General features: G+C 44.8%; 2 protein-coding genes and 1 pseudogene across 2 annotated transcripts; 1 reads left to right on the top strand and 2 right to left on the bottom strand.

Annotated features, from left to right (window-relative positions):
- Positions 1–6,153: 6,153 nt before the first annotated feature.
- LOC135522499 (calcium homeostasis modulator protein 5-like) lies at positions 6,154–11,281 on the bottom strand. Its single transcript, XM_064948797.1, has 2 exons — positions 10,272–11,281; positions 6,154–9,998 (listed from the first exon to the last, which is right to left on the bottom strand). Exons 1-2 carry the CDS (start codon positions 10,812–10,814, stop codon positions 9,609–9,611), a joined length of 933 nt encoding a protein of 310 aa, XP_064804869.1. The 5' UTR covers positions 10,815–11,281; the 3' UTR covers positions 6,154–9,608.
- Positions 11,282–11,374: 93 nt separating this feature from the next.
- Positions 11,375–15,827, bottom strand: LOC135522498 (calcium homeostasis modulator protein 6-like). Its single transcript, XM_064948796.1, has 2 exons — positions 15,179–15,827; positions 11,375–14,166 (listed from the first exon to the last, which is right to left on the bottom strand). The coding sequence occupies exons 1-2, from the start codon at positions 15,722–15,724 to the stop codon at positions 13,729–13,731; spliced, it is 984 nt and encodes a 327-aa protein (XP_064804868.1). The 5' UTR covers positions 15,725–15,827; the 3' UTR covers positions 11,375–13,728.
- An 11,647-nt stretch (positions 15,828–27,474) lies between these two features.
- Positions 27,475–70,590, top strand: LOC135522495 (kelch-like protein 32; annotated as a pseudogene).
- Positions 70,591–72,089: the final 1,499 nt, after the last annotated feature.

Below are 72,089 nucleotides of genomic sequence, written 5' to 3'. Positions count from 1 at the left end.
CTAGAGCCTGTAGGACTTGCTTTGTGGAGTCTGGCATCAAAAAAGCAGAGCATCTCTTTATCACGGACAGACCTCTCCCCATCTTTAAAACCATTGAATCAGTATGTTTTGACCATGACAGTTTACAGTCTATGGTAACACTAATTAATTTAGTCTGCTCAACTTGCTCAACAGCCACACCGTTCATTACCAGATTCAGCTGAGGTCTAGAACTTAGGGAATGATTTGTACAGAATACAATGCTCTTAGTTTAAGAGATGTTCAGGACCAGTTTATTACTGGCCACCCATTCTAAAACTGTCTACAACTCTTTGTTTAGGGTTGCAGTTATTTCACTATTTGTGGTTGACGCCTATTGGGTTGAATCATCAGCATACATCTACGCTCAGGCTTTGTTTTTAATGCCAGTGGCAGGACATTGGTACAAATAAAAAAGAGTAGCTGCCCTGCGATAGACCACATTTTGCATGTTTAACATTAGAGAAGCTTCCATGAAATAATACCCTCTCTGTTCTATTAGATAAAACAGAATCCACGATATGGCAGAGGTTGAAAAGCCATAACACATACGTTTTTTCAACAACAGGTTATGTATGGTCAATCATATCAAAGGCTGCACTGAAATCTAACAGTACAGCTCCCACAATCTTCTTAATATCAATTTCTTTCAATCGATCATGAGTCACTTGTGTCAGTGCAGTAAATGTTGAGTCCCCTTCTCTATATGCATGCTGAAAGTCTATTGTTAATTTGTGTACATAGAAATTTGCTAAGAGCTGGCAGCAAGCTGACACAAAAGGCCACTTTACCGTTCTTGGGTAAGCAGCATGACTTTGGCTTCCCTCCAGGCCTGAGGACAAACATTTTCCTCTCGGCGCAGATAAAAAAATATGACATATAGGTGTGGCTATAGAGTCAGCTACTATTCTCATTGCTTTTCCATCTAAGTGGTCAATGCCAGGAGGTTTATAATTATTGATAGATAACAATACTTTTTCAACCTCTCCCTCACTAACTTTACAAAATTCAATCTTACAATGCTTTTCTTTCATTATTCATTTTTTATGCATGAATATGATGGCTCACTGTTTGTTGTTGGCATTTTCTGCCTAAATTAGTCCATTTTGCCAATGAAGTAATCTGTCACACCTGCTCCTGCTCCAGCAAAATTAAGGCAGTTTATATCATTTTATAAACATTACAATACATTGTGTGCCCTCAGACCCCTACTCCACCACTACCACAAATCTACAGTACTAAATCCATGTGTATGTTTATTTATTTTACCTTTATTTAACTAGGGAGGCCAGTTAAGAACAAAATCTTATTTTCAATGATGGCCTAGGAACAGTGGGGTAATGCGTGAAAGTTAAATATTTCTAAAGAATATCTTTGAATTCCCCACACCACCTTTTCAGCTGAATGGGGGGGTTGGGGGGGGCCATAACAGATTTTCACTGCCTTGTTCAGGGACAGATTTTGTACCTTGTCAGCTTGGGGATTTGATCTTGCGACCTTTTGGTTACTAGTCTAATGCTCTAACCACTAGGCTATGCTGCCACCCCCGTGTGTGTGTATAGTGCGTATGATATTGTGTGTGTGTGTGTGTCAAATCAAATCAAATTTTATTTGTCACATACACATGGTTAGCAGATGTTAATGCGAGTGTAGCGAAATGCTTGTGCTTCTAGTTCCGACAATGCAGTAATAACCAACAAGTAATCTAACTAACAATTCCAAAACTAATTTTTTATACACAGTGTAAGGGGATAAAGAATATGTACATAAAGATATGAATGAGTGATGGGTGTGTGTGTGCCTATGTTTGTGTTGCTTCACAGTCCCCACTGTTCCAGAAGGTGTTTTTTAAATCTGTTTTTTAAAATCTAATTTTTCTGCTTGCATCAGTTACCTGATGTCTCATGTAGTACTGTGTGCCTCCCATAGTCTGTTCTCTTGTGGGGTATGTATGGGTGTCCGAGCTGTGTGCCAGTAGTTTAGACAGACAGCTCTGTGCAGTCACCTCTCATAAATACAAGTAGTGATGAAGTCAGTCTCTCCTACACTTTGAGCCAGGAGAGATTGACATGCATATGATTAATATTAGTTCTCTGTGTACATCCAAGGGCCAGCCGTGCTGCCCTGTTCTGAGCCAATTACAATTTTTACAAAAGTCCTTTTTTTGTGGAATCTGACCACACGACTGAACCGTAGTCAAGGTGCGACAAAACTAGGACCTGTAGGACCTGTCTTGTTGATAGTGTTGTTAAGAAGGAAGAGCAGCGCCTTATTATGGACCTACTTCTCCACGTCTTAACTACTGTTGTATCAATATGTTTTGACCATGACAGTTTACAATCTAGGTGTCATGCCCTGACCTTAGAGAGCCGTTTTATTTCTCTGTTTGGTTAGGTCAGGGTGTGATGTGGGGTGGGCATTCTATGTTTTGTATTTCTTTGGTATTGGCCGGGTGTGGTTCCCAATCAGAGGCAGCTGTCTATCATTGTCTCTGATTGGGAACCATACTTAGGTAGCCTGTTTCCCACAGGGTTTTTGTGGGTAGTTAATTTCTGTTTAGTGTTTTCACCTTACAGGACTGTTTTGGTTATTCTCTTGTTTATTTTTGTTATAGTGTTCAGTTTTAATAAAACAAGCATGAACTCTGTTGTGGGATCTTATTTTTTGTTAGCTCTGTGAAGCCGGCAGAACGTGACGTTCATTATTTCGTTTGTTGTTTTTGTTTGGTGTTCTGAGTATTAAAGATCATGAACACTTACCACGCTGCACCTTGGTCTACTTCTTCAGACGATCGTCACACTAGGGTTACTCCAAGCAGTTTAGTCATCTCAACTTGCTCAATTTCTACATTATTTATTACAAGATTTAGTTGAATCAAATCAAATGTTATTTGTCACATGCGTCGATTACAACCTTACAGTGAAATGCTTACTTACAAGCCCTTAACCAACAATGCTTTAAGAAGTTTTAAGTAAAAAAAGTGTTAAGTAAAAAATAGATAAGTAGAAAATAAAAGTAACAAATAATTCAATAACAACAGTAAAATAACAAGCCAGGCTATATACAGGGGGTACCGTCCGAAGGAGGAGATACAGGCAGCAAAAGCGGAACGGCGACGTTACGAGGAGTTAAACCAACAAAGCAAGCACGAGAGGCACACGGGGAGATTGGCGAAGTCAGGGTTCAGACCTGACTCCGGTCAAGCACGGTGTTATCCGGTTCTGCGCACCATGCTTTCAATGCGCATCCACAGCCCGGTGCGCTCTGTGCAAGCTCCCGCAGTTGCCGTGCTAGAGTGGGCATTCAGCCAGGACGGATTGTGCAGGCTCAGCGCTCCTGGCTTCCGGTGCGTCACTTCGGTCCAGGATATCCTGCGCCAGCTCTACGCACGGTATCCCCAGTTCGCCAGCACAACCCAGTGTGGCCTGTTCCAGCTCCCCGCACTTGCCGTGCTACAGGGGAGATTCAGCCAGGACTCGTTGTGCCAGCTCTATGCTCCAGACCTCCAGTGCGCCTCCACGGTCCAGCATATCCTGCGCCGGCTCTACGCACTATGCCTCCAGTGCGCCTTCGGAGCCCAGTGCATCCCGTGCCAGCTCTCCACACTCACCGAGCTAAAGTGGGTATCCAGCCAGGACGTGTTGTGGCAGCTCCCCGCACCAGGCTTCCAGTACGTCTCCTCAGTCCGGTGAGACCTGTTCCGGCTCCACATACGAAGCCTCCAGTGATGATCCATGGTCCGAAGCCTCCAGTGATGATCAATGGCACAAAGCCTCCAGTGATAATCCATGGCCTGGAGCCTTCAGTGATAATCCATGGCACAAAGCCTCCAGTGATGATCCAGGGCCCGGAGCCTCCAATGATGATCCGTGGCCCGGAGCCTGTAGTGGTAATCCATGGCACGAAGCCTCCAGTGATGATCCATGGAAAGGAGCCTGCTGTGAGGGTCCCCAGTCCAGAGCCTGTAGCGAGGGTCCGGAGCTTCCGGCGACGGTCCGCAGTCCAGAGTCTTCGGCGACGAGCTGCAGTCCGGAGCCTCCAGCGGGGGTTCCCAGTCCAGAGCCTCCGGTGGTGGCTCCCAGTTCAGAGCCTCCGGCGATGATCCACGGTCCGGTTCCTCCGGCGATGATCCATGGTCCAGTTCCTCCGGCAACGATTCACGGTCCGGTTCCACAGAAGCGGAGGGATCAGCGTAGGGAGCGGAGGCTACGTCCCGAACCGGAGCCGCCACCGAGAGTAGAAGCCCACCCGGACCCTCACCTATAGGTTCAGGTTTGCAGCCGGAGCAACACAACGACAACAGCCATCATCGAAGCAGCGTTACCCATGCAGAGCAAGGGGAACAACTACTAGAAGGCTCAGAGCGAGTGACGTTTGAAACGCTATTAGCGCGCGCTAACTTGCTGGCCATTTCACTTCGGTTACACCAGCCTCATCTCGGGAGTTGATAGGCTTGAAGTCATAAACAGTGCAATGCTTGACGCACAACGAAGAGCTGCTGGCCAGACGCACAAAAGTGCTGTTTGCATGAATTTTCACACGCCTGCTTCTGCCTACCACCGCTCAGTCAGATACTTAGATACTTGTATGCTTGTATGCTCAGTCAGATTATATGCAACGTAGGACACGTTAGATAATATCTTGTAATATCATCAACCATGTGTAGTTAACTAGTGATTATGATTGATTATTTCTTATAAGATAAGTTTAATGCTAGCTAGCAACTCACCTTGGCTTACTACATTCGCGTAACAGGCAGTCTCCTTGTGGAGTGCAATGAGAGAGAGGCAGGTCGTTATTGTGTTGGTCTAGTTATCTGTACGGTTGCAAGAATGGATCCCCCGAGCTGACAAGGTGAAAATCTGTCGTTCTGCCCCTGAACAAGGCAGTTAACCCACCGTTCCTAGGACGTGATTGAAAATAAGAATGTGTTCTTAACTGACTTGTCTAGTTAAATAAAGGTCTAAAAAAATTAATGTAAATAAATAAATCGGCGCCCATAAATACCAATTTCCGATTGTTATGAAAACTTGAAATCGGCCCTAATTAATCGGCCATTCCGTTTGTATCTGTCATGTGTGAATGTTGCTGTTTATATGTTTACTACAGTGTATATCTTTATCTTATCTGACTTGCCACAACTGAAGTTCCTTCTGTAAAAATTAAGTAATTAAATTCAATACCTGTGTTTACACAGCGCATTCAAGATAGGAAGCTATATTGAATCCAGATATGCCTCTCTTGGCTGGGGTCCATATCCAGATCTTGATCTGCTGAAAATGTCACGTGCTTCTGCAACGCCCTCTACTGCTCATCCTGTGTCTCCATGACCTGCCACCACTCGGCCAGTACTCTCTCCCTCTCCCTCTCTCTCTGTGTGTGTGTGTGTGTGATTGTGTGGGTGGAGACAGGTGTGCTGGAGTCAGAGCAGATCCCCACCAGCTGCAACCTGTTCCATAATCAAGACCTCTACAAATACTCAGCCCTGCCACTTCCACGCAACCGGATCATAATCCCTGCTCAGTCAATCCATGTTCTAGCCATTTGTTACTGTTCAGATTCTGCTATCCTGTTTTCCTTGCCTGATGCTGTTTTCCTCTCCGCTACAGTTCTGCCCGCTCTGACTCTGGTCCCTGTCTCCTGTCCCAAGTCTCGCCATCGTGCTCCTCTGTCCTGGATTCCCCACTCTACTACCCCCTTGAATTCCCCTCTGGACCTTCTTACCCTGTCTCAACCCCTCTTGCTCCAGCCTCAGCCTCCACACCTGGTTTCCAGCAGCCCACTCAAGATTCCCCTGACTTCATTCCATCTCCCCCCCGGGGTTCAGTAAATACCTTGGTTACTTCATCCCAGTCTCCTCATCTGAGTCAGCTCCTGGGTTCCCCTGTTCCACCCCACGTAACAGAAAATAAGGACGATTTCTGATGCATTTCTGAGTTTTCAGCACATGCTCAATAATTTGACAATTTTGAAATCAAATTTATCTTTCATTCACAAACAATTTTGGATTCCCTCCGGTATCATACATAAAATCATTTGGTGGCTGGACATTTCAAATTCAGATTTAGCACATTTTCAATCTGACTGTTAATTAAGGCTGTGTAAGGAGGCGAAGTCAGGTGCAGGAGAGCAGAGTAGAGTAAACAGGCACAACTTTTATTCCGTTCAACAATAGGCACAAAAATGACATAAGTGCCCAAAACACGGAACATAAACTATAAAAGTATCGCACGTAAACATACACCGTTAACAATGAACAATTACACACAAAGACATGATAGGGAACAGAGGACTAAATACATGTAGATTGATTGGGGATTGAAAACCAGGTGTGTATGGAACAAGACAAAACAAATGGACATATGAAAAATGGAGCGGCGATGGCTAGAAAGCTGGTGACGTGGATCGCCGAACGCCGCCCAAACAAGGAGAGGAGCCGACTTCGGCGGAAGTCATGACACAGACCTACAAGATTGAATTTTAAAATATACAGTACCAGTCAAAAATGTGAATACACCTACTCATTCAAGGGTTTTTCTTTACTTTGACTATTTTCTACATTGTAGAATAATAGTGAAGACATCAAAACTATGAAATAACACACATGGAGTCATGTAGTAACCAAAAAAGTGTTATAAAATAATAATATAATAATATATTTTATTTCTGAGGTTCTTCAAAGTAGCCACTCTTTGCCTTGATGACAGCTTTGCACCTAAGCGGGTATCAGGTGCGTGTCTTGAATGTATCTCACCCCAAATATCTCCCTGGTAGCAGGATGATTTTGTAGGTCCGGATTGGATGCATGTAGAAACTGTCCCATTACGGAGAATCTGAATTTTAGTTGGAAGCATTAGTACTTAAGGATTTATTTTTATTTGGAGCCCTGCCTATAAGTGACATGAAACCAAATATGGAGATGATTTGGCCATTAAAGACATACATGATACAATCCCTTTATCACTTCCATTGACTGCCAGCTTGTGGTGGCTAAAGTTAGCCTAAGTTTGTCGTGGCTGTTTAATTAAAGAAAACCGAACCATAGAGCTACACTGAGTGTACAAAACTTTAAGGACACCTGCTCTTTCCATGACCTAGATGACCAGGTGAATCCAGCTGAAAGCTATGATCTCTTATCACTTGTTAAAACCACTTCAATCAGTGTAGATGAAGGGGAGGAGACAGGTTAAAGAATGATTTTTAAGCCTTGAGACAATTGAGACGTGGATTGTGTAAGTGTGTCATTCAGAGAGTTATTGGGCAAGTCACAAGATTGAAGTGCCTTTGAGCGGGGTATGGTAATAGGTGCCAGGCACACCGGTTTGTGTCAAGAAATGCAATGCTGCTGGGATTTTCATGCTCAACAGTTTCCTGTGTATATCAAGAATGGTCCACCACCCAAAGAACATCCAGCCAACTTGATACAACTGTGGGAAAGCATTAGAGTCAACACGGGCCGTTATCCTTGTGAATGAATTGAGGCTGTTCTGAGGGCAAAAGGGGCAGGTACAACTCAATATTAGGAAGGTGTCCGTAATGTTTTGCACACACAGTATATAGCTACTTTTCAGATTTTTTAAAATAAAATAGCTTCCTGACCTTCCAAGAGTGAGGAAACAAAGCAGTCAAAGGTTATGGAAGTTATACATGACGTAATAGAGAGCTGAGATGAGAGGCACCTGGTGCCTGAGGCCCTCGGTTGTCTGAGAAGGCAGGTCTAAACACGTACACCTACAGTGTCTCAGAAAGTATTCACACCTTTGCTTTTTCCACATTTTGTTGGGTTACAACCTGAATTTAAAATGGCGCCGGAAGAAATGGCAGCAGTTTTATGGGCGCCCAATGAGATCTTCAAGGTCCTTGGTGTCCACATCAACAACAAACTAGAATGGTCCAAACACACCAAGACAGTCGTGAAGAGGGCACGACAAAGCCTATTCCCCCTCAGGAAACTAAAAAGATTTGAGATCCTCAAAAGGTTCTACAGCTGCAACATTGTGAGCATCACCTGACTGGTTGCATCACTGCCGGGTACGGCAATTGCTCGGCCTCTGACCACAAGGTACTACAGAGGGTAGTGCGTATGGCCCAGTACATCTGAGGATAAACTGCCTGCCATCCAGGACCTCTACACCAGGCAGTGTCAGAGGAAGGCCCTAAAAATTGTCAAGGACCCCAGCCACCCCAGTCATAGACTGTTCTCTCTACTACCGCATGGCAAGCTGTACCGGAGCACCAAGTCTAGGACCAAAAGGCTTCTCAACAGTTTTTACCCCCAAGCCATAAGACCCCTGAACAGGTAATCAAATGGCTACCTGGATTATGTGTTCCCCTGAAGCCCTTGTTTTTATTACATTTCATAGTTTTGATGTCTTCACTTTTATCATACAATGTAGAAAATAGTAAAAAATAAAGAAAAACCCTTGAATGAGTAGGTGTCCAAACTTGAGACTGGTACTGTATGCAAATGAGATATTTCTGTATTACATTTTCAGTACATTTGCAAACATTTCTAAAAACATGTTGTCATTATGGGGTATTGTGTGGAGACGGGTGATAATTTCAGACTGTAACACAACAAAATGTGACACAAGTCATGGTGTATGAATATTTTCTGAAGGTACTATAACGACACCGATATGCATTCTCCCCCTCTTAGTCAAACATGGTGGAATATGGACCATTTTTACACACAAACTCACCACCCTAAAATGTTTTTTATCAGGCATGATGCAACATGTCCAAATAATGTTCTATGTACATGTTAATTTAGTGCTTACACATGACATGGTAGGGATTTTACAGATGTTAGAAAGGAGAAGAAAAAAAATAAACAGATTCAACAAATGTTTTTGTAGAATCCAGTGAGAATATCCCGTATGTCATACATGATTTATTACCTCTTAATGTGTGAGTTATTGACTAGTATTGACGTCAATAATTGAACAGGACGGTAGTAATGGCAGAGTTATTCCCAAATTAACATAAAATATAAAGTGAGCTGCTTCGCTTGTAGTGCCATAGAAAGACACTTTATGGTGCTCAAGTTGTCAAAATAATGTAAACATTGAGTTGTGTAAACATTCCAAGCAAATTGCATGGTACAACTCTGTCATTTGTGTAGCATTCATATTGTGGTGCAATATTACACACAAAATACCCAATTAAAGCTATACAATTACAATAGCAGTCCTACCATTATGTACCAGTAAAGTGAATGAAATGCTTCAAAGGCATGTCAAAGAGAGGTAGAGGAGACTTTGTCAAATCAAAGTGTTTTTTATGACAGGGACATTGCATCAGCTAGTGTTCATGACCATTCACGAACTGTGGGTTCCAGCAGACAAGAAGCCCTACTGTTTCACCACTTCTGTAATGGCTGCATTCTTTGGTAAATCACTGCTGTGTCACTGGTAATAACTTTCTGAATGGTGCTCTGTGTATATGTCAGTGCTTTGGGGTAAATGCAGGCAACAACGCTTCTTCTCAGTCTGTGAGTTAAATCTACTTGCATTTACTACATGTCATTTATAAAGGTAAAACAAATAGGATATACTATAATTCATACTCTGCCATTGTCTGCCCCTCTCTCAGCCCATCTCTATGCCATGCTCCAGCTCCATGACTGGTCTTTTCTCAGGGCTGTAGTCTCGGTCATCACGCTCCACATACCTCTGCAGGGTGCTGTAGCACTGCTCACTCTTGGAGAAGGTGTAGAGGGCTGAGATCTCCTCCCAGGCCTTGTGGTTGGGGAATGGGAATATCTCCGGGTCACGGTTCTCAAAGAAGCTCTTTAGGTTCCTCTCGGCCAGCTTGGATGCGTACTCCATAGCGAATGTGTCAAACTGCTCCTTCTCCTTTTCTACGTAGCGCTTCCAGAAGGTGAGCTGCAGGTAGCTGACCTTTGAGCGGCAGTTTGTGTAGCAGGTCCCAAGGAGCCCTAGAACGGCTGAAATGATGATAATACACCAGCCCAGTATCTGGGGATGTACAGACATGAACCAAAACTTACGCTCACATAAAATGAATAAACAATGCCAACAATGATAATTGTTAACAACAAACATATTCAATACTGTTCCTTTACTGTCAATTGAATTACAAACAGTAAAATAAATCAACGAATTACACCTTCATTTTGGTCTGACTCGTACCAGCATTTGCAGCTGTATCAATAACCCATTGACAGTGAAGAAATTGTCATTCCACCATACAAAAGTCACAAACAGGGTCTGACTGCTGCTTGCACTAACCTGTGACTGAGCGCGGAACATGAGCAACAGTTCCATGTTCTCGTCGCTGGGCAGCTTGGACTTGCTGCAGGGCACGCGGGCCAACTCCTCCCGGCACATCAAGGTCTTGTTTTTACAGAACAAATCCACCACCAGGTTATCATCCAGCCCGCTGACGGCACACTCGTAGAAGGTCCCGTTCAACAGTGCCACACACAGCCACATGATAGGGGCCACACAGGCACCGGAGAAGATTTTGACAAACACTTTGAGGCAGCCGAAACAGTTGCCCCTGGGGCATAGCTTAATGGGGTTTAGGCAACAGCCAGTATAGAGGCGCCACAGCCTGCTGCTGAAGAAAAGACCCAGCACCAGAAGCACCAGGCCTGGACCCAACAGGAAGGTCAGGCCGTATGCAAAGTTCTGGTCGTGGTTGCAGGGGCACTGGAATGAGACCATGGAGAAGATTCGCTCTCCCCCGATGGTCAGGATGGCCATGAAGCTGTAGCCAATGGTGGCCTTCTGGTTCATGAAAAAGCGCAGGACGGTCTGGAAGTTATCCATGGTGTCGACGAGGGGTTTGTCACGCACGCTCCGCAAAAGCAAAAATAATGCAAAGAGAATGGAGAATTAGAAGAGGAAAAATACAGCGGTGAAATAGTTTAGACGCAAACGGTTGCGTCTCCCAACACTCACTCCAGTCCCTGTGCTGTTTGAGCCGAAGACAAACACACTGAAGTTCTTCTGAGCCTATTTCTGCCCCTCCCTTTCCCTCCTTCCTGTTCTTTCTCTTTCACTCTTCCTCCTCACCAACTCCTCCCTCTTCTCCTCACTGTATCTCTGTTCCCCACCCTTGTCCACACACTTAATCCAGTGAGGTTGTCCGCATTCTCCAACTCTCAAACCCCACCCTGATATGTATTTCTTCCTTCTAAATGTCCTTCTCTGTCACTCCCCCTCCTTTCCTATGCGTAGGTAATAAAATAGCAGTGACTGAACTGGCTGAGATCCTGTAGATCTGTTTTTGTACTTCAGACCATGCAGCTGCCGTTGTCCTCTCAGAGTGACGCCATATGACAAGTAGCCACTGGGTCATGCAGTCTGTCAAAAAAACAAACATTAACTTCACTTTAACCAGATTTATTTCCATAGTTATTTGAGCAGCACAGTGATTTCAGCAACACTATTTATTATCTGTATTAAATTCACATACAGCTTGAGCCAGATACAACATTATACAGTATATGAAATCACCCTTTGCTCTCTCTCTCTCGCCCTCTCTTTCATTTTCCCTTTCTCTTACATGCACAAACACGCACACGCATAAACACACACACACACAAAGCAATGTGGTATTTCGGCACTAACGCTGCACTGCATTCATTAACAGTTCCAAAATGAAATGGAAATCAACAGTAATGTTAATACTGAGCTATGGAACCTCACGCAGATGCATATCATGCATACCCAAAAATATAACACAGAGCAGTTTTATAGACAATCATATAGCTAGCTAGACATTACATTAGACTTGCATAAGACCTACCATTTTTTTTCAGAAAAAGGAGAAATGGGCAGATCAAACACGTGTTCTGAGTCAGTGGTTGGGAAACAGAAGAGTTTCCTCTCCCATTTTCAATAGAAGGCTGTGATGAGTTTCTATGCTCTATAATTCCCACAGGATGAAGCTATAATATCCTCACCCTAAAAGGCTCTGAGTGCATTGATTTCTCGCACAGAGAAGCTTTTAACAGGGCTGGACTAGCCACATCAGGTACCTAATGTACTAAATCAAAATGTATCTTGTCACAAAATTTAAAAAATACCCAAATGACCAATTTATCAATGTATATGTTAGTCTTCAGAGCTTTGTGGACCCGCTATCTCAAATTCATTTGCATTGGTGTCAGAAATGAGATAGACAATCATATAGCTAGCTACACATTACATTAGACATGCATAAGACCTACCATTTTTTTCAGAAAAAGGAGAAATGGGCAGATCAAACACGTGTTCTGATTCAGTGGTTGGGAAACAGAAGTGTTTCCTGGGGTGGCAGGGTAGCCTAGTGGTTAGACCTTTGGGACTAGTAACCGAAAGTTTGCAAGTTCAAATCCCTGAGCTGACAAGGTACAAATCTGTTGTTCTGCCCCTGAACAGGCAGTTAACCCACTGTTCCTAGGCTGTCATTGAAAATAAGAATTTGTTCTTAACTGACTTGCCTAGTTAAATAAAGGTAAAAAAATTAAAAAGATACTGTGAGCGTGATGTAAGTGGAGGTGAAAAAGTGTTTGAAAGAAAGTTGAGGCACAGGACTCACTTCCCGAATGACAGTGAGTGGAGTGTCATTGTAGCAATAACATAGCGCGTTCCCTTTCAAAAAGTCATGTTTACTTTCCCCTTTTGGACCAAATTGCTGCATTATCCTCATACTTAAAGTGAATAATCTCATGCTCCTCCACTCATCCAACAACAACTCCCATTGCCCTCACACGATGGTACCATAAGACTCCTGATACCGATGCAGCACATTTAAGCTTTGCACAGAGATACGGATCTAACAATTTCGCTAAGTTATTATTCAATTCAGAGCTGATGTTCATCGCAGTTCACTTGTGGCAATGGTCGGTCTACAGTGCAATAATATAAATAACAATAACGCAGAAATACATTGGAGACCAAGCTTGTAAGGTCCAACTAAATATTCTTGTGGTTTACCGTCATAAAGATGCTTACATATACACTGGCAACAGGGTTTTACTTGAAAGTATTTTGCAGTGCACTAGCTAACAGGGAGTAAATATGCTCCTTGTTTTTTTATTTAACTAGGCAAGTCAGTTAAGAACAAATTTGTATTTACAATGACGGCATAGGAACAGTGGATTCAGTGGATTCTGCCCCTTGTTCAGGGGCAGAACGAGAGATTTTGACCGTGGCAGCTCGGGGAATCAATCTAGCAACATTTCAGTTACTGGCCCAACACTCTAACCACTAGGCTACCTGCCGCCCCATTTCATAGAACCAGACCATGCTTTTCCTGTTTAATACCACAGACCACCTGTATGTAGGTCAAGTCTGAGGAGCATAAAAATACTAAAGAGAAAAGAAAAGTAGAAGAGAAAGAAAGTATGATCAACTATAAAAAAATATATATATTTAAAATCCCTTCTGAGCATAGAATTTCAAGTAAAAAGCTGCAAGCAGCACTCGTGGTACAGTGAGTGAACTTTCAAGTAACAATCTAAAATTGGGAAGTATTGTTATTCAAGTGAAGACCTGAGAGTGGTTAATCAGATGTAATTGGTCTTTCTACTGAAAAATCCCCTGATGCACAGCAATAATGATAACGATGATGACGAAGATTAGAACGCTGACAATAATCTTCTATAATGAGTCATGACTTTGATGATAAAAATAACGATGCTTACAGATAGGGTCATGATAGTGATGCTGTTCCTATGATCATTTGCATGCCCATTCACAGCATCATCTTGCCCTCATCCACAAAGGCGAGCACGGCTGGATTAGCAGTGTCTGGACCATCTGACCTGACAGATGACATCCTGTGGGCCCTGGCCTCTGCTGGGTCGTGGCACATCTCCACGTACTTGTGCAGGATGCTGTAGAAGTGGTCTCTGGTGCTGAACCTGTAGAGGGACGAGATCTTCTCCCAGGCCTGGTTAGGTGGGGTCGTGACAGGCTCTGGAGGCGTCTGCTGGAAGAAGCTCTTCAGATTCCTCTCGGCAAGCTTTTCGGCGTGATCTGCCGTGTAGCTTTCCAGCAGGTCGCTCTCCCGCTGGGCATAGACCCTCCAGAACTTCAGCTGCAGGTAGCTGACTGGGGAGTTACACCGGGCAACACAGGTCAGTAGGAGGTTAAAGACCATGATGGAGGCAATCAGTAGCCAACCCAGGACCTGAAATCAAAACCAATACATTCAACACAATATTCAACTATTCTGCTTAACCCCTTACCTGGAATGCCTGAGTTAATGTCACAGTTATAATACAGTATACTGTAGTGCTCAAACTCAAACCATATCTATAAAAATAGCAGGTAGCAGGAGAATGTATTAGGGAAGCATACTGTATATGGAACGGTAGATTCATTTCAGAGGTGTGTGTTGGTCAGCAATTCCTCCATCACCTCTTCACATAGGAAGCAATGTTTCCCGTAGGATTTTTTTCAGCAGTGGTGGCAAAGTTAGCATAGGTTGGAGTGGGTGTGGCCAGTGGTGCGATCTCCAACCATACATTTTAGAGGCCCTCCTCTTGGCCACAGAGAAAGAATGTAGCTGTTTCAAAGCTTATTTCCTGCAATTCTACACATTTTGTAATGGAGCCATGTTCTTATGCTATCTGAGTGACTCCAACATTCTATCAAAGTCAATGGGGGCAGCCTTACCTTTTCTACACACTTTATATCTGGTTTTATACTTTTAAATTTACACTGAAAACGTTTTAGCAGCTGCTGCATGTCACTGCTAAACTCATATAGGGGAAACACTGGGAAGTTTTGTACATTAATGACAACAAGTCATACAGGAACTAAGTCAGGCAGAAGAATAACTGGTATTTTGTAACAATGGAAGTAGACTATGCTTTGAGGCACTTCTGCTTTGGGGCATTTTAATATTGTCATTTCCAAATGAAATGCGATGCAACAGATGCCTTCAAAGCAAAAATGTGTACTTCATAATGTCCGTTTTAAATATATTACAACACCCTTAGCTGTCAGAACACATCCAGTGGTGTCATTTAACGTTTGCAGAAATCTGTCAGTCTAATCACCTACACTCCAACAGGCCGTCGACAAAAAGGATAGCCCACTAAAACATATTGAAGCGAGTAAAATGGGGCAAAGAAGATAAGATAAAAATAGATAATTCAAACCATAACTTGGTTCTATTAGTGTGAATATTATCTCACCTGCGACTCAGCGCGGATGGTTGCCAGCACATCATTGCTGTCGGATTGGGGCACGTGGGTTGCTCTCCCGCAGGGGAATTTATAAAGTTCATCCTGGCACTGCGGACTCTTTCCATCGCAAAGGTGGTTTGTGAAAACCGTTACATTGACGCCAGTCATGGCGCATTCAAAGTAATTGCCATTGAGCAAAGCGACTGCAATCCAACTGACAGGTGCAACTGCTGCTGTCGTGGTGATCTGAAAGAAGACCACCCCACTGGCGCAAACATATTTAAAATGACAAAATTTGGATTTGCGTAAACACAAACCTGTAAACAATTTCCATGTTTTATTGCTCATGATGTAACCTAACACCAACAGTGCCAGAGCAGGCACTAAGAGAAACACCATGCCGTAGGAAAAGTTCCAGCCGCTGCAAGGACATTTGAACACCACTGACGAAAATATCTGTTCCCCGCCTGCAGTTAACAACGCAACTAAACCAAACCCGAGACTAGTCTGCTGTTTCTGAAAAATTTGAAGAACAGTTTTGAACTTATCCATCATTCCAGGCGCACAGGACTCACAGGCACTTCTGCTGATAGCAAGTCATGGGAGCATATAAATTGACGTGACAGCTATACTTTCAGTTCTCCTGTCCTCTCCGGCGCGCCTCCAACTCAGGATGTTGTAAACATGAAGTCACTTCACTAGGCTACAGTTTATTTATGGATGATACAATGAGGGTATTCTATTAATTCCCAGACTAGCCCCCCAGGTTGTCATGCGCCCCGAAAATCTGAATGGGGGTGGTCTGGATGGGTGCTTGCCCCACATCTATAAATTGGAGTATTTAGCATTTTTCACCTGAAACAGCTTTTTTTTCTTGCAATCTAGAGGCATAATCTTTAAGCTTAATTGAAAAATATATGTTTATTTTTCTGCATATCTTAGGCACAGCTCTTGAGCTGTCTGTGTCCTCCTCACTGGTGGTCATTTTTTTAAAGAAACTAAATATGCTTCTCTGCATCGCTGTTCAAATCTGGGTAAAAGATGGAAAGGAAGGTGAGTCTTATTCAGTGCATTTAGTAATTGGTTGCTTTTAGAAAGTCTACCAACCTTGCCAGCAGGCATGCCAGCAAAGATAGTTAAACAAGCTAGCTAACTTGATTGATGTCCTGGTAGCTAGTTAGGAGGTTGGTAGATTGAGAACCTATCTGGGTTAGCGAAAGCCAAATTCATAACATTTCTAGGTGGCTAGTAGTATTACAGAGAAATAAAACAATATTTACAATGCCTTCGGAGAGTATTCAGACTCCTTGACTTTTTCCACATTTGGTTAAGTTACAGCCTTATTCTAAGATTGATTAAATTGTTTTTCCCCCCTCATCAATCTACACACAATACCCTATAATGACAAAGTAAAAACAGGTTTCTAGAAATGATTTTTTTAAATACATAAATATAATATTTACATAAGTATTCAAACTCTTTACTCAGTACTTTGTTGAAGCCCAAATTGGCAGCGATTACATCCGAGAGTCTTCTTGAGTATGATGCTACAAGCTTGGCACACGTGCATTTGGGGAGTTTCTCCCATTCTTCTCTGCAGATCCTCTCAAGCTTTGTAAGCTTGTATGGGGAGCATTGCTGCACAACTATTTTCGGTCTCGATCCGGTTCAAGTCCGGGCTCTGGCTTGGTCACTCAAGGACATTCAGAAACTTGTCCTGAAGTCAATTCTGCGTTGTCTTAGCTGTGTGCTTAGGGACGTTGACCGGTTGGAATGTGAACATTCACCCAAATCTGAGGTCTGAGTGCTCTGGAGCAGGTTTTCATCAATGATCTCTTTGTACTGTACTTTGCTCCATTCATCTTTCTGGCATCGGGTGATTGTGAAGGCCAGGTCATCTGATGCAGCACTCCATCACTCTCTTTCTTGGTCAAATAGCCCTTACACAGCCTGGAGGTGTGTTTTGGGTCATTGTCCTGTTGAAAAACAAATGATAATGCCACTAAGCTCAAACCAAATCAGATGGTGTATCGCTGCAGAATGCTGTGGTAGCCATGCTGGTTAAGTAAAACAGTGTCACCAGCAAAGCCAGCAAAGCACCCCCACACCATCACACCTCCTCCTCCATGCTTCACAGTGAGAACCACACATGCAGTGATCATTCATTCACCCAGTCTGTGTCTCACAAAGGCGGTTGGAACCAAAAATCTCAAATTTGGGCTTAGCATCCCAAAGGACAGATTTCCACCGGTCTAATGGACATTCTTCATGCTTTTGGCCCAAGCAAGTATCTTCTTATTATTGGTGTCCTTTAGTAGTGGTTTCTTTGCAGCAATTCGACCACAAAGGCCTTATTCCCCCGTCTCCTCTGAACAGTTGATGTTCAGATGTGTCTGTTTCTTAATCTCTGTAAAGAATTTATTTGGGCTGCAATTTCTGAGGCTGGTAACTCTAGCCAACTTATTCTCTGCAGCAGAGGTAACTCTGGGTCTTCCTTTCCTGTGGCCATTTTCATCATTGCGCTTGGTGGTTTTTGCGACTGCAATTGAAGGAACTTTCAAGTTCTTGAAATTTTGCGGATTGACTGCCCCTCTTGTCTTAAAGTAATGATGAACTTTCATTCTTTTTGCTTATTTGAGCTGTTTTTGCCATAATATGAACTTGGTCTTTTACCAAATAGGGCTACCTTCTGCATACAACCCATACCTTGTCACAACACAACTGATTGGCTCAAACATATTAAGAAGGAAAGAAATTCCACAAATTAACTTTCAACAAGGCATGTCTGTTAATTGAAATCCATTCCAGGTGACTACCTCATAAAGCTGGTTGAGAGAATGCCAAGAGTGTGTAAAGCTATCATCAAGACAAAGATTTGTTTAAAACTTTTTTTGGTTACAACATAATTCCATATGTGCTATTTCATAATTGTGATGTCTTCACTAATATTCTACAATGTATAAAATAGTAAAAATAAAGAAAAACCCTTGAATGAGTAGGTGTGTCCAATCTTTTGACTGGTACTGTTTGAATGTCTCACGCCCTGATCTGCTTCACCTGTCCTTGTGCTCGTCTCCACCCCTCTCCAGGTGTCGCCCTTCTTCCCAACTATCCTGTGTATTTATACCTGTGTTCTCTGTCTGTTTCTTGCCAGTTCGTCTTGTTCGTTCAAGCTAACCAGCGGTTTTCCCTGTCAGCTCCTATCATTATCCCAGCCTCCCTTTCCCCGTCCTCCTGATTTTTGACCGTTGTCTGTCCTGACCCTGTTCCCGCCTGACCTATCTGCCTGTCCCTGACCCTGAGTCTGCCTCCCGTCCTGTACCGTTGCTCCACCTCTGTATTACTGAACTCCGCCTGTCCCTGACCCTGAGTCCGGCTGCCGTCCTGTACCTTTGCCTTAACCTGGATCTTCAACCCCTGCCTGCCTTGACCTGTCTTTGTCTGCCCCTGTTGCTACAACCATTGTTACTTCGACAGTCTGCATCTGGGTCTTACTTTGATTCCTGATAATATGTGTATATATATTTAAATAGGACATGTGCCCTATAGGCATGATGCCTGTGCTCCTGTCTTATCTTGGGTCCTGTGTGATCTCATGTAGTCTCTATACCCAGAAAATCTCTCTCTCTCTCTCTCTCTCTCTCCCTTTCTCTCTCTCTCTCTCTCTCTCTCTCTCTCTCTCTCTCTCTCTCTCTCTCTCTCTCTCTCTCTCTCTCTCTCTCTCTCTCTCTCTCAGCCTTTGAATACTTGGCTATGAAAAGCCAACTGACATTTACTCCTGAGGTGTTGACCTGTTGCGCCCTCTATAACCATTGTGATTATTATTTTACCCGGCGGATCATCTATGAACATTTAGACATCTTGAAGAACAATCTGGCCTTAATGGCCATGTACTACTCTTAGTCCATATCTGATTTAAATCTGTTCTTTTTCCTGCAGTGTGAACAGCCAGAAAGCACATGGAATCGGATATTCAAGTCAGACTGATTCATAGCCGTGTGACTTGTCTAAATATTCAAATCTAATTTATTCTCTCAAGTGGTTTTTAGAATGTTATTTGGCAAATCTTGTTGCTTGCTAGCTACACTGTTGACCATTTTGACAAGAACACATGGTAGCTAACAAGCGTGTTAATTGTTTACAAACAAATTAGTGAATGTGGTAGAAAGCTAAACATCTACCTAGCTAGCTAGTTGACTGCACCTCAGCCACACTCAAGGTACTAAACGATATCATAACCGCCATCGATAAAAGACAGTACTGTGCAGCCGTCTTCATCGACCTTGCCAAGGCTTTCGACTCTGTCAATCACCATATTCTTATCGGCAGACTCAGTAGCCTCGGTTTTTCGGATGACTGCCTTGCCTGGTTCACCAATTACTTTGCAGACAGAGTTCAGTGTGTCAAATCGGAGGGCATGTTGTCCGGTCCTCTGGCAGTCTCTATGGGGGTGCCACAGGGTTCAATTCTCAGGCCCACTCTTTTCTCTGTATATATCAATGATGTTGCTCTTGCTGCGGGCGATTCCCTGATCCACCTCTACGCAGACGACACCATTCTATATACTTCCGGCCCGTCCTTGGACACTGTGCTATCTAACCTCCAAACAAGCTTCAATGCCATACAACACTCCTTCCGTGGCCTCCAACTGCTCTTAAACGCTAGTAAAACCAAATGCATGCTTTTCAACCGATCGCTGCCTGCACCCGCATGCCCGACGAGCATCACCACCCTGGATGGTTCCTACCTTGAATATGTGGACACCTATAAGTATCTAGGTGTCTGGCTAGACTGTAAACTCTCCTTCCAGACTCATATCAAACATCTCCAATCGAAAATCAAATCAAGAGTCAGCTTTCTATTCCGCAACAAAGCCTCCTTCACTCACGCCGCCAAACTTACCCTAGTAAAACTGACTATCCTACCGATCCTCGACTTCGGCGATGTCATCTACAAAATTGCCTCCAACACTCTACTCAGCAAACTGGATGCAGTTTATCACAGTGCCATCCGCTTTGTCACTAAAGCACCTTATACCACCCACCACTGCGACTTGTATGCTCTAGTCGGCTGGCCCTCGCTACATATTCGTTGCCAGACCCCCTGGCTCCAGGTCATCTACAAGTCCATGCTAGGTAAAGCTCCGCCTTATCTCAGTTCACTGGTCACGATGGCAACACCCATCCGTAGCACGCGCTCCAGCAGGTGTATCTCACTGATCATCCCTAAAGCCAACACCTCATTTGGCCGCCTTTCGTTCCAGTACTCTGCTGCCTGTGACTGGAACGAATTGCAAAAATCCCTGAAGTTGGAGACTTTTATCTCCCTCACCAACTTCAAACATGTGCTATCTGAGCAGCTAACCGATCGCTGCAGCTGTACATAGTCTATTGGTAAATAACCCACCCATTTTCACCTACCTCATCCCCACACTGTTTTTATTTATTTACTTTTCTGCTCTTTTGCACACCAGTATCTCTACCTGTACATGACCATCTGATCATTTATCACTCCAGTGCTAATCTGCAAAATTGTAATTATTCGACCTACCTCCTCATGCCTTTTGCACACAATGTATATAGACTCGCCTTTTTTGTACTGTGTTATTGACTTGTTAATTGTTTACTCCATGTGTAACTCTGTGTTGTCTGTTCACACTGCTAAGCTTTATCTTGGCCAGGTCGCAGTTGCAAATGAGAACTTGTTCTCAACTAGCCTACCTGGTTAAATAAAGGTGAAATAAAAAATAAATAAAAACTGCTGTGGCTAGCCAAAACGGACTTGTTTTGAAAGTTGGATCATCTTATCCTTTGAAGCTTTAAAAGTGTTCTTACACTATGATTTTTAACATTTAAAGCAGCTGGGAAAAGTCCATGGCAGGTATTGTTGTCACCTTAGCTTGCTACATAACTTCTGAGCGATAGGAAGCACAAGCACCACCACCAATCGATCTACGCCACTGCTCACACCCGTCATTACTATGACAACTAGCATAGTCATATCAGCAAATTACTGCTGCCTGAACACACACAAGTCCGATTTGGTATTTGTATTTTGTTTTTATTATGGATCCCCATTAGATGCTGCCAAAGCAGCAGTTACACTTCCTGGGTTCTGGCAAAATGAAGGCAGTTATACAATTTTAAAACATTACAACACATTCATAACAGATTTTACAACACACTAAGGCCCCTACTCCACTACCACATATCTATAACACAAAATCCATGTGTACGTATGTATAGTGCGTATGTTATCCTGTGTGTGTATGCATGTCTGTGCCTATGTTTGTGTTGCTTCACAGTCCCCGCTGTTCCATAAGGTGTATTGTTATCTGTTTTATTTATCTGATTCTACTGCTTGTATCAGTTACCCGATGTGGCATAGAGTTCCAAGTAGTCATAGCTCTATGTAGTACTGTGAGCCTCCTATAGTCTGTTCTGGACTGTGAAGAGACCTCTGGTGGCATATCTTGTGGGGTATGCATGGGTGTCTGAGCTCTGTGCTAATAATTTAAACAGACAGCTCGGTGCTTTTAACATGTACCTTCAACAATACCTTTCACAAATACAAGTGTGATGAAGTCAATCTCTCCTCCACTGAGCCAGAAGAGATTGACATGCATATTATTAATGTTTGCTCTCTGTGTACATCCAAGGGCCAGCCGTGCTGCCCTGTTCTGAGCCAATTGGAATTTTCCTAAATCCCTATTTGTGGCACCTGACCACACGACTGAACAGTAGTCCAGGTGCGACAAAACTAGAGCCTGTAGGACCTTCCTTGCTGATAGTGCTGTTAAGAAGGTAGAGCAGTGCATTATTATGGACACACTTCTCCCCATTTTAGCTACTGGTGTGTCAGTATGTTATGACTATGACAGTTTACAATCCAGTTAGTCCATGCAGTTTAGTCACCTCAACTTCCTCAATTTCCACATAATCTATTGCAAGATTTAGTCAAGGTTTAGGGTTTACTGAATGATTTCAGTAAGTAAGGGGCCTAGACAGCTTTTAGTTTTTGAAATACTAACTTATTCCTTGTCACCCATTCTTAAACTAACTGCAGCTCTTTGTTAAGTGTTGCAGTCATTTCAGTCACTGTAGTAGCTGACGTGTATAGTGTCAAGTCTTCCGCATACATAGACACTCTGGCTTTACTCAAACCCAGTGCCATGTCGTTAGTAAAATAGTGAAAAAAGTAAATGGCCTAGACAGCTGCCCTGGGGAATTCATAATTCTTCCCGGATTATGTTGGAGAGGCTTCTATATTAAAGAACACCCTCTGTGTTCTGTTAGACAGGTAATTTTTTTCCACAATATTTCTTATGTATATTTTTTATTTATTTCACCTTTATTTAACCAGGTAGGCCTTTTGAAAACAAATTCTCATTTACAACTGCGACCTGGTCAAGATAAAGCAAGGCTGTGCGACAAAAACAACAACACAGAGTTACACATGGGACAAACAAACGTACAGTCAAAAACACAATAGAAAAATCTGTATAGAGTGTGTGCAAATGAAGGAAGGAGGTAAGGCAATAAATAGGTCATAGTGGCAAAGTAATTACATTTTAGTAATTAATACTGGAGTGATAGATTATGCAGATGAGGATGTGCACGTAGAAATACTGGTGTGCAAAAAGAGCAGAAAAACTAAAACAAATATGGGATGAGGTAGGTAGTTGGTAGATGGGCTTTGTACAGCTGCAGCAATCAGTAAGCTGCTCTGACAGCTGATGCTTAGAGAGGGAGATATAAGTCTCCAACTCCAGTGATTTTTTCAATTTGTTCCAGTCATTGGCAGCAGAGGACTGGAAGGGAAGGAGGCCAAAGTAGGTGATTTTGGGATGACCAGTGAAATATACCTGCTGGAGCAAGCTACAGGTGGGTGTTGCTATGGTGAGCAGTGAGTTGGGGTGTATAGCACGGGGTGTAAAGCCATTACACATACGTTTTTCCAGCAGCAGACTATGATCGATAATGTCAAAAGCCACACTGAAGTCCCACAAAACAGCCCCCACAATCTTTTTACTATCAATTTCTATCAGCCAATCATCAGTCATTTGTGTAAGTGCTGTGCTTGTTGAATGTCCTTCCCTATAAGCGTGCTGAAAGCCAGTTTCAATTACTTTACTGTAAAATAGCACTGGTCAAACACCATTTTTCCAAAAGTTTACTAAGGGCTGGTAACACAGTGATTGGTCGTCTATTTGAGCCAGTAAAGAGGGCTTTACTATTCTTAGGTAGCAGAATTACATTTGCTTCCCTCCAGGCCTGAGGGCACACACTTTCTAATAGGCTTAAATTGAAGATGTGGCAATATCATCCTCTATTATCCTCAGTAATTTTCCATCCAAGTTGTCAGACTCTGGTGGCTTGTCATTGCTGATAGACAACAATCTTTTTTTTTACTTCTTCCACACCCACTTTACAGAATTCAAAATATTACAATTCTTGTCTTTCATAATTTGTTCAGATATACTTGGATGTTTACTATCAGCATTTGTTGTTAGCATGTCATGCCCAAGTTTGCTTATCTTCCCAATGAAAAAGTAATTAAAGTAGTTAATATCAGTTGGTTTTGTGATGAGTGAGCCATCTGATTCAATGAATGATGGAGCTGAGTTTGCCTTTTTTCCCAACATTTCATTGAAGATGCTCCAAAGATTTTTTACTATCATTCTATATGTCATTTATCTTTGTTTCATACAATAGTGTAGTTTCTTCTTCTTTTTATTCAGTTTAGTCACATGATTTCTCAATTTGCAGTATGCTTGCGAATCGGTTGTGCAGTCAGACTTCCTTTTGTCACATCCCTCCAAACATAACATTTTTCAATTCCTTAACCTCTTGAAACTCCCCATCCCGGATCCGGGATTGTGACTAAGCCTCAGGCTCATTAGCATAACGCAACGTTAACGATTTCTGAAAATCGCAAATAAAATTAAAATAATGCGTTTGCTCTCAAGCTTAGCCTTTTCTTAACAACACTGTCATCTCAGATTTTCAAAATATGCTTTTGAACCATAGAAATTGACTAATTTGTGTAAGAGTATGCAAAGCTAGCATAGCATTTTGTGTAGCATGTAGCACGCAACATTTTCACAAAAGCCAGATAACCAAATAAATAAAATCATTTACCTTTGAAGAGCTTCTGATGTTTTCAATGAGGAGACTCCCAGCCACATACCAAATGCGCAGTGTTTCCTGAAAGCGTCTGTGTGTAGGAGAAATCGTTCCGTTTTCTACATTGCGCCTGGCTACCGAAACGAACCGAAAATGCAGTCACCTACAACGTGAAACTTTTTCCGGATTAACTACATAATATCGACCGAAACATGGCAAACGTTGTTTGGAATCAATCCTCAAGGTGTTTTTTCACATATCTCTTCATTGACATGCAGTTCATGGAAGCTTGCTTCTCTCTCTGTGCCCCATGGAAAAATACTGGCAAGTGACTTTTGCGCACCAATTTCGGCGCAGGACACCGGGCGGACACGTGGTAAATGTGGTCTCTTATGGTCAATCTTCCAACGATCTGCCTACAAATACGTCACAATGCTGCAGACACCTTGGGGAAACGACAGAAAGGGCAGACTCATTCCTCTTGCGTTCACAGCCATATAAGGAGATCATGAAAGACAGAGCCTCAAAAATCCTTGTCATTTCCTGGATGCCAAGTCATCTTGGTTTTGCCTGAAGCTCACGTTAAAGGGCACGCACAGAGAAGATATTTGTATTTCTGGACACGTCAGAGTGTTTTCTTTCGAACAGTAGCAATTATATGCATAGTCGAGCATCTTTTTGTGACAAAATATCTTGTTTAAAACGGGAACGTTTTTCTTCCAAAAATGAAATAGCGCCACCATAAGTGTAAGAGGTTAACCTCCTGTGTGTCACACCCTGATCTGGTTCACCTGTCCTTGTGATTGTCTCCACCCCCTCCAGGTGTTGCTTATTATCCTCTGTGTATATATCCTTGAGTTTCCGTCTCTCTGTGCCAGTTTGTCTTGTTTTCTAAGTCATCCAGCAGTTTTCCTTGCTCCTATTTTTCCCAGGCTCTGTTTGTTTCTAGTCTTCCTGGTTTTCGACCCTTGCCTGTCCTGATTCCAAACCCGCCTGCCTGACCACTCTGCCTGTTCTGACTACCAGCCTGCCTTTCCCCTTGTACGGTTGTTGGACTCGGATCTGGTTTTTGACCCCTGCCTGGCCTCACCTCGAGACTGCCTTTCGTCTGGTACTGTTTGGACTCTGACCTGGTTTATGAAGTCTCGCCTGTCCCCGACCTGCCTTTGCCTGCTCCCTTTGTTATAATAAATATCGGAGCTCTACCATCTTCCTGCTGTGTCTGAATTTGGGTCTCGCCTTGTGCCCTTATACTGTGTCCATTTTCAGACTCACAAGTTGACACATAAGATGAAGAATAAGGGGTTAATGCTCAGGAACTAGCTAGCTAAATGATAAAAAAGACTAACTTAAATTGGCTGGGGTCTGTCCATAGGCAGTGAAGGATCCACAAAATATTATTTTTTAGCTATGAATAATCTAGCTAGCTAACCTAGCTACAGTGCATTCTAAAAGTACTCAGACCCCTTGACTTTTTCCACATTTTGTTACGCTACAGCCTTATTTTAAAATTAATTAAATTGTAATTTTTTCCCCCTCATAAATCTATATACAATACCCCATAATGACGAAGCAAAAACAGGTTTTAGACATTTTGCAAATGTATTGTTTTCAGTTTACTTAGTACTTTGTTGAAGCACCTTTGGCAGCGATTTCAGCCTTGAGTCATCTTGGGTATGACGCTACAAGCTTAGCAGATCCTCTCAAGCTCTGTCAGGTTCGATGGGGAGTGTCGCTGCACACCTATTTTCAGGTCTCTCTAGAGATGTTCGATCTGGTTCAAGTCCAGGCTCAGGCTGGGTCACTCAAGGACATTCAGAGACTTGTCCTGAAGCCAATCCTGCATTGTCTTGGCTGTGTGCTTAGGGTCATTGTCTTGTTGGAAGGTGAACCTTCACCCCAGTTTGAGGTCCTGAGCGCTCTGGAGCAGGTTTTCATCATTGATCTTTCTGTACTTTGCTCCGTTCATCTTTTCCTCGATCCTGACTAGTCTCTCTGGCCCTGCTATTGAAAAACATCCCCACAGCATGATGCTGCCACCACCATGCTTCACCGTAGGAATGGTATTGGCCAAGTGATGAGCGGTGCCTGGCTTTCTCCGGACGTGACACTTGGCAGTCAGGCCAAAGAGTTCAATATTGGTTTCATCAGACCAGAGAATCTTGTTTCTCATGGTCTGAGAGTCCTTTAGGTGCCTTTTGACAACTCCAAGCGGGCTGTTATGTGCCTTTTTCTGAGGAGTGGCTCTACCATGAAGGCCTGATTGGGGGAGTGCTGAAGAGATGGTTGTCCTTCTGGAAGTTTCTCCCATCTCCACAGAGGAACTTTGGAGCTCTGTCAGAGTGACCATCAGGTTCTTGGTCACTTCCCTGACCAAGGCCCTTCCCCCCGATTGCTCAGTTTGGCCAGCTCTAGGCCGGGTGGTCAGCTCATTCTCCCGACACATAGTTCTAGGCTAAATAAGTATTTTATGGGTTGACATTATTTTGGAGACAAAATAAACTGGTAATTAGCATAGGCCTTACTATACAAATACTCACTGCAGTGAATGTTGTATTGGACTCAAAGACTTACCAATTTCGATAGGCCCCATTTCTTAGCCTGGTTGCTAAGAAATGTTAGATTTTTTAAAACTTTAGTCTACTTGGTAAATATTTTCTTAACCAACAATGCAGTTCAATAAATAGAGTTACGGGTTTGTAAGTAGGCATTTCACGGTAAGGTCTCCACCTGTTGAATTTGGCGCATGTGACCAAAAACATTTGATTTGAAGTATTTACTTTTTTTTGTCTATATAATCATCGGCAGTGTTGGTAAATGTATCTGCCTGGTTGAACATTTTCATGTATTTTAAATGGTAAAAATCAAATAGAATCAAATCAAGAGCACAAACAGATCATGCCACCCATTTCTCGATTGGGCCCATAGACTAGCACTGGCCTATATATGTGCATAATAAAATATAACCTACTAGACGTACTCATACAACAATTCCATCACTTGATGGCGCTGTATACCACACGACCCAATGCATGTGACCATATCAAGAGGCGGGGTTTCAATGTGACAATTTAGCTAACACAATGTAACCATCTCAAGTGTCCAATGCAACGGACTGTAAAACCGCAGACTAACTTGGTATTCAGCACTCGTTTCAACTGCTCACCACAAATGCAACAGAAACGGATTGTCAACAAAACGGAACCGCTGAGAGGACAGGGCCAGAAAACAGTCATATGAGGTGGGTAGCTCGTTTGGTGTGCAACATCAGGAGAATATTACTGCATACATGGTTTGGATGGTTATTAAATGCGAGAAGGGCATATTTATACCGGGTAATATTTTTGGGTGGTCAAGTCGGAGACTAGGTTTATGCGGTCAGGACACTTTGAGACTGGAGTTTATCCCAAATACCCCGTGTTTTTTTTTCTCTTCACGGCTGAAGAGCCTTGTTGCTAGGAAACCTTTGACAGCTCTGAGATTTAAAAGTGATAGTGAATGACCAATGCCTGCGGACTCCTCGGTTGAAACAGGCTAGAGCGCACTGATTATATTCTCACCGCAATCAGACTGCGTCTGTCTAATCTACCGCGCGTGCTTCTCATGCGATGTAAATTGTAAACGTTATCCAGGTGTAAACACAGCCATTTCATGTTAACGGTCAAACATCGTTCAATTCGCGAGTTATGTATGGACACTATGTTTGGCAATAACGTGTGGTACAGCAAAGTAGGTTAACATGTATCTAGCCTAGGCTACTTGTCCAAAGCTTGAAAAAATAGAAGTGTCATTTTCACTGGAGCAGCATAAAAGGCAGGAATTGGACAGGACAGATGTGTAACGTAGTATCCTCTCTCTCGTTCTCTTGGTGCCTGTGACCATGCATCTGAAGGTCATGGTGGAGACAGAAATCTTGATGGCAGGGCCAGCAAAAACGTAGGTGGGCCAAAATTGAGGCTCTCAAAGAATCATTAAATTATCACAAATGCATAGCATATCCTACCTTAATGTAATCGATAACACACAACAAACCATCTAACATGTGATTTCACATTACAGACCAAATAGTATTGTAGGCCTATGTAAATCCATGACTCTTGTAATGTAAATGTCTTGCATTTAACATGATTTAACAATGATTTGATGGCAGTGAAAGGACATGTAGTTCCTGCAATGCAGCATATAGCAGCCAAAATCAGTATGTCCACCCAGATGCCACATGGGGATGTGCCCTTCCACATTATTCAGAGCAACAAAGCTGAGCTCTTTAGAGGCTGTGCTCTCTTGGACAATGTTTACCTAAAGAACCACCACTGATATTCACCCCCAGCTGATGTATGGCTGAGTACACTTGAAAAAAACAGGTGTCAAGGTCTTTGCTAGGAAACTGAAAGAAACTGCTCTGGGACAAAGCAAAAACCAAAATAAGAGGAACTCTGCCATACATCCTCCAAGATCATGACCATCAGCCACCCAGAGAGATCAGCACCACTCTACACCCCCGGGCCACATCCACAGAGGCCAGCTCCACCATCGGCCCCATCTAGAGCGGCCAACACCACTCTGCACCATCGGACCTCTTCCATAGAGGCTAGCTCGACCCTAAACCACCAGGTTCCTTCCAGAGAGGCCAGCTCCACCCTACAACATCGGGCCCCTTCCAGAGTGGACAGCACCCCCTTACCTCACTACCCATCCATGCTAACAGGAAAACACCCTAGTCAGAAGAGACCAACTGTCCAGCAAGACATCTATGCAGAAGTGTCACGAAGAATAGAGCACCCTGCTGCAGCTGAACTCAACCAGATAAGGCATCTGCTGAACATTATCTGCAACAAAAATCAGAAATAGAATTTGTTGTTATGAGAAATACAATTATTAGAAATACAGCCTATTATAATGAGTTCAGTTTTACATAAGCTAACCAGGAAAGGGTTAAAGTTGGCTCATATACATATTTGCTACACTACAAACATAAGAGGGTAAAAAAAAGAAAAACAGGCAAACTGAAAAAAAGTACCATAAGGAAAATCAAAGCCAAAAAGGCGTGTCTCTTTTAAATGTGTCCACAGTTTCAGCCACCCTCAGATTCTCTGGCAGGTTATTCCAGAAGCTGGGGGCATAGTAACTAAAGCTAAAGGCTGCCTTTCCATGCCTCTTGGTCCTAGGCTTTGGTAATAGTTAAAAGGCCAGTGCCCGAGGACCTGAGCAACCTACTGGGTACATAACTCAAAAGCATGTCTTATATGTAATGGGGTGCACAATTGAGGGTTGATTTTATAAACCAATAGAATAATCTTAAAATGTATTCTAAAACTCACAGGCAGCCAGTGCAGAGACTTTTAAACTGGTGTCGTGTGCAGCATTCTGTATGTTTTGCTGTTAACCAATGGCTTTCTTGGGTAGAACAGACAGGAGAGCGTTAAAGTAGTTAAGCCTGCTTGTAATAAAATCATGGATGAGTCTCTGTATCAGCCTGAGATAGAAATGACTCTGGTGACACAGAAATGTAAAGTTGTGTATCGTCTGGGTAGCAGTGACAATCAATGCCATGCTTTCTTATAACGCTGCCAAGTGTAACATACAGTGCCTTGCGTAAGTATTCGGCCCCCTTGAACTTTGCGACCTTTTGCCACATTTCAGGCTTCAAACATAAAGATATAAAACTGTATTTTTTTGTGAAGAATCAACAACAAGTGGGACACAATCATGAAGTGGAACGACATTTATTGGATATTTCAAACTTTTTAACAAATCAAAAACTGAAAAATTGGGCGTGCAAAATTATTCAGCCCCTTTACTTTCAGTGCAGCAAACTCTCTCCAGAAGTTCAGTGAGGATCTCTGAATGATCCAATGTTGACCTAAATGACTAATGATGATAAATACAATCCACCTGTGTGTAATCAAGTCTCCGTATAAATGCACCTGCACTGTGATAGTCTCAGAGGTCCGTTAAAAGCACAGTGAGCATCATGAAGAACAAGGAACACACCAGGCAGGTCCGAGATACTGTTGTGAAGAAGTTTAAAGCCGGATTTGGATACAAAAAGATTTCCCAAGCTTTAAACATCCCAAGGAGCACTGTGCAAGCGATAATATTGAAATGGAAGGAGTATCAGACCACTGCAAATCTACCAAGACCTGGCCGTCCCTCTAAACCTTCAGCTCATACAAGGAGAAGACTGATCAGAGATGCAGCCAAGAGGCCCATGATCACTCTGGATGAACTGCAGAGATCTACAACTGAGGTGGGAGACTCTGTCCATAGGACAACAATCAGTCGTATATTGCACAAATCTGGCCCTTATGGAAGAGTGGTAAGAAGAAAGCAATTTCTTAAAGATATCCATAAAAAGCGTTGTTTAAAGTTTGCCACAAGCCACCTGGGAGACACACCAAACATGTGGAAGAAGGTGCTCTGGTCAGATGAAACCAAAATTGAACTTTTTGGCAACAATGCAAAATGTTATGTTTGGCCTAAAAGCAACACAGCTCATCACCCTGAACACCTATCCCCACTGTCAAACATGGTGGTGGCAGCATCATGGTTTGGGCCTGCTTTTCTTCAGTAGGGACAGGGAAGATGGTTATAATTGATGGGAAGATGGATGGAGCCAAATACAGGACCATTCTGTTTTACAATAGCAGTTTTTAGTGCATTGGGGAAAGTGCCTGTGAACAGGAACGGATTAACAATAGCTTGAACTTCAGATATGCAATTAAAAACTTTTGAAGAAGGTGGTGGAGATAGGATCAAGAAGGCAGGTAGAAGGCTTAAGCTGTGATATCACTTTCCTGAGCATGTCGTGTCAACCAGGGAAAATAACTCCACAGTGCCTTTGCATGGTAGGCTAGGGCACATATCATCAAACTTTAAATCAAATATAATCAAATCAAAATCAAATTTTATTTGTCACATACACATGGTTAGCAGATGTTAATGCGAGTGTAGCGAAATGCTTGTGCTTCTAGTTCCGACAATGCAGTAATAACCAACAAGTAATCTAACTAACAATTCCTAAACTACTGTCTTATACACAGTGTAAGGGGATAAAGAATATGTACATAAGGATATATGAATGAGTGATGGTACAGAGCAGCATAGGCAAGATACAGTAGATGGTATCGAGTACAGTATATACATATGAGATGAGTATGTAAACAAAGTGGCATAGTTAATGTGGCTAGTGATACATGTATTACATAAGGATGCAGTCGATGATATAGAGTACAGTATATACGTATGCATATGAGATGAATAATGTAGGGTAAGTAACATTATATAAGGTAGCATTGTTTAAAGTGGCTAGTGATATATTTACATCATTTCCCATCAATTCCCATTATTAAAGTGGCTGGAGTTGAGTCAGTGTCAGTGTGTTGGCAGCAGCCACTCAATGTTAGTCTGATGGCCTTGAGATAGAAGCTGTTTTTCAGTCTCTCGGTCCCAGCTTTGATGCACCTGTACTGACCTTGCCTTCTGGATGATAGCGGGGTGAACAGGCAGTGGCTCGGGTGGTTGGTGTCCTTGATGATCTTTATGGCCTTCCTGTAACATCGGGTGGTGTAGGTGTCCTGGAGGGCAGGTAGTTTGCCCCCGGTGATGCGTTGTGCAGACCTCACTACCCTCTGGAGAGCCTTACGGTTGAGGGCGGAGCAGTTGCCGTACCAGGCGGTGATACAGCCCGCCAGGATGCTCTCGATTGTGCATTTGTAGAAGTTTGTGAGTGCTTTTGGTGACAAGCCGAATTTCTTCAGCCTCCTGAGGTTGAAGAGGCGCTGCTGCGCCTTCTTCACGATGCTGTCTGTGTGAGTGGACCAATACAGTTTGTCTGTGATGTGTATGCCGAGGAACTTAAAACTTGCTACTCTCTCCACTACTGTTCCATCGATGTGGATAGGGGGGTGTTCCCTCTGCTGTTTCCTGAAGTCCACAATCATCTCCTTAGTTTTGTTGATGTTGAGTGTGAGGTTATTTTCCTGACACCACACTCCGAGGGCCCTCACCTCCTCCCTGTAGGCCGTCTCGTCGTTGTTGGTAATCAAGCCTACCACTGTTGTGTCGTCCGCAAACTTGATGATTGAGTTGGAGGCGTGTGTGGCCACGCAGTCGTGGGTGAACAGGGAGTACAGGAGAGGGCTCAGAACGCACCCTTGTGGGGCCCCAGTGTTGAGGATCAGCGGGGAGGAGATGTTGTTACCTACCCTCACCACCTGGGGGCGGCCCGTCAGGAAGTCCAGTACCCAGTTGCACAGGGCGGGGTCGAGACCCAGGGTCTCGAGCTTGGTGACGAGCTTGGAGGATACTATGGTGTTGAATGCCGAGCTGTAGTCGATGAACAGCATTCTCACATAGGTATTCCTCTTGTCCAGATGGGTTAGGGCAGTGTGCAGTGTGGCTGAGATTGCATCGTCTGTGGACCTATTTGAGCGGTAAGCAAATTGGAGTGGGTCTAGGGTGTCAGGTAGGGTGGAGGTGATATGGTCCTTGACTAGTCTCTCAAAGCACTTCATGATGACGGAAGTGAGTGCTACGGGGTGGTAGTCGTTTAGCTCAGTTACCTTAGCTTTCTTGGGAACAGGAACAATGGTGGCCCTCTTGAAGCATGTGGGAACAGCAGACTGGTATAGGGATTGATTGAATATGTCCGTAAACACACCAGCCAGCTGGTCTGCGCATGCTCTGAGGGCGCGGCTGGGGATGCCGTCTGGGCCTGCAGCCTTGCGAGGGTTAACACGTTTAAATGTTTTACTCACCTCGGCTGCAGTGAAGGAGAGACCGCATTTTTCCGTTGCAGGCAGTGTCAGTGGCACTGTATTGTCCTCAAAGCGGGCAAAAAAGTTATTTGGTCTGCCTGGGAGCAAGACATCCTGGTCCGTGACTGGGCTGGATTTCTTCCTGTAGTCCGTGATTGACTGTAGACCCTGCCACATGCCTCTTGTGTCTGAGCCGTTGAATTGGGATTCTACTTTGTCTCTGTACTGACGCTTAGCTTGTTTGATAGCCTTACGGAGGGCATAGCTGCATTGTTTGTATTCAGTCATGTTACCAGACACCTTGCCCTGATTGAAAGCAGTGGTTCGCGCTTTCAGTTTTTAGGGAATGTTTTAATCGTTGCTATGGGAACGACATCTTCAACGCACGTTCTAATGAACTCGCACACCGAATCAGCGTATTCGTCAATGTTGTTATCTGACGCAATACGAAACATGTCCCAGTCCACGTGATGGAAGCAGTCTTGGAGTGTGGAGTCAGCTTGGTCGGACCAGCGTTGGACAGACCTCAGCGTGGGAGCTTCTTTTTTTAGCTTTTGTCTGTAGGCAGGTATCAGCAAAATGGAGTCGTGGTCAGCTTTTCCGAAAGGGGGGGGCGGGGCAGGGCTTTATATGCGTCGCGGAAGTTAGAGTAACAGTGATCCAAGGTTTTTCCGCCCCTGGTTGCGCAATCGATATGCTGATAAAATTTAGGGAGTCTTGTTTTCAGATTAGCCTTGTCAAAATCCCCAGCAGCAATGAATGCAGCCTCCGGATAAATGGTTTCCAGTTTGCAAAGAGTTAAATAAAGTTCGTTCAGAGCCATCGATGTGTCTGCTTGGGGGGGGGATATATACGGCTGTGATTATAATCGAAGAGAATTCTCTTGGTAGATAATGCGGTCTACATTTGATTGTGAGGAATTCTAAATCAGGTGAACAGAAGGATTTGAGTTCCTGTATGCTTCTTTCATCGCACCATGCCTCGTTAGCCATAAGGCATACACCCCCACCCCTCTTCTTACCAGAAAGGTGTTTGTTTCTGTCGGCGCGATGCGTGGAGAAACCCGTTGGCTGCACCGCTTCGGATAGCGTCTCTCCAGTGAGCCATGTTTCCGTGAAGCACAGAACGTTAGTCTCTGATGTCCCTCTGGAATGCTACCCTTGCTCGGATTTCATCAACCTTGTTGTCAAGAGACTGGCAAGAAGAATGCTAGGAAGTGGGGCACGATGTGTCCGTCTCCGTAGTCTGACCAGAAGACCGCCACGTTTCCCTCTTTTTCGGAGTCGTTTTTGGGTCGCTGCATGCGATCCATTCTGTTGTCCTGTTTGTAAGGCAGAACACAGGATCCGCGTCGCGAAAAACATATTCTTGGTCGTACTGATGGTGAGTTGACGCTGATCTTATATACAGTAGTTCTTCTCGACTGTATGTAATGAAACCTAAGATGGCCTGGGGTACTAATGTAAGAAATAACACGTAAAAAAACAAAAAACTGCATAGTTTCCTAGGAACGCGAAGCGAGGCGGCCATCTCTGTCGGCGCCGGAACTTCTCATCAGGTCTGGATTTCCAGCCTAACGTTTGTTATCTTATCTCTGAACTATGCTGCAAACGTATCACATTTAGATGTGGAGGAAAGTTCACAGGCTTGTAGGATATATCAGGCCGTCAATGGTTGAGAAGTGCACACTCAAATTATTCTGATTATTAGTGATCAAGTTAGAAACCTGAGCCCGTCTGGCATTTCCAATTGCCTTGTTAGATATGCCAAGTTGCTCTCTCAGAATATCATAGTGGACCTGCAACTTTGACATTCTCCACGTCCGCTCTGCCTTTCTGCAATTTCTCTTTAATTGATTTGTGTCCTCTCAGCCAAGGGGTTCTCCATTTCGATGTGGTCTTTTTCAACATTACTGGAGCTATGGCATCAATGGTTGCCCTTAATTTGATATTGATGTTATCAACTAAATTATCACAAGAGGAAGGCAGAATAGGTGATGATGTATTGTTCATACACTCAGTAAAATCTGTGGCAACGTCACAGGTAAGATAGCGTTTCTTAATAATGCGTTCAGTATTACCCTGTGCTATGGGCAACAAGGTAGTAAAAAATGCACAGTGGTGATCAGATAAAGCAACTTCAACAATAGAGGATACGTCAATAGAAAGCCCTTTGGTAGTAACCAGGTCCAGAGTATGTCCACAGGTTATCGGTGGGCCCAATAACTTGTTGGATGAAGTCCATAGAGCTCAAAAAGATGAATAAATTCATTGACCTGGAGTCAGTCTCTTTGTCAACGTGAATATTAAAATCGCCAAACAATGATTTTATCATAATTCCCAAGGACAATAGTAAAGAAAGTGGGCAGTACTCTACTGGCCTATACAGGGTTATAGCCAGCACTAGTGGCTGACATTTAAACAGTATAGCATGATGCTCAAAATACTGTCACCAAATGAAATCTCCTTACAGCTGAGAGCATTAGTAAAAATAGAGGCTGTCCCCCCACCCTTTTCCCTTTTCTGGTAGCATAAAAAGCTGTAGTCCGGCGGGGAGGCTTCAATAAGAGCGGCACTACAGTCTGAAGACCACATGTTTCTCACAAAAACATGGCTATCAACTTTGCGCTCAGTAATGAGGTCATTCACGAGAAAGGTTTTTACTAGTGATTGCTCTAACATTTTAAAAGCTCCATATTCAGTGAGTGTAGGCCACTCTGCCCCTGGGGCAGGTAACCAACGGAATAACAGCCAAATTCTGAAAATTACAGCTACGTTTTCTGTCATTCTCCAATCGATCAGAATGGTAGGATATGACAATTTGTATAACCTCACCAGAAGGTGGCGGTAGAGGAACATAAATTAGGTTACTCACAATAACTACAGTGCCATTTCTACAGGAGTTGTTATACTTTCCAAGTCCTCTGTTGCTTATTTTGACAGGCAGGACTGGATCACTACCAGACCCTGTCAGTCAGTCTCTAAAACAGTTTGTGATGTTACTGGAAATAATCCTGGAACCCCTGCGGTTAGAATGAATCCCATCTATTTAAAAAATAATAATGATATTATAAATCCTCTTAGAGCTAGGGCTACTTCTTTCAACATTCTGTTAAAAATCGCGCAACATTTCAACGTCCTGCTACTCATGCCAGGAATATAGTATATGCATATGATTAGTATGTGTGGATAGAAAACACTCTGAAGTTTCTAAAACTGGTTAAATGATGTCTGTGCCTATAACAGAACGTGTTTCGTGGTCAAAATCCCAAGGAAATCTGATCACAAAATCGACGAAGAAAAAAATCAATCCACCAGTCTCTGTATTGTCTATTGCAAGGTATAATAGATAGCGACCGGCTTACAGTTCCTACAGCTTCCACACGATGTCGCCAGTGTTGTGAATTCTATGCAGGTAAATCCTTGGTCATATGAGTAATAGGCACATCTTGTGGTATAGTCTCCCGGAGGAAGTGATGAAAGGGGGAAACTGGAGTACGATTTCCAAACTTTCTCCTATTGAATACAGATCGCTCCGTGATCAATTTGATTGTTTATTAACGTTTACTAATACCTAAAGTTGGATTAAAGAAGTAGTTTGAAGTGTTTTGTCAAAGTTAATTTAAAAAAAATAACGTTGCGTTTAGAAACAGTGTTTTTCGCTGGATCACACAGTCTTCATAAATGGACATTTTGGGTATACAAGGACCGATTTAATCGAAAAAAGACCCAATTGTGATGTTTATGGGACATATAGGAGTGCCAACAAAGAAGCTTGTCAAAGGTAATGAATGTTTTATATTTTATTTCTGCGTTTTGTGTAGCGCCGGCTACGCTAATTCTTTTGTTTGCGTCCCCTTCAGGTATTTCGGGGTGTTGCATGCTATCAGATAATAGCTTCTCATGCTTTCGCCGAAAAGCATTTTAAAAATCTGACTTGTTGGCTAGATTCACAACGAGTGTAGCTTCAATTGAGTACCCTGCATGTGTGTTTTAATGAACGTTTGAGTTTTAATGAGTGCTATTAGCATTTGGCGTAGCGCATTTGCATTTATTGTTGGCAAGGTGGGACGCTTGCGTGTCGGGTGGGCCAGAGAGGTTTACTACACATGGTTGATGATATTACTAGTTTATCTAGCTTGTCCTGCGTTGCATATAATCGATGCGGTGCCTGTTAATTTATCATCGAATCACAGCCTACTTTGCCAAACAGGTGATGATTTAACAAGCGCATTTGCTAAAAAAAGCACTGTCGTTGTACCAATGTGTACCTAACCATAAACATCAATGCCTTTCTTAAAATCAATGCACAAGTATATATTTTTAAACCTGCATATTTACAGTGGGGCAAAAAAGTATTTAGTCAGCCACCAATTGTGCAAGTTCTCCCACTTAAAAAGATGAGAGGCCTGTAATTTTCATCATAGGTACACTTCAACTATGACAGACAAAATGAGAAGAATAAAATCCCCCCCAATTTTTTTTTGCCCCACTGTATGTGGACCCCAGGAAGAGTAGCTGCTGCATGTGCATTACCTAATAGAAATCTTACTTTTATTTAACATTTTTTATTTCACCTTTATTTAATGCCCTGATAGATTGTGTCATGACGTTGCCCTCTTTGGGAACAGCAAGCGCCATCCTCCTCTCCCTTTCTCCTACACCCAGGCTGATGTGGTCAGAGAGAGAGGTCGTAAATTCCTGGAGGATATTATCTCCTCATGGCCACAGTAGAGAGAGTGAATTTTCATAGAGAACAAAGACATTTCTTCCATAGCACAGAACTGGAGAACCGAACAACATTTGTTCTGGAGAAGGTATAAAAGATCGGTGAAGAATCCAGCTACGAACTGGTCAATTTGGTACAATTTTGTGAAACTCATGGGAGGCAATACGGCCACATTGCCATAACGCTGTTTATATAATAGCCTCAGATATGGCTTACATCTAATTGTTGTATAAGATGAATGAGTGAGGATGATACTGTCTGTGAAATTGTGTAATGTGATTTTGGACTGTTTTAATGAAGGAAACTCCAATTCCCTTTGGAGTTGAACTAAATCAGAGGACCGCCCATGAGCCCAGTTATGGTCTGGCATCCTGGGACAGAGACCCCGACGACACACTGAGCGTAAATATATATATTGATTGCAATTGTTCCAGAATGAGTGAGCGTTCATGTGCACAGGATTACCATTTCAATTGTTATAATTATCAACTGTGTGTTGTCTTATCTCAGTCGACCCTCACTTCCCTTTTGTACACCAAGCCCCGATGACGGTTTATCCCACCAGGGAAACTCCGCTATCATTTCCTTGTCACCTTCTACTGTTATGTTTATGCATTTCTATGAATTACTTGCTTAGGAAATAAATCATTTTAAGTCAATTGATGTATTGATGACTCCTAGTGAAGACTGGGTTTGTGCAGATAACCAACAATTTACAACGTTTGGAATGAGACTAACGTGAGGTAAAATAAAGAAGAATTCATTCATCAGAAGACTATTGATCAGATATGAAAATATCTGAAATGTTATATTAGGAAAATTATAACTTTGTAATCTGAATATTTTCTTTAGGGCGCCGACTTCCTAGTTAATTACAGTAACATGATTAATCAGTTTAATCGCGTAATAATAATTAGAGTAATTTGATAAAGATTCATCTTCAGTTTAATGATGCCAAAGACACAACATATGTGACGACCCTGTGCGAGGAATCTAAAATAGACTCCTGTGGAATTCTATATATCAATTGTGCAAACAGAATTGTACAAACATACTGCTTTCTATACAAATTGGTTGTGTGTGTATCCCATTTGAAGAGGCTACAGAGCACCTTTGGTCATGTGTCGTTAGCGTCAGTGAGTAAAACATTCCAGATTTAGCCCGTTAGGCCAAACGGTACTACTTCTGTCAGTCAATATTAATTCACAGAGCCAGTAAGGTTCGGAATTAGAGGATAGATCTTCGGCATTCGAGCCAAAGTATTTTGTCCACCTACAGCCCTAAGCAAGTGTGGGCAGACCACAGGCATATCTGTATTTATGTACAGTGTCGCTCCGTTAAAAATAACGCTATGTGAGATGTCAAGAGTAAACCCACCCTTTCCATGGTGAGAGGACCCTATTTTGTGTTTGGAATTAAGATTTTTGAACAAAGTAGGATTAGCTTGTACGAGATGCTAAGCTAACAAAGGGGGAACTTTTTTCACTTCCTGTGTTCCGTCGCGCAAGGCGGAGGAATTTAAACGGAAGTCCCGCCCTTTGTACTTCCATTTGATTTCAGCATTCTGCATCACTGGTGGTGAATAATCGCAAGTACATCTCTTTTAAGAAGTTTTAGCTGCAGGGACACTATTGAGTAGTTTGGATGAAAGGTGCCCAGAGTAAACGGCCTGCTCCTCAGTCTCAGTTGTTAATATATGCATATTAGTAGTATAGTAGTATTGGATAGAAAACACTCTGAAGTTACTGAAACTGTTTGAATGATGTCTGTGAGTATAACAGAACTCATATGGCAGGCAAGAACTTGAGAAGAAATCCAAACAGGAAGTGAGAAATTTGAGGTTGGTATATTTTCAAACCATTGCCTATTCAAATCCCTGTTAGATATGAATGAAGATTCACTTCCTAGGGCTTCCGGTAGATGTCACCCGTCTATAGAAATTTGAATGAGGCTTCTACTGTGTTGTGGGACTGAATAAGAACAGAATGCATCAGACTACTGGCAGAGAGCCAGTTCCAGGTCACGCGCAAAGCACATGTTACCTTGCTGTGTTCCGTTCCTCCTCAAGACACAAGGAATTCTCCGGTTGGAACTTTATTGAAGATATGATAAAAACATCCTGATGATTGTGTACGTAGTTTGAAATGTTTCTTCGACCTGTAATATAACTTTTTGAAGATTTTGTCCGAAAACATGGTCGACCAGAACCAGCGTTTGGATAGGTGTACCAAACGCGCTAACAAAAGTAGCTAATTGGACATAAATAACGGACGTTATTGAACAAATCAAGCATTTATTGTGGACCTGGGATTCCTGGGCATGCATTCTGATGAAGATCATCAAAGGTAAGGGACTATTTAGCATGTAATTTATGGTTTATGTTGACTACAACATGGGGGCTAATTTGACTATTGTTCTGAGCGCCGTCTCAGATTATTGCATGGTTTGCTTTTTCCGTAAAGCTTTTCTTAAATCTGACACAGCGGTTGCATTAAGGATAGGTATATCTATAATTCCATGTGTATAACTTGTATTATCATCTACATTTATGATGAGTATGTCTGTTGAATCTATGTGGCTATGCAAAATCACTGGATGTTTTTGGAACTAGTGAATGCAATGCGCCAATGTAAACTCAGATTTTTTTATATAAATATGAACTTTATCAAACAAAACATACATGTATTGTGTAACATGAAGTCCTATGAGTGTCATCTGATGAAGATCATCAAAGTTTAGTGATTCATTTTTATCTCTTTGTGCTTTTTGTGACTCCTCTCTTTGGCTGGGAAAATGGCTGTTTTTATTGTGGTTTGGTGGTGACCTAACATAGTTTGTGGTGCTTTCGCTGAAAAGCATATTTGAAATCGGACACTGTGGTGAGATTAAAAACAAAACTACCTTTCAAACAGTATAAGATGAATTTTAATTATGAGATTTCTGTTGTTTTGAATTTGGCGCCCTGCACTTTCACTGGCTGTTGTCATACCATCCCGTTAACGGAATTGCAGCCCAAACAGGTTAACAATGTCTACACTGTATTTCTGATCAATTTGATGTAATTTTAATGGACACAAAGATTGCTTTTCTTTTTAAAGACAAAGGATATTTCTAAGTGACCCCAAACTATTGAACAGTTGTATATAACTTTTCCCTGTGGTTCTCCACCCACGCACTATAGTTAGGCCATTGATCATTTAATTGATATCACACAATACATTGTAGGCGCACTTGATCTCCCACACCCAGCAGAGAATTGCACTTGGTTTGCATTTTGACTAAGAAAGTTATCTTGACTAAGAAAAGGTTGTTGGCCACTGTTCTATACAGTCTATAGCGTACTGTTATAATTTACACTTCCTTTGATATTTAATATGCAGCATGTAACCAAATGCAAACCGGATCTACTTTGATTGACCTCCGTGACCGTGGTTGGTTACATTTGTGGCTGCTTAGCCTACTATCTCCAGTGATCTGATATGACTTGGCAACTGTCGTGTCTTTTGCATCATTAAACTGAAGACAAATCTTTATCAAATGACTCTGTAATTATTATTATGCGATTAAACATGTCATTAATTAACTAGGAAGTCGGGGCACCAAGGAAAATATTCAGATTACAAAGTTATAATTTCCCTAATATAACTTTTCAGATATTATCATACCTGATCAATAGTCTTCTGATTTAATAAATTCTTCTTTATTTTACCTCACGTTAGTCTCATTCCAAACGTCGTAAATTGTTCGTTATCTGCACAAACCCAGTCTTCACTATGAGTCATCCATACATTAATTGTCTTAAAATTATTTATTTACTAAACAAGTAATTCACAGAAATGCATAAACAAACAGTAGATAGTTAGTTACAAGGAAATGCTAGCGGAGTTTCCCTAGTGGGATAAACCGGCATTACGGCTTGGTGTACAAAAGGGAAGTGGGGGTCGACTGAGAAGACAACACACAGTTGCTAATTATAACAATTGAAATGCTAATCCTTTGCACATGAACGCTCACTCATTCGGGAACAATTGCAATCAATATATATATATATATATATATATATACGTTCAGTGTGTCATCGGGGTCTCTGTTGACAAGTTTGTTTCTGTTGGAGAGTTTGTCCGTCCTCTCTGTCGTGGTTAAAATGGATAGTTCAGAGTGACATTCATTCATGTCGTTATGGATAGATGTTTCGGCGGTTGTCGGTCTTTGCGTTCAATGATACCGAATTCCTAGCTGCAGACTAGTAATTAATATCAAAGACTTGTTCTTATTCTGTCGGTATCGATGGTCTAAGAGTTTAACCACGTGGGATGGTTAAAAGATTCAGCAGTCTGGTCTGCAACCTTTGTCCTCTTGTAATTAAGAGCAACATGGTCTGTTTAGAAATTCTCAAGGTAGGGGTTATATTCGGAATTGCAGAAAAGAGCCTGTCCCAGGATGCCCGACCATAACTGGGTTCATGGGCGGTCCTCTGATTTAGTTAAACTCCAATTCCAAGGGAATTGGAGTTTCCTTCATTAAACAGTCCAAAATCACATTACACAATTTCACAAACAGTATCAACCTCACTCATTCATCTTACACAACAATTAAATGTAAGCCTCATATCTGAGGCTATTATATAAACAGCGTTATGGTAATGTGGACGTATTGTCTCCCATGAGTTTCACAAAATTGTACCAAACGAACCAGTTCGTAGCTGGATTCTTCACCGATATTTTATACCTTCACCAGAACATAAATGTTGTTTGGTTCTCCAGTTCTGTGAGGTGGAAGAAATTCCTTTGTTCTCTATGAAATTCACTCTGTCTCTATACTGTAGCCATGAGGAGATAATCTCCTCCAGGAATTTACGACCTCTCTCTTACCACAGCAACCTGGGTGTAGGAGACAGGGAGAGGGGGATGGGGCTTGCTGTACCCAAAGAGGGCAATGTCATGACATACCCCCCTTGGTGGTTTGGATCTTGTTTGTCGTGCAAGTTACAAATCAACATAAAATCATGACCACATGATGTCCTGTTTGTAGATCATCGTTGCAGTCCCCTCTGGTGGTTGAACTTGGTAGGCTTCTCTGAGAGAGGCGCAGTCCATTCCCCAATGAGCGGCGTTGTGGCACTAAGTGATGGTTGTATGGGGACTTTGTTTATGGCTCTATCACTACCTAAGTGTCAAAGGAACTGAACCGAAAAGGAATGAAATCATAAACAAAAGATATACAAAATGTAGTTCTCACACAAAAATCATCTAATTGTATTCTATATACGTCCAATGTTCTGGCAAAATGACCTTCATGGCATTGTCTCTAATGCTATATCTAGGGTTTTCCTACTTGGTGTGTTGCTTAGGCACTATCCTAAGTTGATAAGTATACAGTTGTAAGGCACTAGTTTTGGGCAGTCTACAGGAATGACCTATGGACTTCTGGGAAGAAAACTGGTGAGTGCTGTAGATTCAAAGGCCTAGAAGTAAATGTTCAACTTTACGAAGGCTGGTATTTGGCTTGGACCCTTAATTGATCCTAGCATAAATCCTAGTTGGATGTTCCGTTGTGCATGTGCATTTATGCTTACACAAGCGAGCATGTCAAGGGACGAAAACCAAGTATCCTGGCAGATTACATCTTGTTCAGAATGAGTCTGACGTAGTCAGGTCATTTTCAGGTCAATGCCTGGAGGTCAGTCAGAATTGGTGTCGAGGGAGTCTGTAGTTGTTTTTACTACAAGTCACTGTGTCTTCCACTATTGTAGTGGTGATAGGTAAGAAGTCTATTTCATAGCTATGTTATCCACGGAGGAGCTAACCTCACAACGGAAGTATTGGACCAGTCGTACGTGGTGTGATCATGGTTAATGATTCTAATAATTTTCCTCCTGAATGGAGGATTCTATTTATTAGTGACGTGTGTTAACCATTGGAAGAGTGCACTGGAGATTCCCTTCCACATGTTGCACTCTGAGTGACTCCTATGTCGCTATTGTCAAGGGTAATTTGATTGGTTCGGTCTCTAACCTTCTTACTGATTGTAGCTGGACTGACTGTCGCTGGTATTGGTACTGGTGCTCAAAGGGACCAGTTATCCTACCGATTTATTCTGAAATATACTACCGGAACACATGATTGGAGCATTTTACTAGTTGTATTGTAGTTGAACCTACACATGGCAAGGAATGATTATTGTTGCCATTTGTTTTGGAGGTGGACGGAATTTGTCGAGATATCTCCTTGGATCAGATTCTGCCCCAAGAGGTTTCTAAACGTCATTTTCCCAAGGGGTGCTTTCGACAGATACCCCTCGTGAATGACTGCGTTGCAGCTAGCGTTAGGGGGGGACAGTGTGGTCAGTGGAGAAGGCACTGTGGTCTGTGATCATACCTGGTTAGTTTTCCAATCCATCAATGGAAGTAACCGATCCATCAAGTCTGCTCCAAGTAGCAGGGGTACAGTTTCGAGGCTGATAACATATACAGGGTGAACGAGCGATACATCCTTGAAGTGTAGTTTCAGCATGACTCTCAATGTGAGAGGCGATGTCGTCTGAGTGACCCCTCGAAGTGTAGTGTCGCATCGTTCCACTTTTAACCAACGTTTAGTTGGCTTCAAAGCCCTTTCGAGATCATCAAACAATGTTGGAGAGATGAGTGATATTGTCGCACCCGAATCAATTAGCACATGACAAGTTAATGTTGTAAATGACTATTGTAGCTGGACACGGCTGATTTTTAATGGAATGTCTACATAGGTGTACAGAGGCCCATTATCAGCAACCATCACTCCTGTGTTCCAATGGCACGTTGTGGTAGCTAATCCAAGTGTATAATTTTAAAAGGATAATTGATCATTAGAAAACCCTTTTGCAATTATGTTAGCACAGCTGAAAACTGTTGTTCTAATTTAAAGAAGCAATAAAACTGGCCTGAAAACTGATTACATGCTCAAAATGTCCAGAAACAAATAACTTTCTTCTGAAACTCGTCAGTCTAATCTTGTTCTGAGAAATGAAGACTTCCATGTGAGAAATTTCCAAGAAACCTGAAGATATCGTACAACACTGTGTATTACTCCCTTCACAGAACAGCACAAACTGGCCCTAACCCGAAAAGAAAGAGGAGTGGGAGGCCACGGTGCACATCTGAGCAAGAGGACAAGTACATTAGTGTCTAGTGTGAGAAACAGACGCCTCACAAGTCCTCAACTGGCAGCTTCATGAAATAGTATCCGCAAAACACCAGTCTCAATGTCAACAGTGAAGAGACAACTCCGGGATGCTGGCCAAGGAAATTTCTAAGTGACCCCAAACCTTTTGAATGGTAGTGTATTTCCAATCAAATTTGCTGTGGGCTCATGGTAGCTGCTGTAGACACGGTGATCTAACCTATCTGATTGGCCAGCGATATGTCTACAGGTGCACCTTTTATCTTCTGGGAAGATATAATAATTAAAACAGATTAAAGAGTTTATGTTCAGACAAATAAAATGGTTAAAATGGGAACACTTCACCTACCTGACATGCAGGGAAACTGAATCAAGTGCACACATCGCATTATTGGCGAATAGGCTACTATTAAAAAAAAAATTCAATGATCTAAAATAGCCATGCCAGGCCCTGCAGTGGCTTCGCCCCGACAGTGGCCTCCATAATTTTTCGGACAGTGAAGCATTTGTTCTTCTTTTGGCTCTATACTTGAAATTTACTTATGTGTATTAAAGTAAGTAAAAAGTCAAATATTTGTTCTCATATTCTTAGCACACATTGACTACATCAAGCTTTTGACTACACATTTGTTGGATGCATTTACTGTTTGTTTTGGTTGTGTTTCACTTTATTTTGTGCCCAATAGAAATTAATGGTAAATAATGTATTGTGTCATTTTGGAGTCACTTTTATTGTAAATAAGAATAGAATATGTTTCTAAACCCTTCTACATGAATGTGGACACTACCATATTACAGATAATCCTGAATGAATCGTGAATCATGAAGTTAGACGCACAAACATGATACCCCAATGGAACGCTAACCACTCACCATTACAACAAGAGGGGCGGTTAGCATTTTTGGGGGATATGATATTTGTGCGTCTAACTTTATCACTCATCATTATTCATGATTCATTCAGGATTATCCGTATTCATGGTAGCATCCACATCAATGGAGAAGAGTTTAGAAACATATATGATGATCAAAAATTTCAATGAGCATTTCTGTACAGCTGGCCATACTTTCCTCTTGGCAAAGACACAAAAACCTGGACCCGAACAAATCAACTGGGCTTGACAATCTGGACCCTCTCTTTCTAAAATTATCCGCCGCCATTGTTGCAACCCCTATTACCAGTCTTTTCAACCTCTCTTTCGTACCGTCCCGAGATCCCCAAAGATTGGAAAGCTGCCGCGGTCATCCCCCTCTTCAAAGGGGGTGACACTCTAGACCCAAACTGTTATAGACCTATATCCATCCTACCCTGCCTCTCTAACGTCCTCGAAAGCCAAGTTAATAAACAGATCACTGACCATTTCGAATCCCACCGTACCTTCTCCACTGTGCAATCCGGGTTTCCGAGCTTGTCACAGGTACATTTCAGCCACGCTCAAGGTACTAAACGATAACATAACCGCGATCGATAAAAGACAGTACTGTGCAGCCGTCTTCATCGACCTGGCCAAGGCCTCGCCTAGTTCACCAACTACTTCGCAGACAGAGTCCAGTGTGTCAAATCAGAGGGCTTGTTGTCTGGACCTCTGGCAGTCTCTACCACAGGGTTCAATTCTCTGGCCGATTTCTTTGCTCTGTATATATCAATGATGTTGCTCTTCCTGCGGGTAATTCCCTGATCCACCTCTATGCAGATGACACCATTCTGTATACACCTGGCCCTTCTTTGGACACTGTGTTAACTAACCTACAAACGAGCTTCGATGCCATACAACACTCCTTCCGTGTCTTCCAACTGCTCTTAAACGCTAGTAAAACCAAATGCATGGTCTTCAAACGTTCGCTGCCCACACCCACCTCCCTGACTAGCATCACTACCCTGGACGGTTCTGACCTAGAATACGTGGACAACTACAAATATCTAGGTGTCTGACTCGACTGTAAACTCTCCTTCCAGACTCATAAACATCTCCAATCCAAAAACAAATCTAGAAACTTTCTATTTTACAACGCCAAACTTACCCTAGTATAACTGACTATCCTACCGATCCTCGACTTTGGCGATGTCATCTACAAAATCGCTTCCAATACTCTACTCAGCAAACTGGAATGCAGTCTATCACAGTGCCATCCGTTTTGTTACCAAAGCCCCTTATACCACCCACCACTGTGACATGTATGCTCTAGTCGGCTGGCCCTTGCTACATATTCGTCGCCAGACCCACTGGCTCCTGGTCATCTAGAAGTCTATGCTAGGTAAAGCTCCGCCTTATCTCAGCTCACTGGTCACCATAACAACACCCACCTGTAGCATGCACTCCAGCAGGTATATTTCACTGGTCATCCCCAAAGCCAACACCTCCTTTGGCCTCCTTTCCTTACAGTTCTCTGCTGCCAGTGACTGGAATGAATTGCAAAAATCTCTGAAGCTGGAGACATATCTCCCTCACTAACTTTAAACATCACCTATCTGAGCAGCTTACCGATCGCTGCAGCTGTACATAGTCCATCTGTTAATAGGCCACCCAATCTACCTACCTCATCCCCATATAGTTTTCATTTACTTTTCTGTTCTTTTGCACACCAGTATCTCTACTTGCACATTATAATCTGCTCATTTATCTCTCCAGTGTTAATCTGCTAAATTGTAATTAATTTAGTACTATGGTTTATTTATTGCCTTACCACCTCACACCATTTGCACACACTGTATATAGACTTTCTTTTTTTCTATTGTGTTGTTGACTGTACGCTTCTTTATTCCATGTGCAATTCTGTGTTGTTCTATGTGTCGCATTACTTTGCTTTATCTTGGCCAGGTCGCAGTTGTAAATGAGAACTTGTTCAACTAGCTTACCTGGTTAAATAAAGGTAAAATATATATTTAAAAAATATTCTTAACCACAGAGAGTCAGTAGGAAGCTCAGGTGGTGGTCTTTCTTGGTTGATTGCTGATTCACAATGTTTCTTTGCTTCATTCTATTAATTTAACCTGAAGTGCCTCGCAGTTTCAAGTGGACTTTCGGTCTGCTTTGTATTAGGGGTTAGTAGTTAATTGATCCAAATGGATTGATTGAAATTTGCCTTATCTGTTTCTCTTTCCAGGCTAATGCAGGAAGTAACTGCAGCCCTAAGGAATCACAGAATACTGTTCCACCTCTTCTCTCCTTCTCTGGGAGCATGCCATCTGAACCTTGTGTCAGGTAAATCTGTAAACTGGTGAATCCGCACGCACACACGCATGCACGTGAATCATACACACACACACGCACGCATGTGAATCATACACACAGCCCTACTAAAGTTTCCAGCATTTTGTAATCGGTTGTGACTCATTTTGCTCTTAGAGTTTGCAATACCATCTGCAGTGTTAACTGTAGTATATGTGGTGAGCTAACTAACCTCTGACCAACCTTGGTTTGGCATTGCTGATCTGAGCTTTGGTGGGGTAGCTTGTTGGCAGGTGTGTTGGCAGTCAACCCCTGCCCTCCACACACACACTTCGGCCTGTCATATTATAATACCGACTCTGCTTCTCAGCCTGTGGTGACCTGTCCCTCATTCCTGGGGTATTACTCTCAGGGCCACACACACTGCAGGTAGAGGGACAGGCTGTTGCTCAGGGCCTTGTCCAGCCCAGACAGAGAGTTAGGGAGGAGCAGCCTATTGACAATCTTGAACTACAGCTGCTGGGCCTTAGAGGCTGCCAGCAGGGGGCTCCAGTGCTTTACCACAAAACCTGAGAATACACACACACACACACACACACACACACACACACACACACGTTTACATGCTATTGAAGGTGACAGACTAAACTGCAGACAGGCAGAAAAAAAGACTGACAGCTAGTTAATAATAATAATAATAAACAGACTAGACTAGTAAATAATAAACAGCTGGACTAATAAGCAGACAAATATGAAATGGACAGATGGACAGCGAGGAGAACAAGAGACAGAGCAGGAGATGCGGCAGGTAGCCTAGTGGTTAAGAGTGTTGGGCCAGTAACGAAAAGTCGCTGGTTTGAATCCCTGACTTGAATAGGTGAAAAATCTGTCCATGTTCCCTTGAACAAGGCACTTAACCCTAATTGCTCCTGTAAGTCGCTCTGGATAAGAGCGTCTGCTAAATGACTCAAATGAGATGAGCAGAGAGACAAGAGAGACCGACATTTTTTCCCCAAGCCTTCACTGATGTCTCTCCCTTTACCTCACTCTACCCCCCCTCCCCCCAGTGGGCAGGAGTTGGTAACAGACCAGAGGCTATGCCAGTCCAAGTCTCACCAGGACTCCTGATGGCCTACTCTGTGATGTCACCCTGGTCGCCGGCGACCAGAAGTTCCACGCCCATAAAGCAGTGCTGGCGGCGTGCAGTGATTACTTCCGGGTGAGTTTGGACCTGGGGAGGACACTACACTCTTAGAAAAAGAGTTATTCAGCTGTCCTCATAGGAGAACCCTTGAAGAACCCTTTAGCTGCTAGGTAGAATCCGTTTGGGTTCCATGTAGAACCCTCTGTGGAAAGGGTTCTACATGGAACCCAAAAGAGTTCTTCTTGGAATCAAAAAGAATTCTTCTTGGAATCAAAAAGAATTCTACCTAGAACCAAAAAGGGTTCTCCTATGGGTACAGCCAAAGAACCCTTTTGGAACCCTTTTGGAAGTTGTTTTGTCACGTGCACAAGTACAGTGAAATGCCTTTTTGCAGCTCTTTCCCAACAATGGAATAATCAGTATCACTATTACTAATAAAGTAAAGTAGAACAAAAACACACAAGAAATAGAAATAATAAGAACAGGAGAAAGTAAGTAAGCTATATACAGGGTCAGTTCCAGGGTCAGTGCCAATATCATACAATGTGCAGGGATATTGAAGTGGTTAGGAGTAGATATGTATAGGGTGTAAGGTGACTAGACATCAGAATAAATGATTTTATTTATTTATTTTTATTTCACTTTTATTTAACCAGGTAGGCCAGTTGAGAACAAGTTCTCATTTACAACTGCGACCTGGCCACGTTCTGTGGAGGTCGTAGCAGGATTTGTTGTTATCAGGCGTAGTCTCTGGGTGGCTGCGATAGACCTGTGTGTGGTAGCACTGTCCTTTTAGTTTAGCTGCAACCTTGGTTGTAATCCAGGGCTTTTGATTGGGGAAGCAGCTCACCTTCACTGTGGGGACAACATCGGTGATGCATTTCCAAATGAAGCCGGTCGCGGAGGTGGTTAGCTTGTCGATGCTATCAGCCGAGTCCTGGTGCAGTCCAGTAGCATAGCCTCTGATTCAGAGGACCATTTATCTACAGAGCACGTCACGGGTACTTCCTGTTTGAGCTTCTGCTTGTAGACAGGAGTATAGAGTTAGAGTTAGAACTAGTTCTTAACTGACTTGCCTAGTTAAATAAAGGTTACATTTAAAAAATATATTAAAAAATGTTAAGTGCCAGCTTGTTGTTTTTCTTGCCCTGAGGTGGAATAAGCTGGTGGTCAAATGTCGAGAGAGTTTTCAGCTGTTATCATGACTGCTGCTGTTATCATACAGCATGTCTGTGTGTGTGTGTGTGTGTGTTCTCAGGCCATGTTCAGTCTGTGCATGGTGGAGAGTGAGGCAGATGAGGTGACTCTTCAGGGAGTGACAAGTGTGGGACTGAAACATGCACTAGACTTTGCCTCACAGGACAGGTGAGTCTACAGTAGCACCTTCACCTACAGCTGGCCACCACTTGTCCTCAAGTCACACACAGGTACTGAATTGTACACACAAACATATCTCACAAATATCCAGGGTAACACAAACTAAGAGTGACAATTTTCAGCTTTTCGTTAGCTGATTAAAGCTATAGCCCAGCCATACTCAACTGGCGGATCGCGGCCCGGATACTTGACCCCTAGGGGGCCCCCATTCATCATAAAACATGACAAACTGTGTAGAATTGCAGGAAAAATTTGCTTTAAAATGCAGAAGTTTTCTCTCCGCTAAGAAGAGGGGTGTGAGCAGTTTGCAGTCATATGAGTCGCGATGTGGCGGTTTGTTACTATGCTGATCAATGACAATATCCATCCGGACTTTTGCCATCTAGTACATTTGTGTGACTGGACCTTCTAAAGTAGTGATTGAGTACATCTGCTACAACCTATGCATGGATGTGATATCTAACCTAGCCTGACCCTACAGTATGCCAGTGATTTCCCAGCCCCCCCCCCTCTCCTCCCTCTCCCCCTCTCTCTCTCCTCCCGCTCTCTCTCGCGTTCTCTCTCTTGCCTATCTCTCTTACCCCCCATCTTTCTCTCCTCTCTCTCTCTGCGGTGAGGAGTCAGGAGGCCTATGCCCTGTGGCCCAGCAGTGAGAGGCTGGCTAGCTCGTAATTATTCCTAATTGCATTTCCACAGTGGAAATGAGCAGGGGGGAGTTGTGTCGATGTAGGTCAGCAGCCGGCTGCCGATCCGTTTCTTTCTGCTGAGATGATGAGACGTGAGCAATATGCTTATTTCAGTAAACAACCGCACAGCTAGTTGCTGAAATCCACCAGCCACATGTCAGGGGCCATAAAGGTTAGCAGACATGCTGTTGCTATATAGCCTACACTGAGAGGACGCACGCATGCACATTCAACATATTAGTCTGACTTTTTATTTGATGTTGCTAAAATCATGTATTTACATTTTTATTTTTTATTTTATCTTTATTTAATTAGGCAACTCAGTTAAGAACAAATTCTTATTTTCAATGACGGCCTAGGAACAGTGGGTTAACTGCCTGTTCAGGGGCAGAACGACATGGCAATCACATGTAAATGTGATAGGTATCACATTTGAGAGAAGAATAACTGTGTGTGAATAACAATGTATAATAACACGCTAACTGCAACGCAATGACCCTTTTTTAAATTCATGTTTTATAGACACTGAATATAAAGTGGGACCAACACATGTAGTCTGTTGAAGAACAGCGTAAATAATGCCTTGTAGAGGCTTTCAGTGACACATGAGTGAAATCACATTCCTTTAAATGCTATTGCACAACAACAAAAAACACGGCTGGCCTGAGACCACAGTCACACACCCACACACATGAATCAGCAGCATTATATAAAGTGACCACTGGTCCTGAGTGCTTCTGTCATTTGAGTGCGTCCAGAATGGCACCCTATTCCATACATAGTGCACTACTTTTGACCAGAACCCTACGGGCACTATATAGGGAATATAATGTCATTTGGGACGGAACATGTCTGCCTGGGGAGGTGGGCAGTGTGTGAGGTGGACAGGAAGTGGTCTCACTCAGGTCCTCTCCTCAGATAATACTGGAGCCAGGGGTGATTCAGGATGTTCTGTCGGCAGGAAGTCACCTTCAGCTGCTGGAGCTGCTCAGTCTCTGCTCACACTACCTCATCCAGGTGAGGAGTCAAGACAGACATTATATATATATATATATTACATACTCACACATACAGTCATATACAGTAGTACAGTCAAATAAACACGTGTGTATGACACACACATAAACACTGCAATTTCTTGTGTATATGGAGGGTCTACTCTCCATATGTTCAAGGTACTTCCTAACCACACAAAACCACACATTAAACCCCCCTGTCACCACCAGAAAGATACATTAGCATGGCAATGGGCAAACCGTGACATCACGTTATGGTAAACAGTGCTCTCATACACCATCTGCTGGTGGAGAGAGAAATCGACACTGTTGCACACCATTGATTTCACTGCACTGTTGTCCCTGAAGACATGCTCACTGTAAACACCGTATTATACAATTAGACAGCAGTTAGATCACAGCTGAAGATGCAGAGAAAAGGCCCGGGTTAACATAAAATATAGATTCACTAGCTTTCTGTATAAGTATTTTGTCTGTATGAAAGGCGACGTTGCACAGGTTATTCCTCTGTTAGTTTTTGTTTGAGCTGAATACTCACAGAGCCATGCAGTATATTGTACATGGCTCTGCTTACTGCCAGCAGATGGCAGTCTTATTCCACTCGCAATCTCCATTTTCTATTCTCTTGCCTCCTCTCCTGCTCTATTATTTCAGCTTTTGTTTCTATCATCACATTCCTGGTGGGTCAGAAGTTTACATACACTCAATTAGTATTTGGTAGCATTGCCTTTAAATTGTTTAACTTGGATCAAATGTTTTGGGTAGCCTTCCACAATAGTTGGGTGAACTTTGGTCTATTCCTCCTGGCAGAGCTGGTGTTACTGAGTCAGGTTTGTAGACCTCCTTGCTCGCACACGCTTTTTCAGTTCTGCCCACAAATGTTCTGAGGTCAGGGCTTTTTTTCATGGCCACTCCAATGCCTTGACTTTGTTGTCCTTAAGCTATTTTGTCACAACTTTGGAAGTACGCTTGGGGTCATTGTCCATTTGGAAGACCCATTTGCGACCAAGCTTCCTGACTGATGACTTGAGATGTTGCTACAATATATCCAAATAATTTTTCTCCCTCATGATGCCATCTATTTTGTGAAGTGCACCAGTCCCTCCTGCAGAAAAGCACCCCCACAACATGATGCTGCCACCCCCATGCTTCACGTTTGGGATGATGTTCTTCGGCGTGCAAGCGTCCCCCTTTTTCCTCCAAACCCAACAATGGTCATTATGGCCTAACAGTTCTATTTTTGTTTCATCAGACCAGAGGACATTTCTCCAAAAAGTCCGATCTTTGTCCCCATATGCAGTTGCAAACCGTAGTCTGGCTTTTTTTGCCAGTTTTGGAGCAGTGGCTTCTTCCTTGCTGAGCGGCCTTTCAAGTTATGTCGATATAGGACTGACTGTATTTGACTGTGGATATAGATACTTTTGTACCTGTTTCCTCCAGCATCTTCACAAGGTCCTTTGCTGTTGTTCTGGGATTGAATTGCACCAGTCGCATCAAAGTACATTCATCTCGAGGAGACAGAACAGGTCTCCTTCCTGAGCGGTATAATGGCTGCGTGGTCCCATGGTGTTTATACTTACGTACTATTGTTTGTACAGATGAACATGGTACCTTCAGGCATTTGGAAATTTCTCCCAAGGATGAACCAGACTTGTGTAGATCTACACATTTTTTTTGAGGTCTTGGCTGATTCCTTTTGATTTTTCCATGATGTTAAGCAAAGATGCATTGAGTTTGAAGGTAGGCCTTGAAATACATCCACAGGTGTACCGCCAATTGACTCAAATGATGTCAATTAGCCTATCAGAAGCTTCTAAAGCCATGACATCATTTTCTGGAATTTTCCAGGCTGTTTAAAGTCAGTCAAATTAGTGCATGTAAACCTCTGACCCACTGGAATTGTGATACAGTGAATTATAAGTGAAATAATACGCCTGTAAACAATTGTTTACCAAAACTATAGGTTGTTAACAAGGAATGTGTGGAGGGGTTGAAAAATGAGTCTTAATGACTCCGACCTAAATGTAAACTTTCGACTTCAACTGTATATTTTTAGTATCGATTGACAGTGACTCGATGTGTTCGGGAAGTCCTGCCTGCCCGCAGCCACCGCTGCTCAACTCCATTGGGATGGTACACGTGTTGGCGTTGTACTAAATAACTCCAATGTAAATGTATTTATCTCTTTTCCCTATGCCCATGTGTCCACAACAGGAGCTGAACAGTGTTAACTACCTGGACCTGTACCGTGTTTCTGATCTGTTCCACCTCCCTGCACTGGAGGAGGCTGTGGTCAGCTTCCTGGTAGAACACCTGTGTGAGCTGCAGCAGAGCCGCCTGGAGGAGGTGCTGCTGCTCCCCTACCGCCTCCTCAGGGATGTGTTGATGAGCGACCGCCTCACCTCCCTCAACGAGGAGGAGATCTGGCAGGTACACCGCACTGGCTCCTCAGTCACACACACACACACACACACACACACAATGGAAGGAACGCACACATGTTCGCAAATGCATGCACATATACAGGCATACACACACACACACACACACACACACACACACACACACACACACACTATATATGCCCACAATAAAATGCAGATCTTCCATACAGCCAGACCCACACAGACTTTGATATACTACAACACACAGTGTGTCATTAAACATCAACGGGTCAATTTTCCTTGCCTGCACCAAAATGCACTCTTTATATTTATGTATAGGAGTGAATAGGAAAGGAAGGTGTGTGTGTGTGTGTGTGTGTGTGTGTGTGTGTGTGTGTGTATATATGTATGAGTGATGAGTGAAGTGTGGCGGGGGGGGCTATGCATTTTGACTGTTCATTTGCACCAATCAGGCCCCCCTCTCCCTTCTCCCCCCTCTCTGATTAGGCCCACTGCGGCTTCATCAGCGCCCCAATCCCCCAGCTGTCACTCCGGCCGCCCGTCTGATTGAAAACAATCAGGCCTCTGATGGCACAATTACCCTGACCCTTTAGCCAGGCGATTCTACCATAATCAGACCCTGATTATGCTGCTTTGGGCCTCCTTCACTCTGCCGAGAAGGTTAATTTGGGCATCCGCCCGAAAAAACGTGCGGGCGCCAATACACAGCCGATATAGTTTGCCCGTCAATCATAGTCACACCAACTTCTCGCCGAGTCTCACGCTCTGGAAATCACATTTTCTTGGGTCTTTGTTTCTCCCCCCCCTTCTCTGCGCGTTTGCCTTTCTCTGGCTGCTCTTTCTCTCCGTCTCTCTCTCTCTCGCTGTCTCTCTCTCGCTCTCTCTCTCTGTCTCTCTCTCTCTGTCTCTCTCTCTCTGTCTGTCTCTCTCTCTCTCTCTCTCTCTCTCTCTCTGTGTCTCTCTCTGTGTCTCTCTCTCTCTCTGTGTCTCTCTTTGGGAGGGGGTTGATTTATTCTCTGCCCCGAGGAAGTTCTCTGAGGAAGTTCTCTGATCCAGCGTGACCTTCAGTCAGCCTTCCCTGAGCGCACACACCCCTCCGCCACTTCAGAGGTGGGAGGAGGGAGAGAGCGGGAGAGAGAGGAGTGTAGATAGCGAAACCGAGAAGAGGACAAAGCAGAGAGTGGAAGGGGATGGGGGGTGTAAATGCTGTTGTGTTGGCGTAATTTTAGGATCTATTTAAGGAAGACAGAGCAAAAGGAGTGGCATTGACAGTAGCAGGACAATATATACAATGAATGTGTGACTATGTCTGTGTCTATGTAAATGTGTGTTTTGGTGTGCTGTTTGTACAAAATGTGGTTTGAACGCGTATATGAGCCAGTGTAAAGTTTGAATAGGATTTCAGTGTGCCTGTGAGTCAGGAGGAGGTGCTGACAGTGAACCGCTCCAGCTCAGTAATCTTGCTGTGCTGTAATAAGTTCCCTGTCTCTGTACTGATTGTGTTAAAAGCCACTTTGTTTCCCTGATAATGGTATCAGTGATCTTCAGCCATCTCGCCCACATTCACGGGCCACCGCCGCAGCTAAACAGCCTCCGATTGCTCTCACTGTTCAATTAAATCCCCTCTCTGCTTCTCTCCTCTCCCGGTCCTCAACATAAGAATGCACCAGTGGATATTTATGATGCTTGCACACAACACACTAGTGTGTGTGTGTGTGCGTTTTGTATAAGTGTGTTTGTGTATACGGTAACACACTCGTCTTGATCTTGCAACACTGCTCTGTAGGCATTTGGAATGCTAATAGTATGAATAACTTCCCTCTTGTCTTCCTCTTCCCCTTCTCCTCTTGAGCTGGTGGTGTGCTGGTTAGAGCATGACTGTCGGTACCAGTACACCGAGGACCTGATACAGCACGTTCGTTACGGCCTCATGGACATGGCCGCCCTGCACCACGTGGCACAGTGCCACCCGCTGGTCCAGTCCAGTGCCACCGCCGCCGCCCTAGTGGACGAGGCTCTAGAGTACCACCGAGCCACCTTCGCCCAACCCCTCCGCCAGACCGCCCACACCAAGCCCCGCTTCCAGTCTCTTACCCTCTACATCGCCGGGGGCGCAGGCGCGAGGTGAGCCGCGTGCGGGAGCTGCGCTATTTCAACCCAGCCGCCCAGGAGAACGTGCGCGTGGCCGGGTGCTCCAACTGGAGCGAGCTGGCGCCAATGCCCGCTGGGCGCAGCCACCACTGCGTGGCCGTCATGGGCCACTTCCTGTTTGTGGCGGGTGGCGAGGTGGAGCATTCCACGGGGAGGACGTGTGCGGTGAGGACAGCCTGTCGGTATGACCCCCGGGGGAACCGCTGGACAGAGATAGCCTCCATGAAGGCGTGCAGGGGCCAGTACCTATACGCGGTAGGGGGGAGGAATGAACTGAGACAGGTGCTGCCTACCGTGGAACGCTACTGTCCGAAGAGGAACAAGTGGACCTTTGTCCAGTCCTTTGACCGCTCGCTGTCCTGCCATGCAGGCAGTGTGGCTGACGACCTGCTCTGGGTCTCAGGTACACACACACACACACACACACACAGAGATGGAGAATAGAGCATAACACACACACACACACACAGAGATGGAGAATAGAGCATAACACACTGAACACACACACACCTAGATGGAGAATAGAGCATAACACACTGAACACACACACACACACACACACACACACAGAGATGGAGAATAGAGAATAACTCACTGAACACACACACACACCTAGATGGAGAATAGAGCATAACACACTGAACACACACACACACATCCAGATGGAGAATAGAGCATAACACACTGAACACACACACCCAGATGGAGAATAGAGCATAACACACTGAACACACACACACACACACATCCAGATGGAGAATAGAGCATAACACACTGAACACACACACCTAGATGGAGAATAGAGCATAACACACTGAACACACACACACACATACATACATACATGCCACCTGTGTGTAATACTCTTGTCTGTTACAGGTGGAGTCACAAACACAGCTCAGTACCAGAATAGACTGATGGCGTACGACCCAGAACAGGTAACTAAAGAACAGATAGTACAGAGAAATAACAGAATTGACATCAAAACAATGAAAACCAGAACCGTTTATGTGCTAGCCGAGTAATACGCTTGTTTACTGCAATAGGAGAGAGAGAGAGAGCATGTGTGAGAGAGAGAGAGCGCAGCGCGTGTGTGAGAGAGAGAGAGCGCCTGTGAGAGAGAGCGCCTGTGAGAGAGAGCGCCTGTGAGAGAGAGAGAGCGCCTGTGAGAGAGAGAGAGCGCCTGTGAGAGAGAGAGCGCGCCTGTGAGAGAGAGAGAGCGCCTGTGAGAGAGAGAGAGCGCCTGTGAGAGAGAGAGAGAGCGCGCGCGTGTGTGAGAGAGAGAGAGAGAGCGCGCGCGTGTGAGAGAGAGAGAGCGCGTGTGAGAGAGAGAGAGCGCGTGTGAGAGAGAGAGAGCGCCTGTGAGAGAGAGAGCGCCTGTGAGAGAGAGAGCGCGTGTGTGAGAGAGAGAGAGAGAGCGCGTGTGTGAGAGAGAGAGAGAGAGCGTGTGTGAGAGAGAGAGCGCGTGTGTGAGAGAGAGAGCGCGCGTGTGTGAGAGAGAGAGAGAGCGCGTGTGTGAGAGAGAGAGAGAGCGCGTGTGTGAGAGAGCGCGTGTGAGAGAGAGAGAGCGCGTGTGTGAGAGAGAGCGCGTGTGTGAGAGAGTGAGAGAAAGCGTGTGTGAGAGAGAGAGAGAGCGCGTGTGAGAGAGAGAGAGCGCGTGTGTGAGAGAGAGAGAGAGCGCGTGTGTGAGAGAGAGAGCAGCGTGTGTGAGAGAGAGAGAGCGCTGTGAGAGAGAGAGCGTGTGTGAGAGAGAGAGAGAGCGCGTGTGAGAGAGAGAGCGCGTGTGTGAGAGAGAGAGAGAGCGCGTGTGTGAGAGAGAGAGAGAGCGCGTGTGAGAGAGAGTGTGAGAGAGAGCGTGTGTGAGAGAGAGAGAGCGCGTGTGTGAGAGAGAGAGAGAGAGCGTGTGTGAGAGAGAGAGAGCGCGTGTGTGAGAGAGAGAGAGCGTGTGTGAGAGAGAGAGCGCGTGTGTGAGAGAGAGAGAGAGAGCGCGTGTGTGAGAGAGAGAGAGAGCGCGTGTGTGAGAGAGAGAGAGCGCGTGTGTAGCGCGTGTGTGAGAGAGAGAGAAGCGCGTGTGTGAGAGAGAGAGAGAGCGCGTGTGTGAGAGAGAGAGCGCGTGTGTGAGAGAGAGAGAGAGCGCGTGTGTGAGAGAGAGAGAGAGCGCGTGTGTGAGAGAGAGAGAGAGCGCGTGTGTGAGAGAGAGAGAGCGCGTGTGTGAGAGAGAGAGCGCGTGTGAGAGAGAGAGAGCGCGTGTGTGAGAGAGAGCGCGTGTGTGTGAGAGAGAGCGTGTGAGAGTGAGAGCGCGTGTGTGAGAGTGAGAGCGCGTGTGTGAGAGTGAGAGCGCGTGTGTGAGAGTGAGAGCGCGTGTGTGTGAGAGAGAGAGCGCGTGTGTGAGAGAGAGAGAGCGTGTGTGTGAGAGAGAGCGCGTGTGTGTGAGAGAGAGAGCGCGTGTGTGTGAGAGAGAGAGCGCGTGTGTGTGAGAGAGAGAGCGCGTGTGTGTGAGAGAGAGAGCGCGTGTGTGTGAGAGAGAGAGCGTGTGTGAGAGAGAGAGTGTGTGTGAGAGAGAGAGCGCGTGTGTGTGAGAGAGAGAGCGAGAGCGCGTGTGAGAGAGCGAGAGCGCGTGTGTGAGAGAGCGAGCGCGTGTGAGAGAAAGAGAGAGCGAGCGCGTGTGAGAGAGAGAGAGAGCGAGCGCGTGTGAGAGAGAAAGAGAGCGTGTGAGAGAGAGAGCGCGAGAGCGCGAGAAAGCGCGCGCGTGAGAGAGAGAGAGCGCGCATGTGTGAGAGAGAGAGAGCGCGCGTGTGAGAGAGAGCGCGCGTGTGAGAGTGAGAGAGAGCGTGTGTGAGAGAGAGAGAGCGTGTGTGTGAGAGAGAGCGCGTGTGTGAGAGAGCGCGTGTGAGAGAGCGAGAGCGCGCGTGTGAGAGCGAGAGCGCGCGTGTGAGAGAGCGAGAGCGCGTGTGTGAGAGAGCGAGAGCGCGTGTGTGAGAGAGCGAGAGCGAGCGTGTGAGAGCGAGAGAGAGAGAGAGCGTGAGAGAGAGAGAGAGAGCGTGTGAGAGAGAGCGCGTGTGAGAGAGAGAAAGAGCGCGCGTGAGAGAGAGCGAGAGCGCGCGTGAGAGAGAGCGAGAGCGCGCGCGTGAGCGCGCGTGAGAGAGAAGAGAGCGCGCGCGTGTGAGAGAGAGAGAGAGCGCGCGTGTGAGAGAAGCGCGCGTGAGAGAGCGAGCGCGCGTGAGAGAGCGAGCGAGCGCGCGTGAGAGAGCGAGCGCGCGTGAGAGAGAGAGCGAGCGCGCGTGAGAGAGCGAGAGCGTGTGAGAGCGAGAGCGAGCGCGCGTGTGAGAGCGAGAGCGCGTGTGAGAGCGAGAGCGAGCGCGCGTGTGAGAGCGAGAGCGAGCGCGAGAGAGCGAGAGAGAGCGCGCGTGTGAGAGAGAGAGCGCGTGTGAGAGAGAGAGAGCGTGTGAGAGAGAGAGAGCGTGTGAGAGAGAGAGAGCGTGTGAGAGAGAGAGCGCGTGTGAGAGAGAGAGAGCGCGCGTGTGTGTGTGTGTGAGAGAGAGAGAGCGCGCATGTGAGAGAGAGAGCGCGCGTGTGAGAGAGCGAGCGCGCGCGTGTGTGAGCGAGCGCGCGCGTGTTTGAGCGCGCGAGAGAGAGCGCGTGTGTGTGTGTGAGAGAGAGAGAGCGCGTGTGAGAGAGAGAGAGCGCGTGAGAGAGAGAGAGAGCGCGTGTGTGAGAGAGAGAGAGCGCGTGTGTGAGAGAGCGAGAGCGCGTGTGAGAGAGCGAGTGCGCGTGTGAGAGAGCGAGTGCGCGTGTGTGAGAGAGAGCGAGCGCGTGTGAGAGAGAGAGAGAGAGAGAGAGAGCGAGCGCGCGTGTGAGAGAGAGCGCGAGCGCGCGTGTGAGAGAGAGCGAGCGCGTGTGAGAGAGCGAGCGCGTGTGTGAGAGAGCGAGCGCGTGTGTGTGAGAGAGCGAGCGCGTGTGTGTGAGAGCGAGCGCGCGTGTGTGAGAGCGCGCGAGAGAGAGAGAGAGAGAGCGAGCGTGTGTGTGAGAGAGAGAGCGCGTGTGAGAGAGAGAGAGAGAGAGAGAGCGCGAGTGTGAGAGAGAGAGAGAGAGAGAGCGCGCGTGTGAGAGAGAGAGAGAGAGAGAGAGCGTGTGTGTGTGTGTGAGAGAGAGAGAGCGCGCGTGTAAGAGAGAGCGCGTGTGTGAGAGCGAGCGCGCGTGTGAGAGAGAGAGCGCGCGTGTGAGAGAGAGCGCGCGTGTGAGAGCGCGCGTGCGAGAGAGAGAGAGAGAGGGAGCGCGTGCGAGAGAGGGAGCGCGTGCGAGAGAGGGAGCGCGTGCGAGAGAGGGAGCGCGTGCGAGAGAGGGAGCGTGCGAGAGGGAGAGCGTGCGAGAGAGGGAGAGCGCGGGAGAGACAGCCAGAGAGAGAGCGCATGTGAGACAGCAAGAGAGAGAGAGAGAGACGCGTGTGAGAGAGTGCGTGAGTGAGAGTACGCGTGCGAGTGAGAGAGCATGCTTGTGCCAGACAGAGAGAGAGAACGCTTGCGAGACAGAGACAGAGACAGAACCTGCAAGACAGAGAGAGAGAGAGAGCACGTGCAAGACAGAGAGAGAGAGTGTGTGAGAGACCGACAGAGAGTGTGTGAGAGAGAGAGAGTGCTAGTGCCAGAGAGAGAGAGAGTGCAGTGCCTGAGAGTGAGAGTGCGAGTGCCAGAGAGAGGGAGAGCGAGCACCAGATAGAGAGACAGAGAGTTGACTGAATGCTCTGAGAGACTCTGGGTTGAGGTCAGTCATAAAGTAAGTCTACAGTACTACTGCGAAGAGATGAGCTATAGATGTACTTACCATAGGAGTCTCTGTCTCTGGTGCTGGTGCGCACTCTATCTCTTAGCAGTAGTACTGTAGACTACTTTATCACTGACCTCAACCCAGAATCTTTCAGAGCGTTCAGTCAGCCCACTTACACCCCAATCAGATCACAGCAAAATCAGTCTACTTGAACAGAGTAATACTCAATCATGAGGCATCAAAGCCAAAGGAACTGAGTAACATTAAGAAATGCTATAGATGGAAGGAATGTAGTGTGGAAACATACCAAAATACAATTAGGCAACAACAAATGCAATACATTTTAGACAACTTCCTGGACGAAACATTCCACTGTAATAGTGAAGGTGTTATGTTGACAGTAGATAATCTAAATAGTATATTTGACCTCTCAGCATCCCTATCAAATCTAAAAATTTCAAACAGAAAACCAAAGAAAATTAACAACAATGACTAATGGTTTGATGAAGAATGCAGAAACCTAAGAAATTGAGAAACCTGTTCAACCCAAAACACAGAGACCCAGAAAACCTGAGTCTACTCCTTCACTTTGGTGAATCACTAAAACAATGCAGAAATACACTATGGAAATAGGAACAGCACATCAGAAATCAGCTCGATGTAATTGAAGAATCCATAGACTCTTAACCACTTCTTAGAAATTAGCAAACACTAAACAGATAATTATTTGTGTTGCTATCTGTCCAAAATATAGATGTATTGTCCAAAAATATTTTTGGCTCTATAACAAAGAACAAACAACAACAAAAACATATACATGATCAAATACAAATCTTGGAATCAACTATTGAAGACTAACAGAACACACTGGATTATCCACTTATCTTGAATGAACGACAAGACAAAATAAAAACCCTCCAACCCAAAATGGCCTGTGGTGTTGATGGTATCCTCAATAAAGTGATAAAATATACAGACAACAAATTCCAACTGGCTATACTGAAACTCTTTATCATCATCCTCAGCCCTGGCATATTTCCCAATATTTGGAACCAAGGACTGTTCTCCCCAATCCACAAAAGTGGAGACAAATTTGACCTCAATAATTACTGTAGGATATGCATCAACAGCAACCTTGGGAAAATCCTCTGCATTATTATTAACAGCAGACTCGTGCATTTTCTCAGTAAAAACAATGTACTGAGCTAATGTCAAGTTGGCTTTGTACCAAATTATCGTATGACAGTGTCACGCCCTGGTCTAAGTATTTTGTTTTTCTCTTCATTTATTTGGTCAGGCCAGGGTGTGGCATGGGTTTTTGTATGTGGTGTGTTTTGTTTTGGGATTGTAGCTTAGTGCAGTGTTCTAGATAAGTCTATGGCTGTCTGAAGTGGTTCTCAATCAGAGGCAGGTGTTTATCGTTGTCTCTGATTGGGAACCATATTTAGGCAGCCATATTCTTTGATTGTTTCGTGGGTGATTGTCCTTAGTGTCCTTTTGTCTGTCGTGTATTAGTTTGCACCAGTATAAGGCTGTTTCGGTTTTCGTTACGTTCTTTGTTTTTGTAGTGTTTGTATTTTGATTCGTGTTTCTTCAGTTTATTAAACATAGATCGCAATCTACACGCCGCATTTTGGTCCGACTCTCCTTCACACATAGAAAGCCGTAACAGAATCACCCACCACAACAGGACCAAGCGGCGTGTCAACAGGCAGGAGCAGCAGGAGAAGCAACAGAGGCAGCAGCAGCAGCAGCAGTGGGAGAGGCTGCACTATTTGGATAAATGGACTTGGGAGGAGATCCTTGACGGAGAAGGACCCTGGGAACAGCCTAGAGAATATCGCCGCCCCAAGGAAGAACTGGAGGCGATGAAAGCGGAGAGGCGCTGGTATGAGGAGGCAGCACGGCGACGCGGATGGAAGCCCGAGAGTCAGCCCCAAAAATGTCTTGGGGGGTGGCTAACAGGGAGTATGGCGACGCTAGGTAGGAGACCTACGCCAACTTCCTGTGCTTACCGGGGGGCTAGAGAGACCGGGCAGGCACCATGTTATGCTGAGGTGCTCACGGTGTCCCCAGTGCGGTACATTCCAGCTCCGCGTATCGGCCGGGCTAGAGTGAGCGTCGAGCCTAATGCCATGAAGCCGGCCCTACGCATCTGGTCCCCAGTGCGTCTCCTTGGGCCGGCTTACATGGCACTAGCCTTGCGCACGGTGTCCCCGGTTCGCCTGCATAGCCCAGTGCGGGCTATTCCACCTCGCCGCACTGGCAGAGCGACCGGGAGTATTCAACCAGGTAAGGTTGGACAGGCTCGGTGCTCAAGAGCTCCAGTGTGCCTGCACGGTCCGGTCTACCCTGTACCACCTCCACGCACCAGCCCTCCGGTGGCAGCTCCCCGCACCAGGCTTCCTGTACTTGTCCTCGGGCCAGTACCACCAGTGCCAGCACCACGCATCAGGCCTACAGTGCGCCTCGCCTCTCCAGCGCTGTCAGAGCCTTCCTCCTCTCCTGCGCTGCCGGAGTCTCCCGCCTGTTTAGCGCTGCCAAAGCCTTCCGCCTCTACAGCGCTGCTGGAGTCTCCTGCCTGTTCAGCGCAGCCAGAGCTGCCAGCCTGCATGGAGCAGCCAGAGCTGCCAGCCTGCATGGAGCAGCCAGAGCTGCCAGCCTGCATGGAGCAGCCAGAGCTGCCAGTCTGCAAGAAGCCGCCAGAGCTGCCAGTCTGCAAGAAGCCGCCAGAGCTGCCAGTCTGCAAGAAGCCGCCAGAGCTGCCAGTCTGCAAGAAGCCGCCAGAGCTGCCAGTCTGCAAGAAGCCGCCAGAGCTGCCAGTCTGCAAGAAGCCGCCAGAGCTGCCAGTCTGCAAGGAGCCGCCAGAGCTGCCAGTCTGCAAGAAGCCGCCAGAGCTGCCAGTCTGCAAGGAGCCGCCAGAGCTGCCAGTCTGCAAGGAGCCGCCAGAGCTGCCAGTCTGCAAGGAGCCGCCAGAGCTGCCAGTCTGCAAGGAGCCGCCAGAGCTGCCAGTCTGCAAGGAGCCTGCAGAGCTGCCAGTCTGCAATGAGCTGCCAGTCTGCAAGGAGCCGCCAGAGCCGCCAGTCTGCAAGGAGCCGCCAGAGCCGCCAGTCTGCAAGGAGCCGCCAGAGCCGCCAGTCTGCAAGGAGCCGCCAGAGCCGCCAGTCTGCAAGGAGCCGCCAGAGCCGCCAGTCTGCAAGGAGCCGCCAGAGCCGCCAGTCTGCAAGGAGCCGCCAGAGCCGCCAGTCTGCAAGGAGCCGCCAGAGCCGCCAGTCTGCAAGGAGCCGCCAGAGCCGCCAGTCTGCAAGGAGCCGCCAGTCTGCATGGAGCAGCCAGAGCCGCCAGTCTGCATGGAGCAGCCAGAGCCGCCAGTCTGCATGGAGCAGCCAGAGCCGCCAGTCTGCATGGAGCAGCCAGAGCCGCCAGTCTGCATGGAGCAGCCAGAGCCGCCAGTCTGCATGGAGAAGCCAGAGCCGCCAGTCTGCATGGAGCAGCCAGAGCCGCCAGTCTGCATGGAGCAGCCAGAGCCGCCAGTCTGCATGGAGCAGCCAGAGCCGCCAGTCTGCATGGAGCAGCCAGAGCCGCCAGTCTGCATGGAGCAGCCAGAGCCGCCAGTCTGCATGGAGCAGCCAGAGCCGCCAGTCTGCATGGAGCAGCCAGAGCCGCCAGTCTGCATGGAGCAGCCAGAGCCGCCAGTCGGCATGGAGCAGCCAGAGCCGCCAGTCGGCATGGAGCAGCCAGAGCCGCCAGTCGGCATGGAGCAGCCAGAGCCGCCAGTCGGCATGGAGCAGCCAGAGCCGCCAGTCGGCATGGAGCAGCCAGAGCCGCCAGTCGGCATGGAGCAGCCAGAGCCGCCAGTCGGCATGGAGCAGCCAGAGCCGACAGTCTGCCAGACTCTTCCGGATCCGCCAGTCAGCCAGGATCTGCCAGATCCAACTACCTGCCTGAGCTTCCTCTCAGTGCCGAGCTTCCCCTCAGTGCCGAGCTTCCCCTCAGTGCCGAGCTTCCCCTCAGTGCCGAGCTTCCCCTCAGTGCCGAGCTGCCCCTCAGTGCCGAGCTGCCCCTCAGTCCAGTGGGGTCCTGGGTGAGGACTACTAGGCCATGGTCTGCGGCGAGGGTGGATTATCTAAGGACGCGAGGAAGAGGGACTAAGACTTTGATAGAGTGGGGTCCACGTCCCACGCCGGAGCCGCCACCGTGGACAGACGCCCACCCGGACCCTCCCCTATGGGTTTTGGTGTGCGGCCGGGAGTCCGCACCTTTGGGGGGGGGGGTTCTGTCACGCCCTGGTCTAAGTATTTTGTGTTTTTCTTCATTTTTTTAGGTCAGGCCAGGGTGTGGCATGGGTTTTTGTATGTGGTGTGTTTTGTATCGGGATTGTAGCTTAGTGGGGTGTTCTAGATAAGTCTATGGCTGTCTGATGTGGTTCTCAATCAGAGGCAGGTGTTTATCGTTGTCTCTGATTGGGAACCATATTCTTTGAGTGTTTCGTGGGTGATTGTCCTTAGTGTCCTTTTGTCTGTCGTGTATTAGTTTGCACCCGTATTAGGCTGTTTCGGTTTTCGTTACGTTCATTGTTTTTGTAGTGTTTGTATATTGATTCGTGTTTCTTCAGTTCATTAAACATGGATCGTAATCTACACGCCACATTTTGGTCCGACTCTCCTTCACACCTAGAAAACCGTAACAGACAGACCATGTATTCACCCTGCACACCCTAATTGACAAACAAGCAAACCAAAACAAAGGCAAAGTCTTCTCATGCTTTGTTGATTTAAATTTGGCATGAGGGTATACAAATTGATGGAAAGTGGTGTTGGGGGAAAAACATACAACATTATAAAATCCATGTGCACAAACAACAAGTGTGAGGTTAACATTGACAAAAAACACACATTTCTCCCCACAAGGTCGGGGGGTGAGACAGGGATGCAGCTTAAGCCCCACCGTCTTCAACATATATATCAACGAATTGGCAAGGGCACTAGAACAGTCTGCAGCACCCGGCCTCACCCTACTAGAATCTGAAGTCAAATGTCTACTGTTTGCTGATGATCTGGTGCTTCTGTCACCAACCAAAGAGGGCCTACAGCAGCACCTACATCTTCTGCACAGATTCTGTTAGACCTGGGCCCTGACAGTAAATCTCATTAAGACCAAAATAATGGTGTTACAAAAAAGGTCCAGTCGCCAGGACCACAAACACAAATTCCATCTAGACACTGTTGCCCTAGAGCACACAAAAAATTATACATACCTTGGCCTAAACATCAGCGCCATAGGTAATTTCCACAAAGCTGTGAACAATCTGAGAGACAAGGCATGAAGGGCCTTCTTGGCCATAAAAAGGAAAATAAAGTTTGACATACCAATTAGGATCTGACAAAAAAATACTTGAATCAGTTATAGAACACATTGCCCTTTATTTTTGTGAGGTCTGGGGTCTGTTCACTAACCAAGAATTCACCAAATTAGGCAGATACCCGCTTATTATCAAAATCCAGAAATAAACTGCTAAATTCTAAAACCACTTAAAAGGAAGTGATTCCCAAACCTTTCCATAACAAAGCCATAACCTACAGAAAGATGAACCTGGAGAAGAGTCCTCTAAGCAAGCTGATCCTGGGGCCCTGTTTACAAACACAAACAGACCCCACAGAGCCCCAGGACAGCAACACAATTAGACCCAACCAAATCATCAGAATATAAAAAGATAATTACTTGAATCATTGACAAGAATTAAGAAAAAATACAGAGTAAACTAGAATGCTGTTTGGCCCTAAACAGAGAGTACACAGTGGCAGAATACCTGACCACTGTGACTGACCCAAATTTAAGGAAAGCTTTGACTATGTACTGACTCAGTGAGCATAGCCTTGCTATTGAGAAAGGCCGTCGTAGGCAGACCTGGCTCTCAAGAGAAGACAGGCTATGTGCACACTTCCCACAAAATGAGGTGGAAACTGAGCTGCACTTCCTAACCTCCTGCCAAATGTATGACCATATTAGAGAGACATATTTGCTTAAGATTACACAAATCCACAAAGAATTTGAAAACAAACCCAATTTCGGTAAACTCCCATATCTACTGGGTGAAATACCACATTGTGCAATCACATTAGCAAGATTTGTGACCTGTTGCCACAAGAAAAGAGCAACCAGTAATGAACAAAAACCATTGTTAATACAACCCATATTTATGTTTATTTATTTTCCCTTTTGTGCTTTAACCATTTGCACATCGTTGCAACACTATATATACATATGACATTTGAAATGTCTTTTTTTTTTTGGAACTTCTGTGAGTAATGTTTACTACTCATTTTTATTGTTTATTTCACTTCTGTATATTATCTACTTCACTTGCTTTGGCAATGTTAACATATACATTTCCCATGCCAATAAAGCCCTATGAATAGAATAGAATTGAATTGAGAGAGCAGGAGACCGGGAGAAAGTAGGAGACAGAGAAAGTCTCATTTGTATTCACCGTGGAGCTACATTCACCTGCCAGGAACACCAACCCCCCCCCTCACTACCCTCAACAGATGGTCACCCGCCAGCTTCTACCACACACACACACACACGTACACACACACACACACACACACACACACACACACACACACACACACACACACACACACACACACACACACACACACTTACAAAATAACCAAAGACACACTTACAAAACAACCAAAGACACACTTAGTCAAATGTGCACAGTCGGATACATCTTTGTAAAATGGAGAGAGTGAAGTATATTATTAGGAAGGGGGGTGAAATCATTAGGAAAAATCATAGCCCTGGTGTCACATTATTTATCCAGCACTGAACATACATCAATTACCCAAGCAGGCATACGCTAAAATATTAATCCATCTATTCAACATCTCATCTTCTCACCATCCTTTTCCCTCCTCACCTTCTCTTTCTCTCATCCTCTCTCCCCCCTCCTCTCGCCCCTCTCTGTCTCTTTCACCCCCCCTCTCTCCCCCCTTTCCCTCTCTGACAGAACCAGTGGCTGGCCCGCAGTCCCATGCTACAGAGGCGAGTTTACCATGTCATGGCCGTGGCGAGAAGGCAGCTGTATGTGCTGGGAGGAAATGACCTGGACTACAACAACGACCGCATCCTGGTCCGCCACATCGACTCCTATGACATAGACATGGACCAGTGGACCCGCTGCACCTTCAGCCTACTCACGGGTGGGTGGGCTGCGTATACACACATGCTCATGCATACGCATGCACGTGCACACACAGGCAGGCAGACACACGCACCTGCACACACGTGTACACGCACATACTAGAGGGGAGCTTCCCTGTGAATTTGTCAAGTATGTTCAAGGTGAAGTCATGAGAGGAGATGGAGGCACTTATTTTCGGGAACTTTCCCAACGCACCCTGTGTCTCAGATGACATTGAGTCATCTGGCCTCTCTTTGGCACAGCGAATCATTGTTTTCGCTCTATCCTCTGCAGGTCAGAACGAATCTGGCGTGGCAGTCCATGATGCCCGAATCTATGTTGTCGGTGGATATTCTATTTGGACCAATGAGCCCCTAGCGTGTATTCAGGCGAGTGACCTTGACAGGTTTAAGTAACCTAAAAAATGGTATGTTTTATTAAACTATGCTGTGCGTAGTTTATAAGGTTATAATGCATTATAGGGAAAGAGGGTATTCATAGCAAATGTTATCTTAATACAATATTCTATTGTTCCATGTGCATGACATGTTTATTTCACTTCCTGTTGTCCAGGTGTTAGATGTGAGCACGGAGGGGAAGGAGGAAGTGTTCTATGGACCAACTCTACCGTTCGCCTCCAATGGAATAGCAACGTGTTTCCTCCCTGCTCCATGCTTCACCTGCCCCAACCTACAGACTCTACAAGTGCCCCATCACAGGATAGGGGCTGTCTGACACACTAATAGAGACTACAGTAAATACATCATGCAAACAACTCATATGGACATACATACAATTATGTAACACAAAATAATAGAACCAAAGGTCTGCTCCTTTACAACAGCCCCACTCTTCCTCTAAAAGGCATTCACAAACACACACACACGCACACACGCACGCACGCACGCGCGCGCGCACACACACACACACTTCAAGTGCAGGCGTCACTGCCCATCCTGAGGATAAAAAAAGGAAGGTCCTCAAAGAGGAAGGTCCTCAAAGTTCCCTATTCCTATCCAGCTACCCTGTTATGATGGACTGATCTTCCATCAGCTGCAGGGTTTGGGTCAATTCCATTTCAATTCAGTCAATTCAGGAAGTAACCAGAATTCTGATGACAATTTTGCTAATTGAAAAGCATTGAGAATAATAGATATTGATTGGAGTAATATATCCTGAATTGACCCCAACCCTGCTCAGAAGACTGGCTCTAGTCAAACTGGTGCAGAACAGTAGATCGCAATGCTGGAGCACTCAAGGGGAGCAGAGCTCTCTACGGAGTGAAATGGCTCCCTCTTTTACTAATGCACTATAGGGCTATTGGCACTCTAACTAGCTGTACTTACTACTTGCCATAACCCATCTACTCAATACAAAGCCAATGGACTCACCCACAGTCATTTCAATTGAAACCTGTCCTGTGTAAACTGTGGACCCGTCTTACTCTTTCTCGAGCGTGTGTTTTTCTGTTCAAGCTCAGGTTTGAAGACTGTTTTAACAGTTGAGTGAATGTCTGACCACGTAGCATACAGTGCATATACTCAGCACACTGTGTGTCGGAGAGCCTACGCTATGTGTCGCCTCTGTCTTATGCCATTTTCAAAACATATTTTTTTTACTTCGACAAAGAAATAACGCTGTTTCACCTCCAGCAGTGAGAGAGAGAGAGGACTTTAAAATCATGTCTTGTTTTCAGAATAAAGAGGTCCAGTACTGTATCAATAAAGCCCGTGATAAGTTGAACCGAGCAAGTTGTTCATCCGCTGTATTGTGTTAGTCTGAAATACGGGAGCATTTTTTTGTTGTTGCTTTTGGGTGGGTTGTGTTGTTGTTTTTTCTATTGGGCACAGGGTGCTTTTTTTCCTGGTTTACATTCTCCCTTTTGCAGGATTTACTATCATTTATTCTATACTTAGCACATTTTCTCATCTGCTTGCACGCACTATATCGAGGCGTTTTTTTGTATTTCCCTTATGCAACGCACTAACTATTATTAGAAACTGGGTGGTTCGAGCCCTGAGTGCTGTTTGACTGACAGCCGTGGTATATCAGACCCTATACCACGGGTATGACAAAACATGTATTTGCATTGCTCTAATTACTTGGAAAGCAGTTTATAAAGCAATACGGCACCTCTGGGTTTGTGGTATATGGCCAATATACCACGGTTAAGGGCTGTATCCAGGCACTCTGCATTACGTCGTGCATAAGAACAGCCCTTAGCTGTGGTATATTGGCCATATACCACAGCCACTTGGGCCTTATTGCTTAACTATACCACAAGTATACAAAACATTAAGGATGCCTGCTCTTTCCGTGACAGAGTGACCAGGTGAATCCAGGTGAAATCTATGATCCCTTATTGATGTCACTTAAATCCTCTTCAATCAGTGTAGATGAAGGTTGAGGAGACAGGTTAAGGAAGGATTGTGTATTTTTGCAATTCATAGGGTGAATGGGCAAGACAAAAGTTTTAAGTTCCTTTGAACAGGGTTTGTGCCAGGCGCAGCGGATTTGTCACGAACTGTAACGCTGCTGAGTCTGAACAATGGTCCCCCACCCAAAGGCCATGTAGCCAACTTGACAACTGTGGGAAGCATTGGAGTCAACCTGGGCCAGCATCCCTGTGGAATGCTTTCGACACCTTAAGTAGAGGGAGGGGGATATATCTACCAGTCTGTCTATCCTGCCCTCTAGCCAGCAATCATAGTGACAATAGTGGTAGGTGGACCGTTTGTCCAGATCTGCAATGGTCCGTCACAGTGGACACATCATACCCATAAAAACACGGAAATGTTTGTTTTTCACATCGTGAAGTTTACCAAAAAATATATAATTCATTGTGAGTTTTTGATAGCCGTGTAATTCTCTCTCTGGCAAGGTGAGTTTTATCAATATATTCGCCTCAGTTTACTTAACATGTGCAATTCTAATTATCGATAAAAGGGACCTTGTCTGAGAGAGATTTGTGCTGTTATAAAAATGTCACGCCAGGGTAAGCCTACAACGAAACAAAGACCTTATACGAAGTAGCTCTAAAATCCCAGAAGGAAAAATGAATGGCTAAAAAAACAGATTGGGAACCATTTCCTGGGTTTTATGACTCACACTGTGGTACTCAATAGGCTAATTAGCAATCATGGCACACATATAATCATACAAAGCTGCACCAATATTCAATATGTATCCACATAAAGAGGAAGAGCTGATAGGAAGTGGATAGGCCAGGTAAATCACTGAGCATGA

Source organism: Oncorhynchus masou, chromosome 30 (genome assembly GCF_036934945.1).
Source record: "Oncorhynchus masou masou isolate Uvic2021 chromosome 30, UVic_Omas_1.1, whole genome shotgun sequence".
Lineage (NCBI taxonomy): Eukaryota > Metazoa > Chordata > Actinopteri > Salmoniformes > Salmonidae > Oncorhynchus > Oncorhynchus masou.
The sequence above is the reverse complement of the archived record's forward strand: the minus strand, read 5'-3'. Positions and strand labels throughout refer to the sequence as shown.

Coding starts and splice junctions, on each gene's coding strand:
- LOC135522498 (XM_064948796.1), bottom strand. CDS start 15,724: ATGATGGATAAGTTCAAAACTGTTCTTCAAATTTTTCAGAAACAGCAG. Junction 14,167..15,178: donor CCATCCGCGCTGAGTCGCAG/GTGAGATAATAT, acceptor TTTTGATTTCAG/GTCCTGGGTTGGCTACTGAT.
- LOC135522499 (XM_064948797.1), bottom strand. CDS start 10,814: ATGGATAACTTCCAGACCGTCCTGCGCTTTTTCATGAACCAGAAGGCC. Junction 9,999..10,271: donor TGTTCCGCGCTCAGTCACAG/GTTAGTGCAAGC, acceptor GTACATCCCCAG/ATACTGGGCTGGTGTATTAT.